Source organism: Paramormyrops kingsleyae, chromosome 12 (assembly GCF_048594095.1).
Source record: "Paramormyrops kingsleyae isolate MSU_618 chromosome 12, PKINGS_0.4, whole genome shotgun sequence".
Lineage (NCBI taxonomy): Eukaryota > Metazoa > Chordata > Actinopteri > Osteoglossiformes > Mormyridae > Paramormyrops > Paramormyrops kingsleyae.
The window spans coordinates 30265344-30331608 of NC_132808.1; the positions used below are offsets into that span (position 1 = coordinate 30265344).

General features: G+C 44.2%; 1 protein-coding gene across 1 annotated transcript; it reads right to left on the reverse strand.

The window, feature by feature from the left end:
• Nucleotides 1-31979: 31979 nt before the first annotated feature.
• Nucleotides 31980-46200, reverse strand: slc7a11 (solute carrier family 7 member 11). The gene is made up of 12 exons (XM_023818358.2): nt 45634-46200; nt 41508-41634; nt 41101-41216; nt 39617-39742; nt 39385-39484; nt 38999-39043; nt 37615-37738; nt 36513-36616; nt 35472-35568; nt 34891-35040; nt 33821-33998; nt 31980-32622 (listed from the first exon to the last, which is right to left on the reverse strand). The coding sequence occupies exons 1-12, from the start codon at nt 45917-45919 to the stop codon at nt 32567-32569; spliced, it is 1509 nt and encodes a 502-aa protein (XP_023674126.1). The 5' UTR covers nt 45920-46200; the 3' UTR covers nt 31980-32566.
• Between the last annotated feature and the right edge of the window lie 20065 nt (nt 46201-66265).

Below are 66265 nucleotides of genomic sequence, written 5' to 3' on the forward strand. Positions count from 1 at the left end.
TTTCACTACTGGGTTCCTGAGCAAGACTCTTAATCCCCAAGTGCTGCAGGGACTGTCACTCCCTGCTTTCAGCTATATTTTACTTTGGATAAAACAATCTTCTAAATAAATAAATCTAGTTGAATTATATATTGAACATGAACTTCTATGTATTAATGCAGCGCATACTGGGGATAACATCTTTTTTTTAATATAATATGAGTATGAAAACAATCCAGTAATATTATTATATTAATAATAATATTGTCAGGTACATCAGTCCCAACTGGTTTTCTTTCTAGTCATATTAATTGTTTAAAATGGGATTTCCATGATTAAACACACATTTAAAATTAATTGGGAAATAAATCAAATATTTACTGAATGTAAATTGATATTTGCCCTCATTAGACCTTGTCATTTACAGGGATGTCCTGTGATTTCTAATATCAGGCCACAGGGACAGGAATCTGTGACAGAAGAGGCAGCAGCGGACCGTGAAGATGCTGTGAGAGGCCAAGAAATCACAGCTAACCCCCCCCCCCCCCATATTTATTTATGACAGAGGAGAGATAAAAAGAGAGGAATGATGCACAAAGAGCTCGGTTTGGGGTGGATATGGTGTTTTTATTTTTCTTTACCAGGGAAGTTCGAACAGCGCTGAAAAAAAATCTGTCTTTATATCTGGTCTATGCATAAGTTTTTATCAGATACAGCATTCGAGCCAAGGAGGCCGATATATCACATGACTGCGGTCACCATGGCGAGCTCTTGCCTGTAATAGAGGGACGTGGCAAAGATAAGCAAGTTTATTGGTGGGTCTCTCTCTCTGGGGATAGGTGGGGCTGCGCTACGGTTGGAGCCAACAGACGTAAATATCAGATGGAGGAACTGGGACCACTGCACTTTAGCTCAGTCAGGTGAATTGAAGGAGGTTTGGAGACTAGAATCAGGAAGGGCTGAGGGTTACAGGGCATGAGCCAAAGCAGAGCATACCAATATGTACTCATTCCTGGGGGGGGGGATTCTAAAGCTCAAAGAATGAGTATCGCGGAGCATGGCCAGCTAACTGCTCCTAAAGGGACAGGCCTGCTCCTGCACCCCCAAACACACCGATCAGACCCCTCCTCTTGTTTGTTTACTTTGAGCTATTCCTACTCCTGTGTAGAAACGCCCTCTTGGATACTTAACATGTACAACAGGCCTGGTATCATGTTGAGATGACTGACAGCTGAAATGTATGGAGTGTATGGAGTTTGCATGTTCCCCCCATGTCATTGTGCGGTTTCCTCAGGGTGCTGTGCCCCCCCCAAGTCCAAAAATGTTCTCAGATTAATTGGAGTTACCAAATTGCCCAAAGGTGTGAAGGGTGTGGATGCCCCATCCTGGACTGCTCCCTGTCTCGCGACCATAGGCTCTGCCCCCCCCCCCTCCAAACCTTGAATAGGACTAGAGGTTACAGAATATGGATGGATGGATGGATGGTCATTATTTAAAACGCTCCTTTCTCCTTTCAATGCAAGAGAAAGGGGTGGGAAAAGGATCCAAGTTACTGTTCCTCTCGTAACATTTTATTGGATGACAAAACTTTTGTTCTGAAGACCAGTGCTGGAACACAGCAACCGATTGGCTACTGCTCTGCTCGGGCATGACGGTATATACTGTGAAGGGTTAGCATGCTCAGTGTATTTCAAGCAGTGCTAAGGTACAAGCAACATTAGCTGCTTTCATTCATCCATCCGTCTTTCTGGATGGATGGATGGCTGGATGGATGGATGGATGGATGGCTGGATGGATGGATGGATGGATGAGTCAGGTGCTCCACATAATAAGAGGTACAAGCAACATTAGCTGCTGGATCCTTATTGTGTTTGTTAACATTTTATGCAATTTTTTGTTGAAAAGTTCATGCTAAACGAAATGTAATTATAATCCTAATTTTTGGTGCAATGGGCGAATTTTTGGTGCAATTCCCAGCCTTCAAGAAAGAAAAAGTGACTTTGCTCTCCATAATAGCTGACTGCAGTATCTGTGTATTTACATCCATCCAGAACTGTCTCTCTGAGAAGGTATCAAGTCTGACAAATTTGTAACTGGCCTGTTTTGCTCAGATGCAAGGATTTTATGTAAATTTTGCGCGGGGATATTTCCTCAGAAGAATTGTCTAAGCTTTGAAAATTACCTCCCTGGGGTGAAAGGGTCTTTGGTTGCTGGGTCCCCTGACTGCAGCAGTCACTGCCATGGGACATTAGCGATGCTCTTCTTGGCCTAGTTTTCAAATCTTCCCTGAAACATGTTGATTCAGATTTTTATATATTTTTTTTTCCAAATGTCTCCTCTTTCATGTGAAATAACAACGCGTATTATCCTTGGCTGAGATGATTCAAGCCCATATTATTGGATCTGTTCTTTAACTTTTGAAGTCTTTGAGATAAACTAATTTCGTGACGAGGGTTACAGGAGGTTGTTTACCTTTAAGTGCAAACTTCGTAGTGGTTCTTGAAAAATACATTAGTTCTCATGTGCATCTTCAAAGCTTGCAGGGCAAGTCAGATAAGTTATGTCATTAACATCCCTCAAAACCCCAGATTACACTGGATTTTCAACTTCTTCTAACACTTTTCTATAAGGTTAGACAAAATTCCTCTCATTGGAAAAATAAAACAAACAGGCCAGACTTGCCCACTGGAATGTTTCATTATTGGATACCAGAATGAAAATTGATTTAGTCATTTCTGTGTATTTCGAAAAGAGTTGTGCATTGCAAAATATTTTATTTATAATGTGGCAATATCTCATGATGCCTTCAGGACATTATAATGTCACTCCAACATTCCATTGGAATGACCACATTATAAAATTAATCTTCATAAGAAATACATTTTGCTTTTCCTTTTAAAATAAGAATGCAGAGAAAGTTTTGGAATGCTCCAATGAGTTAATGGAATCACATAAGCAATTTGTTTAACAGAATGGAATGAATTATATTAAAGTGAACCAGTATAGTAGATCTTACAGAAATGAGGTCGTACCATATCATAGATACCAAGTTCATATGTGAAAAAAATATATTGAATTCAAGAGTGGTACAGAATGAGAGGAACCACCTGATTGTTACCCCCGGGGAGCTTCATCAAAGTCCTCAGGTGTGCCAGCAGCAACGCTTGAATCTTCAGCATCAAGTAACATTCTGATTCGGCCTAGATTCCCGATTCATCAATTCGCTTTGAAGTAGAATAATGGTATAGATTTCAGTGTAGAAGGTCACTTTAATATTTTTATAGATGTTTATATCCAGTGGAATAAAGGTAAATCTCTGTCTTCACAACAGTCTACGTCACGCAAATGTTATATTATCAAACACTGCAGAATTTCACTGTTTTCAGGCTGTTGTATTACAGCAGTTCTCTAGATGATCAGGCTTTCTAAGGTATCCTGGAAACTGTGGCTATTTTCTGATGTCAGCTACTATAAGAATCACAGGCCTCATGACATACAGGACTGTTTTTACTACTGCAGCTGTATAAATCAGTTGGACCCTCCTTACATTCAAACATTTATGTCTCGAAGATATAAGACCAGGGAGCAGTGTTTAATACGTACGCACTCCTTAAGACAGAAAAGACCAGACTGAGCAGAGATGAATTATCTGAACACAAACCATGTGCCGGTCTGTGAGACACACTATACAGTGTGTTATGTCTGCAATGCATAAGCACACATGTAATCCAGGCACTGCAGTTATAACAGATGCACTGCGGTAAATTATTTGTACTCTTTCTGTGTTTTCCAGTGACCACCCAGTGCGTGTTAAAAATGTCGTAAATACATCACTTTTACTGCAGCTGAGGAGAATCATATGAAACTTGGGACGGATAAAGCAGAAGACAGAACCCACTGTGGGCTTTGGGATTCAAATCAAACAGCCCAGAATGAGACTGGGGAAAGGATCAGGCATAAAAATGGAACAGCCCCCCCCCCCCCACCCCCTTTTTTGACACAGGTGTTAGGTCACTGTAAGGTATATGTGCAGGGGGCACATGCATCAGAATTACCCAGAAAATATAGAGTATAGTGAGCTAAAGCTAAAGACAGCTGCATTATATGCCAAGTGTGGGGAATTTCCTGTGGTTGCACACTTCCTCTGGAGGACATCCTCTCCGCTATAAAGGAGAATAACATGGTCCAGTACTTGAATCCCAATGAAGGCCAGCTGGCTAAAATGTTGAGGTTAGTTACTCTCTCTACTTTTTCGGTATGACCAGCAGAGGTGGAAAGGTCAGGTCCAGAAAGTACAAATGCAGGCCAAGGTTTTGTTTCAACCAACCAGTAGAGTGACTGTGACTCTTTATACTCAACTGGTTCGTTGAAACAAAAACTTAGTCTGGATTTATAATTTATGGAACTGAACTTTCCAGCTCCGGTGACCACTGATTACCAGCTTTGTATGTGATAGGAGGGCATTCATCAATACTCTCATATATTCATTGTTTCACCTATAAACCAAAAGCACTTTTTCCCTAAAGAAAAGTTTGTTGTAAAGGAGCATTTAGTAACCTTACAAACATGTAGGAGAGGATCTTGTGAACCACACTGCAGTAACAGGTCCGACATTTTTGCATGCGCTACCCTTGTCTAACCCTAAGGTAATATTTTCACTATTGTCATGAAATTTTCAACAACATGGCGTCCACCAGCCAATTAGATTTCAGCAGGCCTAACAATGGCCAATCATGGCCATTTTCGGTGGTGTGTGTGGTCCTACGTGAGTTTTATTTTTCTTTAATCTGCTTTGAGGCTGCAGCTGGCTCATTGTGCTTGGACGCCGCTATTCACCATTATCAGTTATACTTTTCGCTATTTTTTTAAAGCCTTCTGCGCATAGCATAGAAATCTATGACATCTTTGGAAAACCTTTATCAAAAAGCTTAGGGACTGATCAGGAAAGTATACAGATTGATGTACTTTTAATGGCCCCCATTGAAATCCTGAGTTTATTTCCAAGTATGTCTTTAATCATAAATGAATGCCTTTCCACAAGTGTACTGTGAATCTGACCTTTACCTTGTACACTCTTTTGTATAACAGAAATTTGTCATCCAATATTTTACAGAGAACACCTGTTATGTTTGAAAGGAACCACGGGGAGTAAATACTTCAGGTTTATTATTGCCAGGATAGTGTCGACATGCAGGAATGAATTGCCAAATTATATGTAATTTTTAAGTGAATATTCCAATCCACTGTGGCTACGCATGAGATTGTGTAGCTTCATGTACAACTTTTTCATTATAACTTTCTTGTCTCGTTTTTTTTGTGGTCAGATGTACGACAGTTGATGTGCCCTCCAAACACAAAGAGCCACAGTCTCTAGAGAATCAGACAAAAACCACAATCGCAACTCTGTCCCTCAAAGTAGACGTCCGTCTTACAGCAGACGTGTGAATCACAAACAATTTCTCTGCTGCCTTGGGGTCAGTGTAGATCTCAGTGAGGCGCTTTCATGCTTTGACCGTTGATGTTTTCATCATGTTCCTCAAGAAAAAATAAAAGGGCGAGGTGACTGAGGATTTGAAGACTTTGAGCTCATAAAAATCGCCCATTGTTCCCTCCACGCGCACACATACATGCGGAAAATGAGCACAGCCTACAGGAACAGGCTTTCAAAAGACCCCCCCGGAATCACAAGCGAGGTGTGTGCACACCATCCGACAGCTCCACTACCCCGGAGATGGACGCCACAGTGCACATCCTGATCTCCTTCCCTTCCTTACAGGGATGTCAGACAATGTTCTGAGATCAGAGAAAAGCCTAATAATGGGAAGGGAGATGCCACTAGGTCTCCCCCACAATATTAACCTGCGCATATCAGTGTCAGAGAATAGTTACATTTCAAAGACCTCGTTTCAGACTCTTATTTCAAATTTCACCATTTTCAATGAGACTTTTATTTCTGAAATTTAAAGGCACTCAATATCAAACCTTGGCAATTGTAAAACTTAAAAAAAAGCATGTAAAACAGTCAGGATCAGGTGGCTCGGTGGTGCAATGATTAGCATGATAGCCACACGCCTCTGGAAACCAGGGTTTGAGGTGCCGCCCCATGTGGAGTTTGCATGTTCTTCCCGTGTCGTTGTGTGTGGTTTTGACCGGGTACTCAACCGTTCCCCCTCCACCCCCATAAGAAAAATGTGTCATGAAAGTAGATGGATAGTCGGTTTTACCAATACAAGGATGATTGTAAATGTGTTATGTTTTGGGATTCATACAACTCTAGGTGGAGAGAGACTTGGACTGCATACAGTAATCACTGTCAGCAGTACTATTTAATCACCCTTTTAGCATTCATTCAAGATACACTATAGTATTGGGATACTTGCCTTTACACACAAGTCAGGTCAGGTTGGGGAGCATGCTCTGATGCAGTGTGTTGCCACACCCACCACTGCTTGGGATCTCGGTCACCAATCCCGCAGGCAGATACATGGCCCAGTCCCACCCTCTGGAAATAGCCATCCATCTGCCACAGCCAGGTATTACATGGGCATCCCCTTAGACTGGTCCAGCCACTTGGGTCCTCAGCAATGAGGATCCTGAGAGCTGGATCACCATCAGGAAATGGTGCTAAATGGTCGCATTGAGGTAACTGATGCTCCCTTACAATGCAATTTGCCACAATGCAACCGCTCATTCGACATAAGGTCAATCCAGCAGTTCTCAGAAAAGACACCGTACCGAAGGAGTCCAGTCTTGTCTCAGTTCACTGGATAGCATCCATGTCTCACAGCCATACAGCAAGACAGGGAGCACCAGGATTCTAAAGACTTGGACCTTCGTCCTCTTGCAATGATATCGGGAGCGTCACACACCCCTTTCCAGCGACCTCATGACCCCCCCATGCTCTTCCAGTCCATCTGCTGACTTCATAGGAAGAGTCACCAGAGACATGAATGTCGCTGCCGAGGTAAATCTCTCGACGAGGTCAACATTCTCACCGCAGACAGACACACTACTGATGGCTGTGCCTAAGAAGTCATTAAAGACCTGGATCTTGGTCTTTATCCAGGACACCCACAATCCCAGACACTCAGACTCCTCGCTCAGTCTCTCGAGAGCCCCGATCAGAGCCTCCATTGACTCCACTAAGATCACGGCATCGTCGGCAAAGTCAAGATCAGTAAATCTTTCTTCAACAATGGACGCCCCATAGCCGTTGGACCCCACAACCCTACCTAACACCCAGTCCATACAAGCATAGAATAGAGTAGGAGCAAGAACACACCCCTGGCAAACCCCAGAACCCAACTGGGAGGTTCTCCCTCCACTCTGCACAGCACTCACGGTACCAGTGTACAGGCCGGCCATGACGTCCAGCAACTTCAGGGGGATCCTGCAAAGTCTCAGGATGTCCGACAGGGCAACTCGATCAACTGATTGAATGCTTTACAAAAATCGACAAAGGCTGCAAAGAACCTCTGCCGATATTCACGCTTGCATTCAATAAGAACACCCAGTGCAGGGATACAGTCAATTGTAGACTTCTAAAACGAGACTGCGCCGGGCGCTGATAGGCAAGCAAGTGATCATGGATCCGTGGACCCAGAGATGTTCAACATCCTAGCTGGATTGTCGGCTTTAAACAACTGCTCAAAGTAGCCGGCCCAACGGGACACAACTGCAGTGTCACCCGTAAGGACTGTTCCATAACCTGCCCTGACTGCAAATTTCCAAGAAAGAGATTCAGATCTTCGTAATGCTTCGATTCCTCTGTAAACAGGACGTGAGTAACTAGACCATAGACGGTGTGTCATGTGCTCACAAATTTGTTTAACAAATGCCTCCTTATCTGCTCTCAGAGCCGTCACAGCCATCCTTCTCAGTTCCCAGTACAGGCTGGAGTTGCCACCAAGTCATGCCCTGCAACTCCTCTCGATAATATCCAGGGTGCCCTGCGACATGAAACACCTCCTTCTGGGAACACTGGCATCACCAACACAACCCTCGGCAACCTTCAGGGTCTTATCATGGTAGGTCTCCCACAACTTTTATGACATCCCTCCCATTCTTAATACACAGGCTCTAATATGGAGCTGGCCCACCCTTTGCAGCTATAACAGCTTCAGCTCTTCTGGGAAGGCTGTCCACAAGGTTTAGGAGTGTGTTCATGGGATTTTTTGACCATTCTTCCAGGAGAGCATTTGTGAAGTCAGGCACTGAGGTTGGACGAGAAGGCCTTGCTCGCAGTCATCCCAAAGGTGTTCTATCAGGTTGAGTGAGGTCAGGGCTCTGTGCAAGCCAGTCAAGTTACTCCATACTAGACTTGCTCATCCATGTCCTTATACTGTAGACCTTGCTTTGTGCACTGATGCGCAGTCATGTTGGAACTGGAAGGAGCCGTCCTCAAACTGTTCCCACAAAGTTGAGAGCATGAAATTGTCCAAAACGGCTTTTAATGCTGCAGCATTAAGAGTTCCTTTCACAGAAACTAAGGGGCCAAACCTGAACCACTGAAAAACAACCCCACACCATAATTCCCCCTCCACCAAACTTTACACTTGGCACAATGCAGTCAGGCAAATACCATTCTCCTGGCAACTGCCAAACCCAGACTCGTCAGATTCCTAGACAGAGAAGCATGATTTGTCACTCCAGAGAACACATCTCCACTGCTCTACAGTCCAGTGGCAGTGTGCTTTACACCACTGCATCCGACGCTTTGCATTGCACTTGCTGATGTAAGGCTTGGATGCAGCTGCTCGGCCATGGAAACCCATTCCATGAAGTTCTCTATGCACTATTCTTGAGCTAATCTGAAGGCCATATGAAGTTTGGAGGTCTGTAGCTATTGACTCTTCAGACAGTTGGTGACTTCTGCACACTGTGCGCCTCAGCATACGTTGTCCCCGCTCTGTGATTTTACGTGGCCTCCCACTTCGTGGCTGAGTTGCTCTGGCTCCCAATTGCTTCCACTTTGTCATAGGACCACTACCAGTTGATCCTGTAATATTTAGTAGCAAGGAATTTTCACAAATGGACTTATTGCACAGGTGGCATCCTATCACGGTACCACGCTTGAATTCACTGAGCTCCTGAGAGTGACCCATTCTTTCACAAATGTTTGTAGAAGCAGTCTGCATGTCTAGGTGCTTGATTTTATACACCTGTGGCTATGGAAGCAAATGGAACCCCTGAATTCCATGATTTGGAGGGGTGTCCCAAAACTTCTGGCAATATAGTGTAGATCAGGGGTGGACAATCTTATATGGAAAGGGCCGGTGTGTATGCAGGTTTTTGGGAAAACCTGTAGGTCAACCCAGGTGTGAGGACTCTTCAGGCAATCAATTGAGCTAATTAGTAGTTGTAGCGAAAACCCGCATACACACCGGACCTTTGAAGATAAGATTGGCCACCCCTAGTGTAGATCAACTTCAGATCGATGGGCCGAATGGCCTCCTCTCGTTTGTATAGATGACTACTGGTCTTTCTTAGCTAAAGCTGAAGTTTAATAACACATATCTGTGTATAGAATGGGAGTTAGCAAGGCGATTAGGCTGGTTTTAGGGTGTATAAATATTATGTAACTGATAATGGTTATTTAGGTGTTTTTTAGGATCTTCTAGTAATTTACCTGCTGGTGGCTGTTAAAAAATAAATTGTTTTACACAATGATTTAGTACAGGGGTGGCCAATTTTATCCGCAAAGGGCCGGTGTGTATGCAGGTTTTTGGGATAACCTGTAGGTCAGCTGTTCAAACCCAGGTGTGAGGACTCTTCAGTCAATCAGTCCTCTAATTAGTAATCTAATTAAGGAATTGCAGTGAAAACTAACAGTTTAAAAAAATTTAGTCGATCAGGGGTGTCAGACTCCAGTCCTGGGGGGCCGGAGTCCTGCACATTTTTGGGTTTCCCCTCATTTAACACACCTGATTCAACTCCTTGTGCTAATTACCACACAGCTCTTTAGCTGAATCATTTGTGTGGGAACAGGGAAAGAACTAAGCTGCATAGGGCTGCGGCCCCCCAGGACTGGAGCTTAAGACCCCTGTAGTAGATGCTTACGTTTTACATTCAGTCACATGATTACACGCCTGTGCCTTGCTTCAGCCGCCTTGCCCAAAGGATGGTTTGTCTAATTAAAAATCAGATGTGAACAATTAAAATCTTTAAAAGTGCCTCCGCAGAGCTATACAACCCTCTGCTGTTTGTGGCCCTTTTATCACTTTGGTGTAGCTTTTGCTATACAACTGCTTTAAGATTTCTGTGGAATATTACAAACTTTTTTTATATAGAGGACTTGTTTATTTTCTGTGGAATTCTACAATGCTATGTCTCATTATTTTACATGGTATTTGCCTGTATTTGATTTGGGATTTCAGGAAATTATAGTTCTGTTAATTTAAGGGAACAAAGGTAAAACTAAAAGTAGCATTAGTTTAACTAGAGAGGAATTGTCAAGGCTGGTCACAGACAGGGAATCAGGCTAACAGGTGGGCGGGGAAATAGACACCAGTCACCTGAAATAGATTAGCTGAAACATTTTGATGACACTGCTTACGCAGTAGTTATGACTGTGGGCAGACTTATGTGTCCCAGAGAAAGACAGTAAAAAATCTCATAACACTTTTTTTAAATGAGAAAATAAAACAATGTATCCATTAAGTAATTACACTACAAAGCTGAAATAATGCAGAAGGTTTCTATGTATGGTTATAGGGATCTAGATGAATTACCTGTATGCCACACAAGTCTAAACATTATAAAAAAATATACTGGAGATACACTAAAGACTGAGAACCAAGTAAAGCTTAGTGTTGGGTTTCTTGCTGTAAAAATTTGAAATGGGCTGTTGATAGTAGCTGGAGGTCAGCAGGTTAAGTAATAATTATTTATCTATCTGCAATATCAACAATCATTTGGTCCCACTAGAGCCAGACTTCCACTGTTAGCAGGAACGGACATTATATCCCAGTCTGAATGCCATATGCAATGCACTGTGTCTATCTCTCTGCCCTAATTTATGCTACTTTTCGAAACGAGATATACTGTAGGATTACACTCTGTTTATACTAATATATTACTATGCATTAAAATTAGGTCACTATTACAGATTTTAAATTTTTTTAGTAAAAACTAGTAGCATTCTTTCTTGTTTGTAAACAACGCAAGACCTGCCACCACATTACACAAAATCCCAATTTGCACAGATAAAATCAGGCCACTCAGTGTCTCATGAAGAAACTGACAGAGCGGAAGGTCAAGAAATCATACTTACTCGGTTCATTTTAGTTTTAAGACATTGTTAAAAAAATTATATATATTGTAATTTACAATATGTATTTTGTTTTGTTGAAAGCTAATACCTTAAAGTTAGACTTTTCAAAATGTCAGTTAACACACATTTACTGGTTGCCAGGTTTCTCATTTTAGAGCCGTTTGCCAAATTGGTTATAGATTTAGTTTTTGTTCATAAACATTCACCTTCTGTTTTGAGAGCAATATCATAATCTGATTTAAAAAAAAAAATCTGTTGTGGACTGTCACGATTGCGGTCGAGCGAGCAGGCAAGCAGGCGATCGGAGCCAGGAAGTAGGCAAAACGGGGATTTATTGTGGGTAAACAAGACCGGGGAAGCACAATAGGCAACATTAATGACGAGTCTGGGGAAGACTGACTCAGACGAGGACTAAATACAAAAGACAAGCCACGGAGAACGAGCCACAGGTGAGAACAATTAGGGCGACACAGGAGGTAATGAGGTGGGCGTGGCACACATCGGGAGCGGACGGAGCGGGACGTGACAGAACCCCCCCCCAAAGGCGCGCACACCGGGCGCGCCAGAGAGGAGGCGACGGACGGGACGAAACCGGGGAACAGGACCTGAAAGACAAAACAGAACGTCAACCAAAACCAGGGAACAGAACGGAGACGCAAAACAAGAACAGGGACGAAAAGACGGACAGGACCTGACAGAGGACAGGGAAGGCGGACAGACAGATCAAGAAGGGAGACACAGGGGGGACACCCACAGGCAACACGAAAGGGCCAGGGGTGCCAAAAGGAGGAACAAAGGGACGAGGAGCAGAAACAGGCGGGACCAAAGGAAAGGGAGGCGGAAAAAGGGGAGCACGAGGGAGCCCAGGCGGGCGACGGGCAGCGGCCGGAGGGGCCGCAGGCGGGAGGGAGAAGGGAGCTGAAGGGGACCACCCAGGGGCCAAGGGAACGGGACGAGGGAGTGACGGAGGGGACACGGAGGGAGCAGGAGGGAACACCGGTGCAGGCAGGCAGAAGGGGGAAGCCGCGGCAGGCGGAGGCGCAGCCGAAGCCGGCGAAGGCGCCGTCCGACGCCCAGCCGGAGCAGGGGGGCCCGGAGGCGACCGACATGGAGCCGGAGGAGGGACCGAGGACTGGCACCGCGGAACCAGGGGGGGACCCGGCGGCGACCGCCGACCCCGAGCCGGAGGACCCGTAGGCAGCCACCGAGCCACAGCCAGGGGCCGAACGGGCGAACCAGGGGGCAGGGAGGGCGGGACCCGGGCCCGACGCCTGTGTCCCCGTCCCTTGTGGGACACTGAAAGGCGGGGTCCTTGGGGGCGTCGGCCTTGCCGGGGTAAGGGCGAGGGAGTCAGGGCTGCGGGCGTGGCCGCAGGCGGGGCAGCCAGAGCCGCGGGCGTGGCCGCAGGCAGGGCCGCGGGCAGGGCGGGAGAGGCGGCCTCAGGCAGGACCACGGGCGTGTGTCCAGCAGGGGGCGCCTTGGCAGGCACCTCGGGCGTGCGACCAGCAGGGGGCGCCTTGGCAGGCACCTCGGGCGTGCGACCAACAGGGGGCGCCTTGGCAGGCACCTCGGGCGTGCGACCAACAGGGGGCGCCTCGGCGGGCGCCGCCGTCATGTGGTCAGCAGGGGGCGCAACCGTGGCCACCTCAGGCAGTTCAGGAGCCGGCAGGACAGGCAGTTCAGGAGCCGGCAGGACAGGCAGTTCAGGAGCCGGCAGGACAGGCAGTTCAGGAGCCGGCAGGACAGGCAAGACAGGCAGTTCAAGTGCCGGCAGGACGGGCGCCGCTGTCCCGTGGTCAGCAGGGGCCGTCCTGGAGGGTGTCGCCACCCCGCGGCCAGCAGGGGGCGCCTCGGCGGGCGCAGCCTCCACGCGGCCAGCAGGGGGCGCCGCAGCGGGCGCAGCCTCCACGAGGCCAGCAGGGGGCGCCGCAGCGGGCGCCGCCATCACGCGGCCAGCAGGGGGCGCCGCAGCGGGCGCCGCCATCACGCGGCCAGCAGAGGGCGCCGCAGCGGGCGCCGCCATCACGCGGCCAGCAACCGGGACTGCAGGCAAGCCAGGCAGGACAGGCGGGTCAGATGGGACGGGCGGTGCCGCTGACAAAGCGGCGGAAGCTGCAGCAGGCGGTGCCTCAGGCAGAGCGGCGGCAGCTGCAGCAGGGAAGACAGGCAGGACGGGCAGGACGGGCGGTGCTGCTGGCATCGCGGCGGCTGCAGCAGGCGGTGCTGCAGGCAGATCGGCGGCGGCAGCAGGCAGCGCAGCCGCGGGCAGATCGGCGGCGGCAGCAGGCAGCGCAGCCGCGGGCAGATCAGCGGCGGCAGCAGGCAGCGCAGCCGCGGGCAGATCGGCGGAGGCAGCAGGCAGCGTGGCCGGCAGGTCCGGATCGGACAGGTCCGGTGCAGGAAGGAGGGGTGCTGAGCGATGAGGCGCTGCTCCTTTAGGGGCTCTCGGCACCCGGGGAATAGCGTCCCTGATTGCGCTTATCCCACCGTGCCCCAGGCGCGCCGGCCGATAGCCGTACGCCTCCAAAGGAGGCGGCTTCTCCAGGCGGGCGCTGGTTAGGTGGGTAGCGACGGGGTCCTCCCAGGCGGGGAGCAAGGAGCAGGCTCCCAAGAAGAGCGTCGGGGTAGTTCTCTTCCTCCGGCGCCTTTTTCTGGCGAGAGCGGGGCTCTCTAGGACCCAGGGTAGGTCCTTCTCCTGGGGTCCTCTCCCAGGCAGTTCCCCAGTGCTGGGGAACTGAGCGGCCGTAGCCGCGTTGCGCTCAGTTGTGCGCTTTGGTGGAGCAGTCCCTTTAGAGACCGGGGTCGCAGGTGGTGAGTCGGGGGGCGGTTGCCCGGCGGTATACCCCAGGTGGGGTAGCCAGACTGCCGCTCGCTCCCTCAGCCGTCGCAGGTATATTTCCACCTGTTCGAGCAGCTGCTCCTCACCGGTGCGGAACCTCCTGTCCAGGAGCTCCCAGCTGCTAGCCACCAGCCGGCGGGCTACGGGATCCGGGTGGAGATCGAGCAGGTCGGTCCACTTGATCACCTCCTCCTCCATAGGGAGATCCTCCCCAGTAGCGCTGAGCGTGTTGCGGAGACTCGTCATTCTGTCACGATTGCGGTCGAGCGAGCAGGCAAGCAGGCGATCGGAGCCAGGAAGTAGGCAAAACGGGGATTTATTGTGGGTAAACAAGACCGGGGAAGCACAATAGGCAACATTAATGACGAGTCTGGGGAAGACTGACTCAGACGAGGACTAAATACAAAAGACAAGCCACGGAGAACGAGCCACAGGTGAGAACAATTAGGGCGACACAGGAGGTAATGAGGTGGGCGTGGCACACATCGGGAGCGGACGGAGCGGGACGTGACATGGACAAAGTGGAGTGAAACCTTGTTTGAGTCATTTTGAATAGAAATGACATTGTTTGGCAGTGTAACCCAATTAAATTCTATTTGTATTAATAAACATTGCATAATGCATACAAGAGAAACAACGTCATAATTTGTGTAGGGGGGGCCTAAACAGGTTTTCCTGGTGGCAGGGGGTCCTTGCATTAAAAGAGGTTGAGAGGCAGTGCTCCTGATCACATCACCACTGCATCCTGGGTATCTAGCATTTACCTGACATGCGTCACAGGGCTAAATTCAACACGGTATTCAATTTTGAACTGGTTTGTTAATAACTAATAGCTGATGTTAATTTTCACAGTTTTTGTAAGTTGGCTGTCATTGTTAATGAACAAAACAGGTCTAGGGTAAGAAACAATGAGAAAAATCTAATTAAAACTTGTAAATTGAAGTTGTTTTTAATTTCTGTTCCTGCGTTATTGGAGCCGCGATAAGCCCGCTGTTGAGGGAATGCACAAGACACTCGGTTCGTTATAGACATCAGTCTGATGCCATCTAAGCTGCAGCACCAGACTGCTTTTGCACTGGTTCTCTTATTTGAATGTCTACTGAGGTTGAACTATCTCTGAATTATTAACAGGGGACCACTTTATGACTTGAATATTTAATTTAGTAAAATAAAATAATGTCGGTTTAGCCACTGTGTCTTTTTAAATGGATTTTTTTTTTATCCAGAAGTTGGAGGATTCAAACCCCACTGGAGGAAAGGGCTGATTCATTATTCTGCTACTGAGCCAGATAAGAACATTGGCCTCCCAGAATCTAAGATTAAAAAGGTTGTCAGCTCTACACAACCCAAAGACTGCAGTCCGAAATGATTGTAACAGCTGGGACTATAGAGCGATTCTACCCCCTTGATTTGGAAGGAAAGGAATTTGCAGTTGAGCATCATAATTGCTGCCAACCCAGTTAATATGCTATGTATCAGAATTTTCATTCTTCAAGTTTAGCATTCTAATTTTGGGCAATAAAAATTTATATTCATACATTCTACATCCAAATGGGTCTTCGTGTTTTTTACTTAAGGAAGAGGCTCACAGAAATAAAACATATTGACCTTCAATCAAGGTATATGATTATAGCTGATTAGTTATCCCTAGTCTGACTCAATGGACTGTGTGCCATTAATGCCTCTACAGCCACCGTGCGATGGTACAATCCCTCCCACAAAACCTTACGTAAGTCCAAACCATTCAGGACACCTTATAGCAAAAACACATCAGCCTAAAATAGGACCATGTACTAAAGAACGCATATTAAATAAATGAAATTATAAAATTTAAACATTTTTTGAGTATATGCTGCCTTTTTGCATTGGCGCGTCCATGAACTGTGCATGTAGGATATTTCTTGCGGAAGTCTGGATTTACGTAAGTCAGTTTTGCGTCAAGAGAGCGTCCTGTACAGTACATGTGAAAAGGAGGACGGCATCTGACTAAAAGAAGCTGGAGACAGTCCAGCCAAAAATTGTGTAAATGAAGCAATGGGATGAAAGATGGCATGCTTATGCTCTGATCCAGTAAGTCAGAAGCTGTAGTAGGTGTGAGCGTGAACCTTGGAAGCACTCGTGTGCATGAGGAAGGGTGATGGCTGGGTAGTGACAGGCAGACGACTCAAGCGGGCTTTGGAAGACAAAAAGCTTGACGGACCTTCAGGTTTAGTGGGCTGGCCGACATTAGACCATCCGTGTTCTGTCAGAACCATTAAATCGTTTCCCATTGCCTGACTCAAACTAAACACACACCCTACCAGAAAAAAATGTAAAAGATAATGGACTAGTAACATTAATTCTAGGACTAATTAACATCTGATATAGTGTTAAATTAAGTGGTTTCCTGTTATACAGGGGCCCTGAACTATCAGAAAAACAAGTTTTGGTGTCTGAAAAAGCCATAACCTTTCTAAGCCTAACTTTAGCTTCAGTTGGGTAACCCTGATTTGTGGAGTTAGGGTGACACAACAGACTAACTGTTGGTGTGAAATATGCTCTTAATTAAAATGGGTACATCCATTCACCAATCCATCTTCCAAACCAGGGTGAAGGTGAACCTGGAGTCTATTCCTGAAAGCAGAGGGCGCCAGGCAGAGGGCACTCCATTAATATGAATAATATTATTAGGTTTGTTCCGCTAATTTTGTTAGCTACCTATGCAGTGTGCTAATGTCAGTTATGGGATAAAACCTCATTTCAGATATAGATAAACATGATGCAGTAGTAGGATGAGATGCTCTGTGGGAATGCAACCCTTGAGGCATAGATCATATTACCCAGATTTAATTTGATATGATTAATAAAAAAAACGCATGCGCAGGAGTGCAGTTAATGGAGGAACTGCTTTATGGCAGAGTATGACTTGGCAGACAGTTTATTGACACTGAAGTAGCGGTAAGAGTGTTTCATATGGCACAGAGACATAAATTCCTACTCTAATGAGAGAAGGTGTGAAGAGAAATGAGCAAAGAATCAGACGTGAAGAGGAAATAGCTGAGAATCACAAAGAGATAAAAATCCAGTCAGTCTCTCTTCCACTAAGGCAATGTTTCCCGATCCGAGCCTTGGGGACCCGCAGAGAGTCCATGTTTTACTCTCTCTCAAGTGGGGAGCAAAAACATGGCCTGTCTGGGAGGGAGCAAAAACATGGACCAGATTGGGAGTCCCTGCTCTATAAATAAAATATATATATATATCAAAAATATATATAAAAGTTATTTATGTTGTATGTCTCCTTATGGTGACTTGCCATGCGGTACTTGAATTGTTTCATCGCAATATTTGATGCTCAGTCCGACTGCAGATCAGGCGTTCTCTGACTCGAATCCCACCCTGCGGCATTTATTGACCCATCAGGCAGGATGAGCACGCCATTGGTCAGGCTGAGGTAGGCCGGAGACATCTGCCTTTGAATCGGCTAGTAGGGGATCTTGGTCTGGACTCTCACACTCTGGACCTGAATGACCCACCTTTGATTACGTTTTCCTGCATTTATCAAACATTCAAAATCAGATGCTGATCTATCATTGGGGCAAACGCTGACACCTTATTGCCTTAATATGATTTGCTGCCATTTTGCCCTGTATTTTTTCTTTGAGTTACTTTGATGCTTGGGCAGCACTGTATATAACCGGTGTTTCTCAAGCAATATACACAGTAAGTATTGTAGACTTCCTGTCCTCAGGCTGAACCTGTAATATCCGTGACTCTATTGCGCAGCAAAAAAAATTAATTCAGTTTATTAAATTGTTGGTAATTGAAGCATAATTCTGGAACAGGAGGGGAGGAAATTATATGAAATGACATTTTCCGCTTATCAAGGACAGGAGCTGCCCATTGTCAATAAACGGGTTTTATGGGAGTATTGTGTCTATGAAGTTGAGTTTCAGAACTCATTTTTGTTTTTTGAATATGGTCGATAAATAAAAATGTACTATGCTGAGTTCTTTTAAGTTTATTGCTTTCAATATGGCCTTCAAAGCCAGCGTAAATGTCAATACCACATGAAAGAGACTTAAAAGCTTTATGACAACAATCATTCCTTAAAACTTTAAGACCAGAAAGCCTTTTTCAGCGTTCAAGGTATTCCTTTGTGGGCATGTGAATGACACCATAAAAAAGGTAAATAGATGTCAGGAGGAGAGAGTGGAGGGCGCTAAGTGCGTGTTAGCATCTCTGTGGCGTGTGGTGAAAGGCGCTAAGTGTGTGTTAGCATCTCTGACGCGTGGGGTGAAGGGCGCTATGTGTGTGTTAGCATCTCTCAGGCGTGTGGTGAAGGGCGCTATGTGCGTGTTAGCATCTCTGACGCGTGTGGTGAAGGGCGTTATGTGTGTGTTAGCATCTCTGTGGCGTGTGGTGAAGGGCGCTATCTGTGTGTTAGCATCTCTGTGGCGTGTGGTGAAGGGCGTTATGTGTGTGTTAGCATCTCTGACGCGTGTGGTGAAGGGCGCTAAGTGCGTGTTAGCATCTCTGTGGCGTGTGGTGAAAGGCGCTAAGTGTGTGTTAGCATCTCTGACGCGTGTGGTGAAGGGCGCTATGTGTGTGTTAGCATCTCTGACGCGTGTGGTGAAGGGCGCTAAGTGCGTGTTAGCATCTCTGTGGCGTGTGGTGAAGGGCGCTATCTGTGTGTTAGCATCTCTGACGCGTGTGGTGAAGGGCGCTATGTGCGTGTTAGCATCTCTGTGGCGTGGGGTGAAGGGCGCTATGTGTGTGTTAGCATCTCTCAGGCGTGTGGTGAAGGGCGCTATGTGTGTGTTAGCATCTCTGTGGCGTGGGGTGAAGGGCGCTATGTGCGTGTTAGCATCTCTGACGCGTGTGGTGAAGGGCGCTATCTGTGTGTTAGCATCTCTGTGGCGTGTGGTGAAGGGCGCTATCTGTGTGTTAGCATCTCTGTGGCGTGTGGTGAAGGGCGTTATGTGTGTGTTAGCATCTCTGACGCGTGTGGTGAAGGGCGCTATGTGCATGTTAGCATCTCTCAGGCGTGTGGTGAAGGGCGCTATGTGCGTGTTAGCATCTCTGTGGCGTGGGGTGAAGGGCGTTATGTGTGTGTTAGCATCTCTGAGGCGTGTGGTGAAGGGCGCTATGTGTGTGTTAGCATCTCTGTGGCGTGGGGTGGAGGGCGTTATGTGTGTGTTAGCATCTCTGAGGCGTGTGGTGAAGGGCGCTATGTGTGTGTTAGCATCTCTGTGGCGTGGGGTGGAGGGCGCTATGTGTGTGTTAGCATCTCTGTGGCGTGGGGTGGAGGGCGCTATGTGTGTGTTAGCATCTCTCAGGCGTGGGGTGGAGGGCGCTATGTGTGTGTTAGCATCTCTGTGGCGTGGGGTGGAGGGCGCTATGTGTGTGTTAGCATCTCTCAGGCGTGGGGTGGAGGGCGTTATGTGTGTGTTAGCATCTCTGTGGCGTGGGGTGGAGGGCGTTATGTGTGTGTTAGCATCTCTGTGGCGTGGGGTGGAGGGCGCTATGTGTGTGTTAGCATCTCTTAGGCGTGTGTGTGTTAGGGCGCTAAAACTGAGGTTATCCAAATGGGGACGTCAAAAGATGTCCCCAAAAGTATGGAAATTTCAGGTTTTACTACACTTTGGGGACAATTTGGTCCTCAAATGTGATCTATGTAAATCCACACACACACATCACTTCCCCTCCCCAACACTGAATATGGTCACAGCCCCATTTGACTTGACTTCACTTGAAAACAAAAGCAGAGAAAAGTAGAGAAAGGTGAGACTTCTCTTTGTATCACTCTGTCATTTAGCAGCTCTGACGTGCTGGAGGCTTGGCTGACCAGTAGGGGGCAGTACAGAGAGAATAAGTGAGGTCTGGATAGGGTAAGTCCTTGTGTTGTGCTAAGCTGTTGTGGCCTGGAATAGCCCGGAAAATTTTACATACATATATAGCAGTTGGAAATGATGAGGTTTTTCTTCTGCTTAACCAGGGAGCAGGGATCAGTGGATTGCGACTGGGACAGACATGATAGTGGGGATATGTATATGATATACCTTGGATCTGCATGTGCTGGACAGCCAGACTGAAGAGCTGCAATCGTCCAGATGTTACAGCAGGTGTGCTGCATCATTGGAGATTTTACACTTCCCAGTGTAGTTTTATAGTGGTGTGTAATTTTCCATTAGAATGTTTATCACAGTAAGCGGTGCAGATGTTACTGCATGTGGTGGCAGTTTTGCAAGAAGTTAAAAGAAAAGAAAAACATTTCTTTAAGGAACTTGAGACTATTGTTTTATTACAGTTCAGCTGGATTGATAAACCAGAGGGAAGACTTGAGATGATTCTCATAAACTGTTTATAGGATCCCACATAACTCTCCCTCCTTGTATGAGCCATGAACTGTTCATCTCAGTCTCTTCCTGTTCCTTGTGTTCCCAAGGGGATTAAACAACTTTTTTTTCGATTGGCCAGGTGCAATATCTTTCTCAGACTGCGAGCAGTAGATAATCCTCTTTCTGTGTTGTGTGCTCGCCTTGTTTCAGTCTGTTTTTACTAAATCCATCCAACGGAAACTGTCGTCAGCATCATTGTCTGGAAATTCATTTACATCAGACTGGAACGTAAACAACATTAGGGTAGCGAATGTGTCTACTGGGGACACTGGGAAAGTGTTTATCACCAGTCCAGCAAAGAAATGTCCCGCGTGATAATAGAAGTTCCATTGTGATGTCCTTTTTTTTTTTTTTTTAGTCACATACTACCCTGTTTTTATGAAGTTAGGGACTTCAGATTCAAAATTTCAATGTTGTATGCAAGAACGTAGATTTGGGTCTGGATGGTTCCAGTACTGTGAGAGCACCGTGTGCTTTGTGGTGGTGGTGGTGTGTGTGTGTGTGTGTGGGGGGGGGGGGGGGGGGACCTACAGCCTTGGTCATATGCACAGTAAGCAGTGACTCACTCTATACAATAAACGTCATAATCAGCACATGCTTCCGGCCAACAGTAAAAGCAAATGAAACAAAACAAAAATGAAGGCGCTTCAATAGGACAATAAATTTGAGTACGACTGACAATATGTAAACACTAAATAATATGAATGTTTTGTTTGAGGTGTAAACACCGGTATTCACTGAGGGATGTGGTTTACTGTTAAAAGATCGAAACTGTTCTCTATCCTCAGTCTTCTGGCTCTGTCAAGTTGTATTGTTGCATGTGTTGGGAAGAACAGCAAAATTCTGATGCCACCGTGGCAGGGTGGGGGGACGGCGCATGGGGGAGAGAAAAGAGGACAAACGGAAGTGCAGTAAAAGGAAAGAGTGCAGAATAATAATTAATGAACGATAAATAAAAGCATAAATATGTGGTGTAGAGCAGGGTGAGAGCTTGTCGGCTTGCGACATTTCGTTAAGCAAAGGGACCTTAACGATCCTTTGAACCAGGAGCTTAAAATTCCACGTAAGATCTTTCCGAGACGCGGAACCGCACTGCTATCCTCCACCTACTCTACGGCCATTAAGCCGTCAGGATGCGATAGACGCAGTCTTCTAAGGACATGCACACTTCAGGACGCATCCAGGCTGCATTAATGTCTCCTGACGTCGCTGAAGGACCCAGTCCGACGGAAAACAGCAGAAGCCCTTCGCTGTCACAGCTGCTCCGTTGGAAGCCTCGTCTAATATTTTTAGCCTGGATATGCTTCCACACAAATGAGCTTGACGCACGATGACAGAAACCCACTGATTTGCGCCTGATTTTAAACTTTATTTATTTATTTTTTACAAGGCCTCTTGCGTTTTCCTCCACATGTCCACTGTAATAACATATTTCCAAACCTGACATTTAATCCATGCAAACAAATTACCAGACAGCCCACCTGGTCTTACTGAGGCATATTTATAGACCAGGGAAGTGTGAGACATGGAGGTAATAGATCACACTTACTGTACACACTGGTGTGTAGCAATGAATAGTTATTCATTTAATAATAGTCAAATTTGTACTGTGTGTGTGTGTTTGTGGTAGGAGAGGGGATTATGTATTATTACATTGTGGGGAGCAACTGCCATTAGAGATCAAATGTCCCCACAATGTGATTAAATCTGCCATTTTCACGTTGTGGCGACCATTTCTTCAGTCCCCACAAGGGGAAACTAAATTTTATAAAAATCTGTGACTGCAATCAAAAAACTAAAAATGGCAAAAGACTTGAATTTTGTTTGGTTACTGATGGTTAAGGTCAGGGCTGGGTAGGGGTTAAGGTCGTCATGTTGGGATTAGGGTTATGTCCATAGAAATGAATGGACGGTCCCCACATAGATATGGATACAAACGTGTGTGTGTGTGTGTGTGTTTATTTTTCACAGAATATTATCACTGTAGGCTCAGCAGTATGTTTCATGTTTCATGTTGTTATCAAAATAAGGATTCTCAATACCGCAGGTGCAGTTGGTCAGTGAGATATCTTTTAGGAATTTAACTAAAATTAATATTCATGCTTTGTTACAATTAAATAAGGCAGTACTATCTTGGGAGATGAGCTTAACCGCAGATATTCTGGGGGGGAAATGCAATGGCAGCCATGCCCCCAGGACCCCCCCCCCCCCCAAAACAGGCGGGACTGCAGCGAAGCCTCACCTTGCATCAGATCCAGGAGAGATTAAGCTTCCCCAGAGTGAGGCCCCCGCGTTTGGTCGGCTCGCCATGGGGCTGCAAGCTGCTGTTTCCAAAGACGAGGCTTCCGGGGATTAGCGCGAGTAAACAAGCCAAGCCGGGCCACGTCGGAAGGTCCGGCTCCGGGGGTGACGCAGGCGGGACCAGCATGGCTCCTGCCCTTAGAGCAAGGCAGTAAAGTGGATCGATACGCCGCACTGCCGTGAATCAGGGCACACCGTTACGGTTTGACGGCTCAACATGGGCGAGTTCTCAGTACGACTTCGCTGCGGGCCGTGGTCAGTACCTGCCAGAGCGTGCAGTCGTAGGCTAGGAGAGACATGGGGAGGGAGCGGGGAAGATGGGGAAGACAGGGGGGGCAGGGAAGTCGTGGGGGGTTGGGGAGAATCTCGTTCCTTGTCTGCCGCTGGATGAACCTGAGTCGTACTGACAGGTGATGGAGCCCAAGTCAGAGTCCGGAATCTCGCCCCGGGGCTCCGAGGCGAGCGGCTGACGGCGTCGCCGCGCTCCAACATCTCCGCGAGTCTCTGTGCAGCTCAGATGGATACACTCCAGAAGTCCGATATGATTTATACTGTCAGGTGTGCATCTATACAGCTTAAAACGAAAAGCCATTACGCACCAAATTGACTTTCGCTTTATGTCCATATTGGCATGAGAGAGAAATTGAGCCTATATGAAAATGTATTCAAAGTATTTATTGAAAAATATTTATTCAAAAATTTTAAATACATGTTACACTTCAGTTGGCATAATGTCGACACCACGTAATTCCATTTTAGTCTTCAAAAACAGAATACATTTTTTTTGTTCTTTATTTTTGTATTTGCATGTATAAGCTTTACAGGAAGTTGAGTTAAAACACTTTTACTAATCCATCTCTACATGCTGTAAAATACAATATCACCCCCTCGTAAGAGTGACTCCAGAAAAAGACTCGAGGTAAGCCACATGAAATGGAAAAGGTCTCGCTGGAATTGAAGGATATGTAGCTGATCTGAAATGATCTTTCGCTCTGATGGCAAAAGTGAAATGAATGCGATTCTACAGCCATCCTTAAGTAGCCATCTCTCTTTTTTTTTTCCCATGAAAAGCAGACAGCAGTGCTGCCCTCTGGAGGTCATGTGTGACAGTGCGATGGGGAGGCGCGACAGCACCGTGGAATAGGAACTGATCCCCAAGAAGTGAGCTGGCGCGGAAACTGAGGTCTGCCCCCCCCCCCATAATGCAATCACCAAACGAGCTCCATAATGACCATGGCTGGAAATGTGTGAATGATGTCAAGCCGCATTCTCAAGTATGTCTTTAAGACCACTTTTATATACAGCACATACGTTTTGATGTTGTATCCTTGTACTTATTACACATCTTACACATCAACATACAATTAATATAGATTAATTTAGGAGAGACATATTGGTAATTAGAGTATTGCTGTGTTTCTGACCTACAGTATATGGACTAATAAGATGGATCTAGGGGCCTCAAAATATGGCATCTGGTCTCCTAAGGTCTTGTACTGCAAGATTATGTATTTCGTGTCTGATATTCTAACCATGCACCACCTCCGGCGACGAGGTAGAAAAGTAACGGTGAAAAGAGTCAGTGAGTGTGCATTAGAAGATCTTTAATGGCCTCCAGCTGTCACATCTAACCTGTATCATCTCAACCAAGAGACAGAACCTGCCAAAGAAATGTTTAGCGCCCCCTGTTGGGCCATCAGTGGCACTTCCGGCCAGAAATTTTGTTAATTTGCATAGATCTTCAATGCAAAAGCGAAAGGAACTCGGATTTGCATAGATTTGGGTGTCAGATGTTGAACAACATGACTTGAGTGACATGACTTTAGGTGTTGTGAAGAGGGGGTATGTTTCAGGGGTCACCGGCAAATATCCTGGGCAGGACGTCTGCCATGTGCAGATTCACAGCTAAAAAACGTCCGCTCATAACGATCCACTCTGCTGAATTATTTTATATTTTAGAGTAAATAACTGTAAAACGTTAAAATAAGCAGCACAAACGACGGCGGTGAGTCATCACTCCAGAGCGAAGGACCTCAAAGTTGTTTCCCCCGTTATGCATGGAAGTAAGAATAAGACTTCTCTCCACAGAGTGACTGACAAGGAAAATAAACCCAGGAGCCTTTATTCTGTCGAGATATTCCAGCGCGCCAGCCCTGCGCTTGTAGAACGGAGGCAGGCAGATTCTCGGCTTTGACTCGCTGGGCATTAGATTCGGCAGGACAGCGATCATCTCCTATATGTGCATGTGTTCATGAATCCCTTTCAAAGTAAAAGTCAAGGTCAGGTGGGTCCTCAGTCTTTCCCCATTCAAAAGGCGGGGGACGGATTTCTGTGTGGAAGCTTTATATCATAACAGCTAATTCTGCTTCTGCTTGAAATAAATTTAAATAAAACTGCTTCTTTTTCTGTTGACTTTTTACTGCTGCCTGTATAAATGAATCACATTTTAAACTTGAAAGCTTTTGAAGGGCTTCTGCAGAGATCTTGGCAAGCTAATAACATTTCTGCCGACAGAATGGCTTCTGACAATATAGGCAAGCACCAGTCAACTGAATTAATATAGCTAGTTAAATTCCATGTCCCTACTATATAATATGATACCATATTTTATATGCGTCCATTTGAAATAAATGGACTAGTAATCATTTTCACACATGGAAATCTTTTTGGTGCAGCATTTTATTTAAGTAATGTGAGGTCGAAGAAAGTGGTACCGCCATCCATCTTACATAACCAATTAGAGCAGAGGTGGGGCATGAAGGAATTGTGGGGGGGGGCAGCAGGGTAAGGCAATACAACAGACTTGTGTGTGTGGGGGTGAGATGGAGGCAGATTTATTTTGGCGCAAGCTTCAAAAATATTAAAAATAATGTGAACACAGTATGTGCCTGTTTGCACGATATCATGCTAACAACAGATCGATATCAATGAAATGAGCGACATAGACAGGCACCATGTGAAATGAGCGACGTAGACAGGCACCATGCGAAATGAGCGACGTAGACAGGCACCATGCGAAATGAGCGACGTAGACAGGCACCATGTGAAATGAGCGACGTAGACAGGCACCATGCAAAATGAGCGACATAGACAGGCACCATGCGAAATGAGCGACATAGACAGGCACCATGCGAAATGAGCGACATAGACAGGCACCATGCGAAATGAGCGACATAGACAGGCACCATGCATTGAATACGTCTAGTAACATAACGAAAGGTTCCAGTGGGAAAGCTACTTAGTTAATGCTGACAGACTTAAAGGAACCATGGAGAAATTTCTAGCTGCTGGTACTGTTATGAGAAAATGTGAGAGCAAAGCTACATCTAAAATGAGTAGAAACAAAATGTTTAAATAATAAATATGCTTCAGCCGCAATGGAATGCTTTGTGGTGCTGACCCCATCTTACTCTCCATAGCCCCCCCAGGCCCTTAACCCCCGGATCTGGGGGTTAAGGGCCACCCTCAAGGGCCTACAGACATGTGCCTGTTCTGCCAAGGCAGGCACTCAAACCAACAACCTTCTGATCACAGACACAGAGACTTAGCCTGCTGAGCCACGCACTGCCCCGTGTGTGTGTGTTTGTCGGGGGGGGGGGGTATGTAATTCAGAGATACTGGTTTGCATGTTTTCAGACTGACAGAGCACACTGGATGGAATCACAAGGAGAACAGGCGAACCCTGCCAGAGCCAAGACTCGAACCCACAACCCTGGAGCCACCAGGGTTGACAGCTAATTACAGACCCACCATGACACCAAAGGCTGACAAAAATCCTTACCTGTAACAACAGGCAGAATAATGGCCTGTACCATGATGGACTGATATATTTTCACATAAAATTTTGTCAGAGAATGTCAATGAATACCCAAAATGACTTATTGCACAAGGTAAATTCTCATTAGAACATTAAGTGTTTTGTAGTGACTTCCCCAAAGTCTGGGCGTACCCTTCTGCAGGGGCCAGACGTCTGCTGATGATGTCATCCTACCGCCGTTTTACTGATGATGTCATCCTACCGCCGTTTTGCTGATGATGTCATCCTACCGCCGTTTTACTGATGATGCAGCGGCCGGTTGGGTAAGCATGGGACTACACTCATGCTTTCCAGGGGTCTCTATCAGGATGTTTCGCAAAAGACCCTTCACTGAGTCCACAAGCATACTGAACCGCATATTAATCCGGACCCAGTCAATAATGCACCTTATAAATCCAATATGTTTAGTAAAATGGCTTAATGTGGTTTGAAGTTCAAACATACAAAGTGGAACCATCAAACTTAGCACATGCATAATCCCCCCCCCCCCCCCCCCCCCCCCCCCCGAAAAGAGATGGAACGATCTATAAGCATCAAACCAGTCTTTAACTTACGGTCCTCTTATCGTTATATATTGATGTCTGTATCCAAAGTTATTTTTAATTCATTAAAGTTGCTGAAATGCTCTTTTGTTATTGAAAACTGTTCCGGACCTCTGACTTTGTACGAAAATCTGATGCAGACCTTTGATCAAAAAATCTGAGAATCCCTGTCTTAGAGGATCTTTGTTTACCGCGGCTCGGTACGTCTTGCGGGGCTGTGAGTGAAGCGCGCGCATTGCGCTAACAAACAGCGAATTCTTACCGCGTCAGAGTTACAGAAACTTCTGCTCATTCTGCATTCTCAAGTCTCATTGGCTGGGTTTCATTTCCGAAAGTTCACTGCTATTATTATGACAGAGAGGGATTAAACCACCGCTGGCATAATTAATTTGGAAGGGTACACAGAAGCTAAGCAGTACTGGGAATATGAATGCATCATTAAAGAGACCATCTGCATTCTCATTGTCAGATATTATTTGGAGTAAGTGATTTGTGAAATATTTGATCATGAAAGGAAGTTAAACTGACTTAGACGCTAGATTTTTAATAGCAAAATAAAGTGAAAGGCATTTTAATGAGTCCTTTGGTGATGTTCATCCAATAAAGCAAAATAATTCATTAATTTGTTTCATATACATATTCATGAATGATCTACTTGCAAGTGAGGGGAAAATCAAATGTGTGCACCTTCTGGAATAAAACCAAGCAGAAACCAGAAGTTTAATATCGGGCATCATTCAATATGTCAATATACGTAAAATCACACTTTAATTTTTTTTACTCATATGGTTTATTATAATTCTAAAAATAGCAAAACTAATCATTTTCACCTCGCAACAACAACTAGTCCCTGTCTTATGACGTAACATCCAATAAACAAGTACGATTAGCGTAATCAGTTTGATTGAAAAATAAATTCCAAGTTTGCAAATAACTAAGATAAAAATTCGGCAGCATTTAACATCTTTTCCATTTCTAACAATAGTGAAGCAATTCAATTCACCATTTAATAACGATACAGTATGTGGGACAAATATGTGGAAAAGAGAGGTTTAATTAAGCATGATAAATGAGGTTTTAATGTGCTTCTGTGTGATTACACACAGAGGGTGGGGCTGTGCGTTATGCTGAGCGATTGCGCCCCCTTGTGCTTACAGCACGTACTGGCAGCGAGCTGTGGACAAATCGTATTACCTTTTCTGGCGTGATGTTTGTCATGGCCTCTGCTCTGCCTGTGTGCAGATTGCATGCCCCCCCCCAACCAGATACCCTGGACTCCATCTGAAAACGTGCTGCAACTAACTGGTGTCACTGAATTGTTCATTGTGTGTGTGTGTGTGTGTGTGTGGTCCAGGTATACCTTACCTTGTGGGGACTCGAATGACCCCGTGTGTGTGCGCGTGTGTCCATGGGCTGGCATCCCACCCAGAGTGTAGCCCAACCCTTAAGCCTGTGCTGAGAGCTGGTGAGGGTGTCAGCCGGGGGCGCGGGGGGGCGCGTGTCGGCCCCTCAGAGGATGCTGCTCTGGGCACCTGCCCATTCTGCCCTTGCCGGGATCCGCCCTGAAGCCCCACCGATCACAGCAGATTCTGTTCATTTCCGGAATCTCCTCACCTACAGCTGCCGTGTATTCTCTCCATACATCGGCTGTCATCCTTCACCATGTTCCCATCCATGAGCAGCTGCTGTTTACTCATCTACATCGTTACACAAAGCAAACGTGCCATTATTCAGTGGAACACGAACGGACTAAATGAATCAGACCTTAAAGGAGCAGCAGTCTGGCCTGTTTATGCGAATCCCATTAAACACATATGGCCAGTGGCCACTGTATTAGATACACCTACAGTAGGTCGTACTGGGTGTTACTGATTTTTTCTTTTCCCCTCTAGAATTGCTTCAAGGAGGGAGAACTTTTATATTCAGAGAAGCCTTTCTGCACGCCACTGCTGTGCAGAGCTGTTATTTTTGCACTTGTGACCTTCCTGTTAGCTTCCCTGAGTTTGGCCGTTCTCCTTAGACCTCTCTCATTAACAAGCTGTTCTTGCCACTAACAAGGTTTTTTTTTCTTTTGTATATTGCATCCTTTTCTATAAACGCTAGACTGCAGTGTGTGAAAATCCCGGCACGGCTGTCATTCCTGCAACGCTGGAGCTGCCACGTCTGCTTCAATAATCATGGCACGTTGGGATGCGATCATGTGCCTTAACCATCCTAATGCGTAGCCAAACAGTACGTGAACCTCTTGACCCCCTGTGTGCTGTGTTTACTCAGTCGCAGCCTCATGATTCACTCTCTTGCACAAAGCATCCAAGGGCAGTTGAAAAACTGTTTGACGCGATGGTCATTAGAGAATGAAAAGGCTTTGAACTGGATACACTGGTTATCAGTGGGTCGACTCACCAGTTTGACAACCAAAGTAAACTGAAATGATATTGGTTTAGCCATTTGCACAAGTACAGGTACAATGGAAATTCTTTAGTTGTTTCATATCCCATTTAACTCTCCTTTAAGACACACATATATACACAGGTCAAGAGCGATGTCTGGGGTACAGATTCAGGGTCAGCCCTTTATCTGCCGCATCTGGAGCATTAAAGGACTTGCTTGAGGTCTGAACGGATATGTGACTATGTGGCTGAGGGCGGGATTTGAACTGGTGCCCTTCCGATCGCAGCCACAAAGGTCAAACCCACTTAACTAGTGCATTCAGACAGTACTGTTCCGCACAAAGTTGGGAAGGACATTGTAGACAAATCCCATCAAACCCAACTGGGTTTGCAAAGCAAATGACCCGTTCCTGTTTCATTTCAGTCATTCACAGCATCTTAACTTCAACTCCACCCTTTCCATTATTCACTGATGTGTAAGTGAATCTCTGTGGTCCCTGCTCCAATCAATCTGCTGTGCAGGAGAGTATTAACAGGTTTTTTAAACTTCTACATTAAGCTTTTCAGCCATCAGTGGTGGTCTCTGGCTCAGTAGCTTTGGATCCTGTAACTGTAGCCGAAAGGTTGCTGGTTCGAATCCGAGCCTCGGTGGAATGACTGCATCGTTGGGCACTTGAGCAAGACCCATAGTTGCTCCAGGGGCTGTCTGATCCTGCTTCCTCGAAATGTATGCCACTTACGATACAAGTGCCGCCTCACTAACTGGATCAAAGGGTGATAAATTCATCAGGGAAAAAAGGACGATCAAACAATATATGGCTGCAGATGTGAAGCAAAATCCACAAGCAATGTTGAGGAAGCTCCTGCCTGCTTCCAGCTTGTCTCCATAATACGTGTCACCGTTTCCTTTAATGTAAACCCTGACTGAGACCACAGCCGTCTCCATCTCAGACTCCCATCTGATGCCACCATCCCGGGATCATTTGATCTGCACGAGCGTGGCTCAGTCCCATGGGGGTGGGCATCCGTCGCTGATTAGAGGTCCGGTTGCCAGGAAGGGGGAACTCGCCTATAACGGAACTCGCCTGCAATCAGCAGCGCCGATTACACTGATGAAAAGATACGCGTTCTGCTTACGCACGTTTTTCATGCTGGAATGGCAAAGAATGACAAAGGCGGAAGAATTGGGATATCTGCACCCAACCCCTACTCATAGGCGGGGGGGTAAAGGAGGGGGGGTAACGGAGCACTGCAGTATCTGTAATCTTATTGACAGTGATTTAAAATTCACAATTCCTGTTTGTTTTTTCTTTCTTTTTTGTTTCTTCTTATAGAATGAAAAACTAACGACGTTTCATTGTATGTTGCGACTTACAGAATGTTTTAATAAAGGGAACAGATAACTGTTATCTCTTCCGAAGCCGGTGACGCCGCAGAGAGACTGGAGCAGAGAAACGCTGAGTACGCCGATGAGCCGGACCGTGGGTTTGGGGCCCGGGGGCCGGCGGGGGGCCTTCAGAAAAAGCCTTGAGCCTTCCAGGGCGCTGGAGCAACACACGAGTGCGTGTTTCAGAGTGTCAAGCCCTAGTTCCCAGCCAGGACCTGGCACTGGAGACCCCGCCCCCCAGCTGTGAGGAGTTCTGGATGGCGTCCATAAAGGGGGCAGGATCGCAGCAGGGTGGGGGCTGAGTGTATGTGCAGTTTCAGATGTATATGGGGGGTGTATTCTGTTAGTTAACGAATCCCCCTGTCCTGGGTCTCACCATTATTCATCTCAAAGCACACGCCGAACCCCCCCTCCAGTGATTATCACTGACCCAAGGGCTCTTACACTCCGCAAAGTAGGACAGTAAGTCCTGAAAATCCGCATTGCCAGGTGAGCGTTCCGGGGGCCGTTTAAAACCCCCCCGGCTGACAAGGCCAAGCAGCATCTGAGAAATAACATCCCCGCAGAATGAAGACGAACACCGCTTAGCCTAAGTGGGGACCTTGAATTCTGCCTCCCTTCCATTAAACGCACAGCCCTGGGGTCCACTCCATCTTCCTGCCAAAGAACACCGGCGCCAGATTGGTTCGACTCCCTTTCTCGTCCGTGTGCTGGATCCCTGGGACCCTACATTACCGGTAATTTTACCTCCGAGATCAATGAATCCGGCAGGTGACCTGTGATTGGTGCGGGAGCCCATGTTATCATCATGATCGACGACACCAGCTAATAGCCGCTGGTTTGAACCTACAACCCAGAAATTGATCTTCATTTTCTGCCAGAATCATATCCTCACAAACGCTATTGACCCGCTGGGCTGTCATCTGCGTCCGATCAGCACAGTGAAGCCAAACAATACAGCCTCCCACTGTAATAAGCCAACATATGACATTATCTGTAGGTCACCGCGTGAAGGGACTGAATACCAAATCGCAAATCGGCATTCTTCTCAGTGATCAGATGTAGGCTCGCTCGCTGGCCCTTTAATATTTGTTTAATACACTGTCACAGGCCTTCATGACACAAAGCGGCCGCACATTTCAATGCGCTGAGCTTCTGTACCCAAAGGCAGTCCGGACTGTTTACAAACAGATTAACGGAACAAAAAGGTGATTTAAGTTGAAAATTCAGTTAAACTACAATGCCGATACATGAATTATCTCAATTTGGCAACTTATAAAAATAAATATTATAAACACTGGCTTTTCCTGAACATACAGTGTGTCACTTCCATACAAAAATACGTGTGTTTTATACAACTATAAAAAGCCCATAAAAATCATGTTTTTGTATAAAAGTCCAACTAGTAGTAATTGTGGTGGTTGGAGTATGAATGTCCATATTACATCAGCTTACATACACATCAGTTCTCAGTGTAATGACCAGTATTAGTGTGACTGTGCAGCAGGTGGCTATAATAATCTGCCTTTCGTTGGGTAACAGTGGCTGATCTGAGCTGTTACAGCTCAGTTAGAGCTCAGCTTGTCTGACAGGTGCCTGACAAACGGTTCTCTTTGCATCCTTCATATTGTCACAGTTCTCCAGTTTGGATTGCGGCTTCCATCAGCAATCTGGTGGGACCACCTCCATAATGATCTGGAGGGACCGGTTCATCCAGTCTGAAACAATGAAAAACAAATAATGAGGTCATCTTTTCTTGATTTATTTTTACAATTTTTGCTTTACTGTCAGCTTGGAATTACCTTGGGGGGGGGGGGATACCTTACAGGACATAAGATCAAGCACCTAGTGAGGAGTAGGACCACCTTGTCATTCCTTCTTGGACTGCTGTCATACACGTGCAGAACTGTAGTGTGTGGTGGGAAATTGGACCATTCTTCAAGAAGCAGGAAATCTACTTCGTGCTCCGGAACTTCCCATAATGCCTCAATGATGTTTAGATCTTGTGATTGAGGAGGCCAAAGAAGGCATTTGACTTCATCTTGGTGTTCATAAAACCACTCTTGAATCAATTTAGCAGTATGTATGGGGGATTTCCATCTTGAAATATGGGGATATCATAAGGGAATAGTGTTTGCATCACGGACTGCACCAGATCCTGTAAAATGGCCTGGTACACCTTATATGACCGTGCAGAAAAACCATCAGACCAAACGACTCGCATACCAACAGGCAAAGGCATCCATTGGCTGCCTCAAAACATGAACCCGTGCAGGTCAGGCTGAAAGAAGACTTGTCAGACTATGTCACTTTTCCATCGTTCATGTTATGTGCTCATTACACCAGATTATGTATCTCTGTACACAAGTACCATCCAAATGACTGCCCTACTCTAAATACTTCCTTTATGAAGCTCATCACTGACAGTTTTTGTTGAAACTGGGCCATGGAGGTCCTGATTCAGTCCTGCAGTCATTTAAGAAGCCATACTTTAGCTTTAAGAACTATTCTATTAAGTGTCTGCCTCTCCCTGCTGGTGAAATTCAAGATGAGGTCATTGTTCTTCTTTACTGGAAAGGTTTTTTTTTATCCAAAGTGACGGACAATTTAAAAAAAGCAGAATAAACAAGCAATTGGGAGTTAAGGGTCTGGCTCAGGGACCTAATTGTCAATCAGGGGATTTGAACCAACAACCATCCAATCATAGGTTTCCTAACCCACTAAGCCATCCATGCACTGGTGTCCTAACCCACTGAGCCACATGCTTTTGCAATTGTGTGTCAGTTGCTTCAAAGTAAAAGTCCCTTCTCATGCAACATTTCTGTTATTTTGTCCACCCCCTATTTCTGCAATCTTATTCGAAGTAGAATCTTGGCCAAGAGGCATTAAGGCTTATACTTAATAGTAGCATCTTACCGTAGGACTTCTGTAGCCACTTGGGTTTATTGTTGAACACAATGAAGATGTAGTAAGCCGGAATTCCAGTCAGGCTAATCACCAGGCCGATCCCGGTGTTGAACGGGTCCGAGTAGAGAGAGAAGAAGACCATGAAGAAGCAGGTGAAAGAGAACACAGCTGGAATAAACAAAGGCACCTGGAGGGAAGGAGGGAAGGAAGGAAGGAAGGAGCACGGCGATAAGCCAGTGACATTTCCTAATCATCATTTGTATTCATCACACTAATAATGTAACAGAATGCTTCAGGATGCGCTATGTTCGATTGTCACAGATACGCTTATATGGCCTTATCTGAATTCTCTGATTTTTATGCTCTCCCATAGACAACTATAGGGTTCGGACATCCGTTTTTAAGCCCTTATATTTTGGACAGAATGGAACTCGTTTTAACTGCATCTGGTGAATAAACATGGATTGTAATTAACATTAATGTTGGGGAATCACTGTTTCCGCATGCAAATGTGCCTGTTAAGAAGTCTCTGCACTTCACAGCGTTTTATCAGTAACCTGCTGTGGAATAACAGGCTGCCACACAACCAAAAAAAAAAAACACCTATAAAATGTTAATATAAATACACTATAAAACTTTAATTCTCTTTAAATCTCCAAACACAATTATCACTTGATCATTTTTTTAATTATTTTTTAGCAAAGATATGTAAATGCAGCTGGTCCCTTGGAGAGAAACTGACTACAAAGGTAATTACATTTTTTTGGCTATTTCTTGTGTGTGTGTGTGTGTATGTATGTGTGTGTGTGTGTGTGCGTGTGTGTATATGTGTGTGTGTGTGTGCTCCCCTCCCCCAACAAGATTTGACTAGGAAACTCAATGCCAAACGTGTTGAAATAACCATGAGTTAAACCTCCGGGAACAGTAATTACAGGCTGTCAGAAGGCATTATATTTGCAAATACTGTTACCTACTGACAGTGATGTTAAACGACTGTTTAGATCTCCTCTAAAAATAATCCTAAAGTAAAGTGATTCTAATTATCATTTCAGGATTTCAGGGTCGCCTCCGAGTGTTACCTTAAAGGGACGGTCCATTTCCGGCCGTTTATATCTGAGGTAAATTAGTCCTAGGACAGCGACCCCTATGAAGAGCCAACGCATGAAGCTCATGAAGTTGAGCAGACTGTAGATGTCCCCTGAAAACAGGATCAGTATCGTCAATGGATACTGCAAAGGAAAGAGCGCAGGAAATGAGTGAGAGACAACTTAGCAGTCATTTAGGGTCTGTCACCCTCCAGTGGTTAGCTAATGTCACATGTGTTAGCTTAGCATTTAGTGTTAGCAATGACACCGACTGTTTACAGTTAAGCGATTATGAGAAATCAGAAAACAAAGGCAGGCATTCAGTGGGAGGCCAACGTATTAGTAATTATATCTCTAAGTAGGGGTGTGGCTAGAGATTTGGGCCCCATGAGAACATATTATATCAGGCCACCAACCCAGAGCAACCCAATCATGTTCCAAAATTTGTTTAGGGCCCCTGTCACTCATGGGCCCTTGAAATCCCCCCCTTAACAGCAGTGTAGGAATTTGCATTACGTAGCACTTTTCTTTGCTTTTAAAACCTCATAAAGGTTTGACGCCATTTTCGTCCTCACCAGAATTAAGACGGCAGGAACCGGGGTGTGCCGGCGGACGTGGATCATGGAGAGGATTTCCGGCAGCTGACCTTCTCGAGAAGCCACATAGAACATCCTAACGGAACAAAACCAGGCGCAAAGAACATAGCTGAGTAAAGCTGCAGGTGACGTCCCTCGTGGGAACAGGGAGTCGTGAACTGCCTGTGGAAATGTGACCCACACCATGGGTAATGTGGCAGGCAGTGGATGGATTGATGGATGGATGGATTGATGGATGAGTAAGAATTCAGTTAGTAAAGAACTGACTTGCTTTCCACAGCCTAGAATTAATCCATAGGTAACACTTTAGCTTTAAATAACAAATTTAAAAAGGGTGTTTATGGTTCATAATCAAAATTATTGGTGAGCTGTCAAATCAAATCAAATTTCTTTATCAAATTCACAACAGAACAGCAAACAGTGGTAGATGTAGGCAATGAAATGACTTTCCCTGAGAGCTACCTGTAATACGTAATATATAATAAGTAAAAACAGTAAAATAGTAATTAAAAATAATAAATTGGTAAAAATGTTTTTAGGAGGAGACCAAAGAAGGCATAAAATTTAATGATAAATAAATCTGCAGTTGAGTAGCTATTGAGGTGTGTTACTTTTGAGTTTGTAAAAATTGCAAAAATACTTATTGAGGTGTGTTACATTTTCTGCATGGCTGTAGTGCAGAAGTAGTGTAGAATATCCACGCCCAGATCTATCCAGTTTCTATGCCTCCTTCTGCTATTCAGAGTCACAAGGGCCCACAATCTGTTGCTGGCTCAAGGAATAACCCAGGATGGGGTGGAAGAGGAAACCCCGTGATGACAAGGGGAGAACATGCAAACTCCACACGCATGGAGCCATGGCAGGGAATGGACCGCAGCTCCCCGAGGAGCCGGGCGGCGGAACCGTGGCACTGTGCCACCATGCAGACTGTTATCATCCGTACTGAAAGAGTAGAATGTAAGTTCTAGGTGTGGTATCATTACAGCAATTAAATATCAACTCATTAAAGACTCTGCCCACCTTGAGATGGCAAACAGGCAGCCGTTCATGGAGCCAAGGCAGGACAGTGAGACGAAGACGGGGACAGCGACAGAGAAGCTGCCGAATAGTTTCTCTGCAAAAGTCTGCAAACGAGTCAGAAGCAGAAGTCAGGCAGAGTCTGGAGGGGGGTGGGGGTGGGGGGGGGGGTGGGGGGGGGCACTGCATGCGACACACACCGCTGCATTACTGTGACCAAATTTATAAATATATATGCATTAAGAAATTTACAACAAGGATCACTCACCTGTTATTTTTTCTCCTTGAAAATTTCTTAATGCATATATCTTTATAAATTTGGTAACACTTTACTTAAAGCGGTCATCATAATGCTTTATAGATACCTTCATAATGCGTAATAATGCATTCATAAAGTATTATAAACATGGCTGGAACTATTTATAAAAAGACATAACACATTATAGCCATGTTTATTATGCATTATGAATGCTCTATGAATCTCTCATCTATAATGCATTAAAGATACCTTTATAATGCAGTACAAAGCATCCTTAATGCTTATACCGACCATTATAATACTATAGTGCATTATAGATGGTATCTTCATAAAGCATTCATAATCAATAATAAACATGGCTACAATGTGTTTGATAAATGTGTGTGTATAACACTTTATGACTTTATGGCTAGGAATGTGCCCTTGTAATTAGAAGATTTCTGCTTTGAGTTCTCGGTCAGCGAGGTACCCTGAGCAAGGTACTGCCCCCAAGTACTGAAATATCTGCCCCCTGCAATGTCACGATGTGACATATGGGTTACATCCAGAGGACACATTTAGTTGTTGTGCACTCTTCCTTACAAAGGGCAAGTTGAGGGGGGCATAAAGAGAATTTCCCCATGGGATCAATGAAGTATCAATTATTATAGATGGGTGCTTTACGTAAAGTGCTACCATACATTTTTCACATATACTTTCATACTTTTCTTTTCTTTCTTTTTTGTTTCTTCTGCATTATCACTGGTGGGGCTGACAAATTTTGATGGTAACTGAACAATGACAGCACATACATTCTATTCTATTTTGTCATACTCTACACTGCAGGATCGCTAGCTGAGTACGTACCACAGCTACGGCCTCTGAAGCCAGAAGCTGCTCAGCAGACATCACCGTATAGTAGGCCACGTTGACCAGCACGTAGCAGAAGGTGACGATCGTCATGGAGATGCATATGGCCAGAGGGACAGTTCTGAAGAGAGCAACTTGGCTTCAGTAACCCTGCTTAGGAAAGCCACTACACACAATGTGAGATTGTGAGACGATGCAAATATGTACCACAAAGGAATCTGACAGTATTACTGGAAGGCTTTCAAACAAGGTCCCCTGCAAAGCATTGGAATCACTATACGTGCGTAAGCGCTGTCTTGAATTTGACGTTATGAGCCAAAAGTCTAGGAAGTACAACCACAGATGGCCATTAAGCAAGGTCACTGTCTGTGTCACATGATGTGCTTAGTCTACTGTAGGGCACATTTGATATAAAAATGAAATACAACAACAATTCGTTTTCGTCAGCGCCTATGTGAACATTGTATTAATTTGTACAGATCGTTGCCAGTCAATTGAAATGTCACGGCATTGGAGAATGCTCTGAAATAACAAAGGAATACAATCAAAGGCACAGAAATCAGAAAGAAACAGAAGGTCATGAGAAAATCAACAGGTTACACAGGAGCTTGTAAAAGCAGATTAACCAGATTTACACTGACTAGCTGACTAGGTCATTTTACGTTAATTGCATCAATCTGCTGATTGTATGCTGAAGTGATCCACACACGTTTACTATGGAGTTAATAATTGAAAAATAACCTCACAGCCTGGTGGATTATCTTAGAATATTAATGACCGCACTTCCCTTGAGGTGTAAAGAGAACGGCAGTGATTCTCTCGCTGTTGCTGTTTGCCCCTGACTCTACGTACCTCAAGCTTCCCAATTAAATATTAAAAAAACAACAAAACGCAGTGCAAGCTGTAGACTTTAGCTGGAGATGCTGATTATAAGTTACACTGCTCAGCGCTTGCAAAATTTCGCCAGAGATGAGCCACAGATGAGAAGGCAAAGAAGGAAACGATCACCGTTAGAAAAGCGTCGGCAAATGCTTAAAAATCTAATAAAAGCCTTATGACATGTTAAACTTATTAAAAAGCAATACATAATACCGTACTTCTTATGTCAGTCGCAAGAGATAACATTTATAAAGTGGTCTATTGTAGATATTATTGGGCAGCAGATATTGTGTGTGCGTGTTATCAAATTCAGAGGCTCGTTATGCAGTGATTAACCACCGGGTGTTTGTCAAGAATGCCTTTCTGTGCTTTAAAAAGACTTAATACATAAAGTTTCGGCAAAACAATAAGGAAAAAGAAAGTTTGTTTTCTACTTTTTGATCTCATGGAGAGTCTGATAGCCCTCAAAATATCAGATTGTCTATCTGAAGTGAAAACGTACCTTTCAGGGTTTTCTACCTCCTCAGTAACGAAATTCAAATAGAACCTGCAGGGTACAGAAGTACTATGTCACCACGGCAACACAGCTGCAGGACAACTTGTAAAGACCATCCAGCAGAGAGCACGAGAAATGCTCAAACTTTGTAAAAGAATAACAAACAAATATAAATAACTACACATTCTCAGTATGCCTTTAATTTACAATAAATATCAAACGTCTTAAATGTTAAACCGAAAAACATTAAAATTCTACATATAATTAGCAGGAACGGCATTGATTGGTTGCCATGTGAGTCATTTATTTGTTTCTGATTATGTATCAGTCTTTAGGCAGAAAGGAGGCTGGAAAGGCGAAGGAGAGGAAAAATAGCAGGATGTGTCACCTACCATCCGGCGTAAGCGTACATCCCCGAGTAGAATGCCAAGGGAAGACCCGACACTTGGACATTGTTGAAGTCAAATGCATTCTCGAAGTTTTTCGTTTCACCTGCAGCAAGAAATGTCACACAGATGCATCATTTGGGAAGCAGGAAACAGCCCGCAAATAAGATGCCTGGGATGTGTCACGGCGTGTTGATGTCTTCATGGAATCGGTAACCATGGCTTGGCAGCACCGTACCTTTGAAGAGCTGGACCATCCCCGGTATGATGATTACGCCGATGGCGAGGAGTTTGCTTAACGTCAGAACATTCTGTACCCGTGCAGTCCAGCTCACGCTCAAACTGTTCAGGTACATCACTGTGGCTGTGTGAGAAAGTCGGAGGTAAAGTGTGATTTTACCCATGATGCACTGGACAGCTATACTGCACAAAAAAAAAAGCAGTCACCTTAAATCAGGTAAAAGTTCACTGTGATGCAAATTCTGCATGAAAATAAGTTTTACATTTTAATATTATTATCCAATATCATCAAACAACAGAAACACCAAGCATAACCTATATAGTTATATGGAATAACCCCAAGTAATAAGGGGTGTGGCTATGTCTCGAGGGAGAGTCATGTGACCACAGATTTGCCTGAGTTCCCTCTAAAGCAGGGGTCTCAAACTCCAGTCCTGGGGGGCCGGAGCCCTACACAGTTTTTGGTTCACCATCATTTAACACACCTGATTCAACTCCTTATGCTAATTACCACACAGCTCTTGAGCTGAATCATTTGTGGTGGACTGGAGTTTGAGACCCCTGCTCTAAAGTATATAAATCTTTGTTGTATTGTGTGTTTTTTTTTCCTTTTTGCCCTAGTAACCTTTAATAATCATAGCAGTGCCGTGCTCTGCAAATGCCTCCTGCCACCGAATTTCTGCATTTATAAGCAACTTTGTTCTTTATGTGGATCCAGCGCCTTGTTGCCATTTTTATAATTAGCCTGGCCGCTAGCCACCGAAGGGGTAACTTCGTAAATAACCAGTAGTGTAGATTCCCCATATGACGGGGCTGTGATCCCATGCTCACTGTATCCAAACCCCATCCGGTCTACACCTGTGCCTGCTTTTATTACGGAATATCCAAACATATCCCTGAATCTCGGTAAAAATCGATGCATTCGTACGTTTCTTAGCCCCGATTTGTTTTGTCCTGTATCCACCAAGCATATCAACAATTCTCACACTCCTCCATGACCTGGAAAAATCTGTTCCCAGTGAAACCACCTCGTATCGATGCCTTTATGACTAATCTGAGCAACTTCCATAAATCTTATCATGGGAACCATGTATTTTTTGTTGTAATTGCGTTATGTTTTTGCGATAACATCACACAAAGGGAGAAACAGCCCGCAGCTGTAATACAGGCACATACACGGTAATTTTTTAAGCAAAGTAAGGTCATCTTTAAATATTTATCAGAAGCTGCGAGCAGAGTTCATCTATAGACTTAAACAAAATATATGCGTGAGTTATGCTGGAAAATAATATTCTGAGCGACTTTCCCCTTTTTTTGGCTGTACAATTTGCGATTATACTGACAAATAATGCAGCCAGTTTTTTATGCAAAAGACAGAGTAAAGGCATGCATTTGATCATTCAGTTTGTTACTTAAAGATATTTTAAGCATATTTACATCAGCATTCCTTTAAAGGACGGAGGGACGTAAAAGGCGGATTACTTATGCCGATGGCCGTGGCGAGTTTCACCGCAGTTTCAGGGACCCCGCATGGCATGAATATCGGTTCCAGGATGTAGCGCCCAAATGCTAATGAGATCACAGCCAACCCTGCGGGTCTTTGGAGAAAACGGTATTAAAATCCACAGGGCTAATTTCACTCTCCGTGTTTTCTGAATTGCTGTTACAATATTAAAAAGGCATATCATATTTTTTGCCGTGTCCCCCACCCCGTGACCCTGACTAAGATTAGAATATGGATGGATAGATAGATGGATGGATATTTTTACCATTAATATAAATAGCACTATTTCAGTTTTTTGCCATTAATATAACATCTAATATTCCAGTTTTTACCGCTAATGTAAATTACACTATTCTGGTATTACGCACACATATGTGTTACTCACCTTATTGCAATCAAATCAGCCCAAAGCCTTATAAAAGCTACTTGTGGACCGAAAGCTTCAAGTACGTAAGTGTAGTGACCGCCGGATTTCTTGATGCACGTGCCAAGTTCTGCGTAAGACAACGCTCCTGGGGAAACAATATCGGGAAGTGAATCGATACCAGAACAAGGGCGCAGCGGTCAAACAAAAAGCACATTTCTAAAATGGAGACACACAATGATTATTTTAAGTACAATGTCCATCACAAGTGCCAGAAGTTTTAATTGTCTTCATTTCCGGAAGTCTAGTAGACGATTGGTTTGCTTTTACCAGATGATTTTAGCCAAAGTGACATACATTTAAGGAATCAGGGTCAGACAGTCCCTGGAACAGTTGGTGGTTAATGACCTTGTTCTAGGACCTGACTTTGAAATCCCCGTGCCAACCTGGGGACTCAAAACCAAAGGGGCTGCGATCTATCAGCCTGAAAAGCACACTGTGCCCCTAGAAGACGGTCCCTTCTGAGCCATGGGCTATCAATGGTGCTCTGTTTTTGGGAGGACATGTTCCTGGCATCAAAGGTTTTTTATTTTACATCTCAAGGACCTGAGAATTATGCCATTAACCACAGAAATCGTTGCAGGCTAAAAAGGGGAATTTCCTCGACAAGTATTTTAATTAAGAGACGCTACTACTACACCTAAATATCGCTGTCTGAGAAAAATGTCATTCTACAAGTCATTACATAATCTTTTCACTTTCCATTTGCATAAAAGTAAATGGACAGTATTATTAGACCACAAAGTGTAGGAATTGTCCCAAATTTTGTTGTTATTTTTTTTTCCTTTTTTTTTATCTTATTCCCAACATTCAAACTTGATTTTTTTTTTAATTGGAGAAAATATATATAGGAAAAAAATAATTCTAAAGACTTCTAAAGATCTTACAGTGTAGACAGAGACATGTCTAATCTTCCTTGCCAAAGCTAGGGGACATAATCCAAGGCATTAACCAGTGTGGAAGTCTACTCATGCAGATACCCCCCCCCCCCCCCCCCCCCCCCCCCGATCCCCCCCGCCAGTGAAGTTCCTCCATGAAAGGAAGTTGTGCTTCTGCAGAGGTTTAGTCCTGGAATCCCACACCAGGAGAATGGATTACTGCAGTTTGTCTTCGAAGTTAAACGATTTACATTTATTAGCATTTATGTTCTTTAGCTGGTGCTTTTGTCCAAAGTGATGTACATGTGAGGAAAATGGCTCATTCCAAGCACATGTGCTGTCATGGAGGCGACGAGGAATTAGAGCAGCTAGTGCTTCCAGTGAAGGCCCAGGAACGAGTGTATGCAGGACTGCAGAACAGAACATCTATCAAACGAAACAATAAACTAATAAGCATAAAGTGCAACATTAAGATCATTCAGGGGACACTGAGAGATATCAGACTAGCAGAGACATAAATTCTTACACCTCCTATTTAATTAAAGTCAGAAGCAGTTTATTAAGCCTGGTCTGTTTCTTGTAGGCAAGAAGTGGGACTAACTCTTCAGCCCAGGACTTTGTCTTCGTTGTGGGGGAACTTTGATGAATGATGCCACAGTTCATGTCTTACTTATAATCCAAATAAATGTATTACTGGCATTTCAAGAACAAAATAAATAATAACAGCAACTGTTTAAGCTCTTTGACTTTTTCAGGACTCCCAGGTATTTTTCTATCGTCCATCGTTTGAGAAACTTCCAGCGATTAGCTGCATCACCTCCGCAACCACGCTCAAGCTATCTCACAGATTTGCGTGCCACGTATTTGCGCATTTCTCTATGCAGCGCAATCGTGGCTCATTGTGCATGTGCATGCGTGAGAACCCACCGGTTAACATTCTGAAGCGCTGTTTTAGAATTTTAAACATAAAAGTTTCTGACCAGCTCAGTTTTAAACTCGTTGAATTATTTTGTTTCTGAGAGGCACAAAGGCTAAGCGGCCGCCCAAGATCTCTCCTGAGAATCCCCATTGGACACTCTGGGCCTGGTTGCTTGTAAGAAGTCCTGAAAAGTCCAGAAATTTTCCATCCAGGTGCCGGCAGGACTCGTCCAGCCAGTGGACAGTGCTGCTGAGATCTCTCACCCAAAACAGTCCCATGCTGTCTGGCTTTCCGGAAGCATGCAGCGTCACAGCCCCTGCAAAATCTCAGCCACGCCCCCCAGATGCGTGCCTAACAGGCAGTGATCCCGCCACGAGTGCAAACTGTGCTGGTTCATATTAAACCATCTGTGCATTTGTTTAGTATATGGCCACTGTGAGTCATAATTAGCCAGTGATACCATTTTAATAACTGTATTTTCCCAAAGAGCGAAATGTAGCTGGACTTACTTAATGTCTAAAAAAAAATAAATAAAAAAAACAGGCTCCTTCCTGTATTATAATTGTGCTTAGCTGACATACTTCCAAAGCATCGTTAATTAATTATTTGCTTTGCAGAGCATTCATTTATTATTTTTTTACACAGTTAGTGAGCTGGAAGGAACAGAAGTTTCTTTACTTAAAGCAGGTGGACTCAGCAGCCATGAAGGCATCTCTGCAGAAGTCTGATCACTAATCTTATGGCCCACTACTCCAAGGTCCTTTGCTCATTGACTGAAAATATAACCCAGTCCTATCATTATACCACAAACATTATTTTCTTTCTCCCACACATTTAACTGGAAGATTTAAGGCCTCTAGACCTTCAATGTCAAAGTGAGCAGTCAACAGAAGGTACAGAACAGCATATCCCCGTTTCCCATTCTCTTTCAAGGATACTTTCTGAAAGATAATTGCTGGTTGTCAGTATTGCAATGCTTAAGATGTTTTCAAGTGCAATGCTTACATTTCTTGCACTCGTTCTTATGCAAAAGGACATGTGCGTTCAACACCCAAGGGTTGCCCTCAGTATAAATTCATTATGTGTAAATTTACACCAGAACTTGTTAATGGCCGTTAAGCTGTTATAATTTCACGTACAGTTTGAATACTAAAGACGGCAGAAAATACTTTTTGACTCATTCTTTGCCGCCTCTGTTCCAGCAGAGACACCATGTGTAAATTCCGTTTATAGTGGACGGTCAAACAAACTTTGGGGATATTTGCAGCGTGGCATTTTGGTGTCGGGGAATTTGTCTTGTAATTAGTGCCTCTCTGCTCAGCAAGCTCAGACGGGCATTTTATTGTCCCATTAACGGAAGCAGAGTGCTCACTGACAGCTGGAATGACATCCAGGAGTTATCTCGTTACTGATCAAGGTGTCAGGTACTTACAGAAGTATTTTCTGCCAAAGTCCGGACTCCAGAATGAAGGAAGCATAAATGAAATCATTTATCCCATTTTGTCTGTGTTTATGAATGAAGGGCGTGTTACGTCTATTACTAGGCAAGTTTACGTTCTCTCAGAAAGATGCCAGATCATCCTCATTAAACTTTAACCTAGTTTAAGTTTGTAATCAGCACTTCCGTCATTATTAAAGTAGGCGTCTTCATACTTCAAACGTGAGCCATAAACTTGAATCACGTAGCAGCCCAAACGCGTCTCATCCTCAAATGACATCGCTAAGTGGACTTGCTTCCGATGGCTTTCAATTACCCTCCGAAAACTGGCCATGCACTTTTTATCGGGCAGTAGTTCCGGAGTTTAACGTCAATGTTTATAAGTGAAGCAGTACACACAATCTGATATCAGTCATGGGTGCAGTTCCCTTGCGCGCTCCACTGTACAGTATCACCTACTTTGTGTATTTCTGAAGATAATTAGTATTTACAGCGCATGGCAAGGACCTTCCCAGTTAACATTGTCTGCTGACTCTGCTTATTGAGTTCCACTTTTCCTATTGCTCATGTTTTACATGTGGTTAATTTCACACTATGACATTTTTGTTGTAAACACTTCCTCTATGTTTCTCATATCCCGTTTGTGCTTCAAAGGAACTCATATTCTTTATAATAATCCACCTTCCCTAAATTTCTAGTTTTGTCTCTCGAAACTCATTGTCTGCACTTATACGATAATTAATTAAAACAATCGCTTCAGTTCAGAATAATACATTAATTAAACAGTCTTTGCATATGACAGCTTTCAGCCAAATTCTGGCTACGGTGATTGGCGAGATGTGGCCGGCTTACCGAAGACTGATAAGACTCCACAGGCAAACCAGATGATTAAGGACATTCCAATGCTCCCAGAGTTCTTCAGGATTCCTTTGGGAGAGATGAAGATACCAGCTCCAATGATGGTCCCAATGATGATGGAGATCCCACGGAGGAGAGTAACTTTCTTCTTCAGCACCACTTTGTCAGAAGGTGCAGAGGGGCTGCAGGACTCAGGTGAATCGGTCCCTTTAATGGCATTTTTACTGGGATCCGCATCACTAATGGGGATCTTTTTAACTGAAAACGACTTCCTAGGCATGTTGATGCATGTATGATCTTGGCAGGCAGACACACTATCAACGGGGATCCAAAGTAAGAACTAAGCAGGGAAACTCTTTCTGACTTAATGCAAGTTGTGCCTATTGCAGATTATCTCTCTCTCTCTCTCTCTCTCTCTCTCTCTCTCTCTCGCTCTCTAACTGCCTTGTCACAGTGATATGCAGGCTTTTCATGGCAGCACTACTGTCATGCTCAGTTCGTGCGCCGGATGATGACGCAAAATTTCCAGATTTGCATCAGCCGCGCGAATGACGGGCAATTACTCAGCGACTTCCTGGCGTGGGTGCCACTGTCAGAGTGACAAAGGGAAACAGGAAGTCAGGGCCCGCCGTAAGCGCAGGAGCAAACAGGTATTATTCTCAATGTGGGGTCACTTCTCTTCTCTCTTCCACGCACTCAAGCCCTGGGAGTTTCATCTGCTATTAGCAGCCAATATCTAATACATCCCCACTTAGCAAATACGTCAGGGCAAAATTAATATTTACACTAAGCTTATCTCAGATTCATATAATGTAAAAACACTGACGGAGAAATACATGGCTATTTTTTTTTTTTACAAATATGTATGCATACATGTGTGTCTGTGTGTGTGTGTTTCTATATCCTAAATACATACTTAAGATCTTATCTGCTGCTTGTCACAAGTTCCCTAACTAGGCCATCTGATGACTCCTGACAAACACGACACATTTTTTGCTGATTTGAATAGTAACCGACTTACCCGCTTGTTTTGTTTGGAAGTACAAATACAAAATTTGCATACTAAGCTGCATAAATGCTTGTGAACTGTTTTTATTTATCACTGTACATTTGAATGAACTGAATTACATTGATGCCAAATAGCACCTTAATGCATGACAAATGACTACAATAAAAAAAAAACAGAAGAGCATATAACCTGGCCTGAGTGATATGCAGTGATAAACCTTAAATGCTTCTAGAAGATTCCCTGGAATTTGGGTCTATAACAGTATAGATAGCTATAACAAACACTTTCTTTCGCCAAAGTTAAAGGAAACTGTGTATTTTTCTATCAATCAGTGCCTCATATTTCAATGTCCATGCTCAAAATGTTATATTTTCACAAATGCAATTTATTGTGCTGTTTCATCGTTAAGTTTTTCTTATTTAAAGCTGCATCCTTTGAAATCCTTATGCTTAAGTGGAATAACGAAGCAGAATTCTGCCCGTGAAGCTCAAAACCTACTTGGAAACCACATTCTTGTAAATAACAGGTTGGCAACTTCAATTTCGGACTTGGCGGGTAAGCAGGGTAACGTCTGCAGAGATAACAATGGATGTGGGGCTGTGCAGTTCCTAAAGTAAGGAGATGAATTGATTGGGCTGATTTCGTGCGGTGAGTAAAATCTCTGTAAAGATCTGAGCTCTCTTGAAGGCGACACTCCCCGCTGCTGGGGTGTTTGAGGAACGAAAGATGTGAAGATGAAATACAAGGCCCACATTCCCCCCCCCCCCCCCCGCCGTGCCAAACAAAGCGGTTCATATCTCACGGCGCTGGGCGCATTACCCAGAATACAGATGACCCCTCATGCATCAAGGCCTGCTCACTGGAAGGTAACAGCGATCTTCAGGACTTATACAGACTTCAACTGCATTTACCCGAAACGAATTTTCGCCACATATAGATTTTTATATAATAAATGCCAGTATAATGAACGATAGAACAACTCTTCGTTATACATCTTAATGGCGACTGACTTTCCCCAGTGCTCACAGCGAGAATATTCTGTTTCTGACAGAAAATTTAAAGGCCGGCTTTCAGAAACTCAGCACGTCCCGTCGTTTAAGAGGCTGATGACTACAGTAACCTAATTGCTTAAGGCAGCAACAGAGTTCAGGCCAATTTCTGATGGTAATAGCAGAACACCTACAGAATTATTTGTTTCTCTGATGGGAGTCATAATAACAGCAGACAAACTGGTTGGAATTCCTCTACGGAGCGCTTACAACAGACATTTTTGTTTTCTTTATTTTTCTGTTTGTTTTTTATCGATCGGTGTGTTTTCATTTAATCTGATTTAAACAGTGAAATTTACTGAATCAACGATGCAACCTAGAATCATTGATTAAAAGTGCAGGTGGAACAAAGGCCAGTATTCACACAGTAAAAACACATTACTGTTTTTTTTTTTTTAGTTATTTTTAGGACCTGTCAAAGTATTTGATGAATTGTCTGCCAAGTTTGCATCATTTAAATTAACATCATTTTGTGTAAGCTTACTATGGAGTATTAGAAATACATTTTTGGGAAATAATTTTATGCTTCAAGTTGACAAAGTACATATATTTACATTCTGGCAATACCTTTGGCTCATGCCAGTATCTGTATGCACATTCATTGAACAGGGTATTACGAACCAGATTCAATTATCCAAGCATGTGAACAGTGTGATAACCAACAGTTTACACGCTAATATCCCAAATGCTTAGACGGCTGTCCCTATATGAACAAATCAGTATATTTAGTAGGGGGGCCCCAACTATTTTCCCTGGGGGCCAAATTCCATCAGCGACACAAAGCCAAGGGGGAGGAGATGGGGGTGTCTCCACAATCACAATCGATCCCATGGTATAAAGTACGTTGCTGCAACTTCAGAGCGTAATAAACAATAACAGCCAGTGGCCATCCTGTAGCCAAAGACACCCTGTTAATGAGTGAGAGCAGAGGCGAATGGTCAGATTCGTTAAAGTTAACAAAGACCTCAAGTGCAACAATAACAGCTGAGTACAGCAGCGGTGTACAGAAAGGCTTCTCTGAACATACAACCCTTAGTTATTCTGGGGGGGGGGGGGTCTGTCTATATTACATACACTAATTAACAGCTTTATTTTGAGTAACCTTTCTAATTATTTTCAGGTCAGATACAACAAAGTTAAGCATCTTCTAAACACAATCTTCTTTTTGCCAGAATATAAAGAGAGTTTCATAGTTACCCTTAACAATAATTATATATTTCTTGCTAACATCTCATACTGTTTCAGGGATACAGGCAAACGCAAGGGTGCCCATAAAAGCACAGGAGAGTGGCTGTCCGTGGTGTTTTCGGTCCCAGTTGGGCATTCTGGTCCCAGACGGGCATTATGGGCATTCGCCAGCCGTGTCCAAGCGTTGCTGGGATATAATGGGAACTGGGGCTACTCAGTTGCCATAAATGCACAATTCAGGATGTCCGATGTCGTAAAGTGGAAATGACAGATGACTCAAAGCCGGGCCAGACATCCCGCCCACCTGCCCCAGTACAGCGGCCCCCCAGGCACACACAACCACAACGTTCCTCTTAGAGATCAAGAGTCCCGCTCAATAGAGAAGCCCTCATGCACGCATTCTGGGGGACTTTATCCACTTCGCTGTCTCCAGTGAGATGGAGGACTTTAAGATCTTCGCTGTGAGCTTCACACATTCCACCGTTTTAGCGGCTGATAAGAGAAGCATAGTCCCCGTAGTTTGGAACGCAACCATGTTTGAAAGGGATCAGATAGGATACTTTAAAAAGCCAACCCCACACAAGCTCCCCATCCCCCCTCATCCCCGGCCTGGTCTTCAGTCTGGGAGAGTAGCACTTTTTATCCAAACAGTCCTTAATCTCTGTGTGGAAGGTTCAGTGGCTGCTTTGCAGGGGAGATTTAAGCACTCCCATTCAGCCCAGGTTAGAAAAACAGAATTAGAATCCATTTGTACTGCGAGCGATTCCAATAATAATGTCAGGACTCATCAGTGGAGCGTGCTCTGAGCATGTCTGGGAGCATTAGGCCGCATTTCGCATGTGACGCGGACGTCACGCTAACTCCTGTAACGGCGGGGGGGGGGGGAACTCACCGGCTTCTTGTCGCCTGCAAAATGGGAGACGGTCCCTTACGAGGCACAGCGTAGTGAATAACGTACGTGTACGCCCCCTCACCTCTTCTAATGAAGGGGTTGTACAGTGCAGACTTGGCTCCTCTGAGTGGCTTTGCAGTGGGCAGGAAATTAACTTGTAATGCAACACGACAGACTAACAATCACGCGGAAACGATCTGCTTTGTTGCGAAATGTCAGTGGCTTCACTGACACATCACAGAGCTTTGAGGAGGTAGCAAACAGAGCAGGGGTATAGAGCACACTGTTTACAGCGCGTTGCTGCACCCACCACATGACAAACCACCTCAGGGATGGGAACCCAAGTGCAACCATGCAGCAGGTGATGCCTCAGCACCAAATGGACCAGTGTGAGTTTTTTCCCCCAGTGGCTGGAGTCCTGCCACCAACCCCAAATTATCTCTAAGTTGGAGGACCTCCTTACAGGGCTGGATTAACCAGGATGAAGCAATTGCAGGTCAAGGGCCCTGCTCAAGGGATTCAAACCAGCAACCATTATGGGATTCAAACCAGCAACCATCCCATTGCTGGTACAGATCCCCAGCCTCAGAGTCACCACTCTGCCCATATGGACCCGAACGTGTGTTATAACCTCTCATGGGGGCACTTGTGCCTAATATTTATATAATAACCTACAGCTGTATAACTACATATATTTTTATGTATGGAAGTGTATGGACTTTTATGCAAAATGGCAGACATTTTTTAGAGAAAACTGAGTCCAAAAGTCCCAGGAGCTACTGAGGGTTAAGGGCCTTGCCCAAGTACCTAATAACGAAATCACTCTGGGATTTGAACCACCGCCCTTCTGATCACAGTATCCTTTAACTTGAGGAAATGAGTCAGACAGCAGCCACCAGTGCTGGACTGCAGCGTGGATACATCGCTAAATTCTCTATGACTTTGTGCTTTTGCCTTACTGGTAATCAACAGCATTATTAATATGACCCCACTTCTCAGTGACTCAGCAGCTCTTGCCCTTTACCTCATGACACCGTGGCCTCTGTCTCCATGCACATTTGCCCTGGGTATTCTGCTTTTCTAAGGACATGTAATTCTAGTGACCTTCCGTGTTTAAATTACTCCTCAGAGACCCTGACTGAAGCCTCTGTGACTGACATCTTATCTAGGGTGTACCATGACATACGTCCTGGAGTAGACGCTGCACAGCAGTGTCCGGGATAATTGCTGAAATTGAACATTAATGGGCTAACAATAATTTCCAGAAAGAAGATATAGTATTTTATTAACAGGGAACAATGCAGGAAGTTCGGTAAAAATTCACCTACCCAGCCTTAGATTACCGCCTGTAATAAAAGATTGTCAGCAGAAATTACTAGAGAGTACCGTAAACAAGTTTCTAGTTACCCATTCAACTTTCCTGTGTTAAGGCAACTGAAATTACAGCTTCTTTTGTGGTGTCTCTTCTGCAAACTGCATGCCCCAAAAAACAATTATGAAACTGGAAGATCGCTGGATCAAATCCCAGGTTCGGCAAAGTGATTTTACCGTTGGGCATTTGAACAAGACTCTTAACCCTCAATTGCTCTATGACTGTTTGACCCCTGATTTCTGAAAAATGCGCCTCGCTTTAGGCAAAAATGTCTACTAAAGAAATAATAAAAGCAATAAAAAAAATGTACTGCAAAACAACTATCCCTGTGGAAAAAAGGGGAAAAGAATCACTTTTATTTTACCTCCACAAGGAATAAGGGTTAATGTCATTTTATTAAATGCGCTTAAAGAAGATAGATCTTTGTTTGTTAATTGTGAGGTAATTGTTGTGTTTTAGTTAGACTTCCTCCCGGGCTTCTAACGGTTCGATGACATCGAGGGTGGGATTGCCGCGGCACACACATTGACCTGACATGGCGGAATCAGTCCTGTCGACATTCGGTTGAACTTGCAGCTTAATTTCTGCTCCTTTGCCTCGCCACGCTAATACAGATATCAGGTTCGCCTGCTAGCCTAGAGTGACAACGACACCTACAGTACAAGAGCACAAACTGGCAGTGCACGGCAAAAGCAATACGTACCACAATCACTGCCCTTATAATTCATAATTCACAGGCAGATAACTTTGGGGTGTGTGGAATTAAAGGAAAAAGTCAAATCCGTGAGCACTTAGCTTCTGCGAGATATTTTTTGTTCAATTATTGAACGGTACTCTGAAGCAACGCTTCCTGCCCCACCCAGACACCATCTCCCGCCAGGGGCACCAGTTACCAAAATGAACACAGCACCACTGGTTAACGCCACAGTATGAAATATAGATCAGTCACTGGGGGGGAACAATGTAAAATATTTACAGCATTGACAGTTCTTATATGTCACTTCCCTGCTGGAAGTTTTTTTGGAAAGACTGAATGATGAATTATTTACCGCCATCTGTCAAAAGATAACGTTCGCCACTTGAGCGAGATGCGAACAAACAGTGACCGTAAACATGGAAAAAAAGGAGACGTACGGTTATTTAATGTGCCACTTTGGCTGACAGTATAGATGCTCACGCTTGGAATGATGTGCATTTTGACAGACGTCCACCTGTATGGTTATCTGGGCCTGCAACTTCGACCAATCAGAGCTGGCCTAGGACTGTTACCGCCGGCAACATTCTAGTGTGACCTCAAAAAGATTTTTGTAAGAGTCTCGTTCAGTTCCTCATTTTGATCCTTCAGCGGGTGAATTCCGAACACATTCTGAGTCAGGACTTGTTTGATATAGTAAACTAGAAAAAGTAAGGGACACAGAAGGTGACAATTAGTGCCAAAATGCTTCGCTTGATGATGAGTTCTGTTAGAAAACATAAGTGGCATCCCGGCCACAGAAGGCTGTGCAGGCCAAGCAGCGGAGCGCGGCCTTGCAGTGTGACTCAGGCCGTACTGGCAAGGTAAAATGGCTACGTGATACTAATGTTTCACAGCAAAAAATAATAAAATGGCTAATGCCATATTATTCACATGCGGGTATTATTTTAAAGCTCCCACTACTCATTATATCAATGTTTCCCAATCCGGTCCTCTGGGTCCTATGGCCGGTCCACGTTTTTGCTCCCTCCCAGAATAATGGGTTTAAGTGTAGCCTGGCACCTGCAGAACCAAAGCCATTGCTTTCCTCTACAGCACATGTACCTACAGTACGAAGTCCTGCATGATCTCCCATAGTGTGTGACGGCCAGCGTGCATGTTTGTTTGTGTGTGTGTGTGAGCGGGTTTACCTATCCTTATGGGGACACAATGTCCCCATAACGTGATAAATATCTGTTTTTTTTCCCCTACGGGGACCGGTTTTATAAAAATCGGTGACTGCTATGAAAAAACTAAAAATGCAAAAACTCTTGTATTTTGTTAGGTTACTTATGGTTATGGTTAGGGCAGGGTAGGGGTTAAGGTTGTCATAGTTAGCGTTAGCATTTTTCCCATTGAAATGAATGAGCGGTCCCCATAAGGATATGTTTACCCTACGTGTGTGTGTGTGTGTGTGTGTGCAGCAAATGGCTGCTGTCCCATGCAGGGTGTCCCCTTGCCTCGTGTCCAAGCCCACCCCCGCTTGCTGGGACAGGCTCTGGGCTTGTGAATGCTGGAAAGGTAGAAAATAAATGGATGTCAGAACTCTCAAAAGTCATTTGATGTTAAGCGCTGACCCAGAAACGGAAATCTGCATGCATGTGGACTTGGGTTCAATCTGGCTGGGAAAAAGAGAGTTCTTCTTTGTTGATTTAGTTTTTAATTTATCTTTATTGAATTCTTTGAGAATATCAGGGCCGAGGGTGCAGGGTCATTGCCCACGTCTGGAGATCGAGTCAGATGACCAATCTGTTTGATTTCTGGCACGTGTAACTTGTTTCAACATTGATGTATGAAATTCTGTCATGCGAATGCCGCCAAACTGGACCCGTGCCGGCTGGAGCTCTGAGTGAGTGTTTGTCGAAGGCGGCTGTCTTAAGTTCTCCTTTACAGTTTTTTTGGTTGTCATTGTCCCCCCCCAGACAAGTCCTGTGAATGCTCTTTTCTGTTGTCATGTAATCCCTGACAAGACAGCTTCAAATAAACTGATCTGTACCTCAGAATCCATGTCATGTGGTTCTGACCGGTAAATCTCCTGCCCACCTTCCCAGAACCGAATGAAATTCAGCCCGAGTTTTTAAGGTGTCACTGACACAAACAAACAGCTACCCAACACAGGCAGTGTGCTCACTTCTAAATACTTGTATCGGTATCTGTTATTGCTGAGGGTGTGGTGTGTAAAATGACAAACATTAATTAACATACTGTCCTGATCAGCACTAATTTGAATACATTTAAGGAACTGAAGCAGAGAAATAGATTCTAAATTATGAATACAATTTATAATTTGAATTTGAACTTACTTTATAATAAGAATAGTAATGTTGCATGTATTCTGTAACTTTTTGGCCTGGAACCAATTCCCTAATTTTACTTATATACTAAATAAGCGGCAGTTTGTTTATCATGTTAGGATGACTCGGAGGTCCTATAAGGCAACTGCAACAATAAAAGTATGTTCTGAGAAAAGTGCATGACGAAAATGGAAACTTCAGGGCAGGGAATCATTCAATGTGTGCAATTATTATATCAGCATCCAACAGAATCATAACAGGCCTGTTACAGGGATAAAGTCCGGATGCTCACGGTGGTAATTGGCACCTGTGCAAATATAACGGGGGAAAAAAAAACCCAAAAACTTGAATTGTTTATCCTTGTATAATGTCACATTTTGAGTTCTTACACAGCTGCGTGCCATTTTATATAAAGATAAGGTATGCCACATTTCCTGACCAACCCACGCGGAAATCCCAGAGTGGACTGAAACGCGAAGTGGTTGCCATGGAGACAAGATGCTGCTCTGGAAAGTAATATGGTGGCAGGAGAGTGAGATTACATTCCTCTTCAGTGCAGTGAGATTACATTCCCCTTCAGTGCAGTGAATTCACGGGTTCGGTGGATGGCAGGAGAGTGAGATTACATTCCTCTTCAGCGCAGTGAGATTACATTCCCCTTCAGCGCAGTGAGATTACATTCCTGTTCAGTGCAGTGAATTCACGGGTACGGTGGACGGCAGGAGAGTGAGTTTACATTCCCCTTCAGCGCAGTGAGATTACATTCCTCTTCAGTGCAGTGAATTCACGGGTACGGTGGACGGCAGGAGAGTGAGATTACATTCCCCTTCAGCGCAGTGAGATTACATTCCTCTTCAGTGCAGTGAATTCACGGGTGCGGTGGATGACGGGCAGCCGTGAAGGTCAGACCGCATTTTCCTGCTGTACAAGGCAATGTCGCTAATATTTGTTTGCGTTAGATTATCCAGCTGCTTAAAACTTGCACTCAAAATGCTCAAACTAGATGATGCAATTTTTAATTTAGCTTTATTTGTGCAGTTATAGGTTTCACATTGATATATTTTTTTCAAAATAATCTTATCACATCTCGCTGTATATGAAATTTACCAGATGCTGACAAGATCCTAAATATATTTAACAGGTGCTAAACAAAGGGCGTGGAAGTCCCACAACTTTGCCAGTGAAAATATTTATATTAGGAGTTCACCCAATCCCTGGGGGCAGGGCGCCTCCCCTGGGGGGCAGGGCACCTCTGCAGAGTCGCCTCTTCCTGGTTTCTGGCAGGCCGCTGCGCTCTCATTGCTGAGGACCTGCGCGGCTGGATCAGATCAAGGGGCCGCCCACGTAACACCTGGCTGCGGCAGATAGAAGGGCATTTCTGTTGGGGGGGGAGGGGGGGGCTGGACCGTGTGTCAGCCTGGGGGGTGTTTTGTCATGTGGTGGGTGTGGCAAAGCGCCACACTAGTGTATGCTCTCCAACCAGACCTGACTTGTTCTCTGTCTTTGCAGATGACAGTATTATACTCAGTCTTGAAGACTATTTCCTGGAGGTACGATCTCCACATTGACTGTAGCTTGTAAATCCCAGGGCTGCTGCCTCCATGACTCCTGTATGAACTTCTAATATTTCTACTCCGGTCTGAGGTGTCGTACACCAGCCTAAAGCCCTCAGACCGATCACCGGAGCTGCACCTCTTCACTTCCACTCCAGTCTCTGCTCTGATCATCAATCCAGCCTCTCAGCCCTTCAGAGAGTTGTGCATTGGCCACCTACAGCTAAGACTTAATGACGTTCCAGAGCTCCTCTGTAGCCCGACGCTGGGCGGCTGGGGACTGGTGGCGTAACTCAGAGAGCTCTGCCTGTCCCAGTTTAGGATGTATTGTACCTGCTTTGGAAGTCTAGCTTGGCAAAGGGCTCTCTGCATAATTATTTATGCTACGCTGCAAGCTGACACACGACAACGTCTTACAACCAACATGATCAGATTTCACAGGTCCCCCCCCCCCCAATATGAGCTAAATCGAAATATTACCAATGTGTCTATTAGGCAAACAGCATGACGGCATATTACTTTTAAAAGCATGTGTGAAACTTGCTAACTATTTTTATGCATTAAGCAACTTGTTATTGGTTAGCAAAACCTTCTACAATCATTTGGAAAAACTTTGTATTAAGAGCCAGTAACTCTTAACATTAACCTTTAATTCAGGATTGGCTGCTACAGCAATGGTAGCCTAATGCTAATTGTTCCTTTCGCTCCCTCTCCCCTCAGCGTGTTTTTCGCATGAGTTGGACCAGGTTAAATGGCTTCCGGTTGGGTTTCATCCTGGTACATGATTAAAGATCCTGACTCTCTGGAAAGCGGATGAAGGAAATTGCCTCAAAAAGTCCCTTATTGGTTCTACTGCTGCCTCACATAGCTAAAAGTATTTCAAAACTTTCAAAAGCCACTAAGGTAGAATATTTTAGTCTTGATTTATAAAGAAGTCTTGCCTGGCTAATTATAATAATAGGTACTTTATTGATCCCCATGGGGAAATTCTCATTACATTTCCCCCAGCTTGCTGTCTGTGGGTGTGAACAAGCTGGCCGTGAAGGGCAGCCACCCATAGCAGCACCCAGGGAGCTGGGGGTTAAGGGTCTTGCTCCAAGACCTGCGGATGTGCTGAGTCTGGGCTTGAACCGGTGACCTTCCAAAAACAGGCACAGAGATTGAGCCTGCTGAGGCCAACACTTCTCCCGTAAGTATATGTACTGCTTACCTACACCATAGAGTACATCTAAAGGACTGCATACTTACCCAATTAAAGGCAATAACTTCAACGGGAGTGAGATCACATTGATTTAACCCCAGGGTTAATGTAGCTAATCCTTAATACATAAACACTATGCGTCTTAAAAAGACTTAAAGTGATATGGTTCTAGATCTTAAAGTCTTTGCACATCCGTCTGTTGTGGCTTATTACAAGCAACTCATTGCCTGCATTTTAAATCTCTCAATAAATCATAGTCGTATTTTGTGTTATTACGGTTAATGCATGCATGCCGTCTTGTTATAAAAAGACAACACAGTAGGAAGAGGGGAATTTACTGTGATCAAATATGTATTTTTAAAAGATACAAGTGAAAAAGGGTATAACTGAAATTCCATTATCGGCGGTGTTCAGCCGACGTCTACGTCTCTCTTAGGAGGATTGCCCTTCATTTTATATTCAAAACATTTATTTTACATGAGCCAGTGTCGTGAATAAATTGCATAGTTCTTCAGAACAAACCACTTCCGACATATTGTAAAGGGTCCTGATAGTATGTAATCAGCATAAGGCATTTGTGTAGTTTAACTAAAATGCATTTTAACTGCAACGTTGTTTCATAATAACCCGCAGTCATCGCCTTAACGTTGTACGTTTCAGTGCTGTGACGTTACCTTGACTAAGGGCCGTAAAGGCAGGAAAGTTGGAACAATTCCAAAGGCCCCAGAGTGACAGCGGCCCTAAAAAATTTGTAACATAATTGCATTGGTATGGGTTGGGCCCAATATGATACACTGTTATTGGGTCCAATCTCTTTATTAGTATCCTTGCCTTGAATGGCTTTCCACAGTTAAATCTAGTGACCAAACGATCTTATATATCTCAAATAAAGGTGATTTGTTGTAAAATATGTCACTCATGCGAAACAATGATATAGAAAGGCAGCCAGGTGTGTCCAGATTAAAAAGCTATTTTCTCTGTGTTCAGGGAGGGGTTCTGTGAGCTAGAGACTGTAAGTCAAAAGTAAAATCATTATGCCTCACAATGTATCATTAGGACAGTAAAAATGCAGTGTTTAATTTAAAATTCCAAGGGTTAACATTTCTATTGAAACCATGAATATAGCTACATTTAATTGAAAATATTCTCATGTTGGACAACTAAATACTATACATGGGTTTCATACTTGGAGTTCGCAAATTCAGCCTGAGTTTCCTGGGGTGTATAACTTATACAAACCATTCGCCCTTTCTCATGTTTCCTCTGTAGTGTCCGGAAAGTGTAGTGCTTTGTTAGTTAGACCTGGTCACTGTAATTGGTCAGTGGTGATTTCAGCCTCATGTTCTGAATCAGGAATCGTCAACCTGTCTGTACGTGGACAAACATGTCTGTGGCAAGACTTATCTCTGTCTGTCAGCTACATTTTTGGATATCCTGTCTGTTGTGAAATTTTCATTTTGATGACAATATCCATCAGAATTTGCCACGGTGCAGATCCCTGCCTGTGATCTTTAGGCCGATATGCTTTTGGTCTAGTTGGTATTGCTAAAAGGAGATGGGAAATCGCCGAAACATTCCAGCCGGTACGGTAATAAGTAATCCAGAGGCATACTGCGTTCTCATTATTATTCATTTCGTCCCACAGCTTTGTTTAAATGTTTTTAGGAAATTACAAATACAGCATGAAAATCCTTTTCCGTATTCAGTGCAGCGTCCTAAGGTTTTGATAACCTGGGATAGCTCCTCTCTGCATTAACATTCAATGAAATTATGCCTAAGCTGAAAAGTGTTGAGTATTTATTAAAAGTGTCAGGAAAAGGAAAATATGTTAGATGTTGCATTATCTATAGCATTGACCGATGGTTGAAAACATCATAACCACCCCCACATAAAGCGAATAATGTAGATCTTGTAAAAACAGTGTACAACAAGGTCAGGGATATACTAGATGGTAAGCTAACATTCAGTACTCGTAATCGACGTGTGGAACGCAGAAGAAATGGGCGGGGCAAAGAATTGAATAACTTTGATAAGGGCCAAATTGTTATGGCTAGACAATTGGGCGTCTCCGAAACAGCAAGGCTTGCGGGTTGCTCACGGTCAGTCAGAGTGAGGACCTACTGAGACGGGTCTGAGGAGAGGAAAGACCATGAAGCGCCAACAAGGTGTTGGGTGGCCAAGACTCACTGAGGCAAGATATAAATGAAGGCCACCCTGTGTGGTACAGACCAACAGAAGGACTCCTGTGGCAAGAATCACAGATAATTTTAATGATGGTTATGGAAGTAATGTATCATGAAATACAAGCATCAATGTCTGCTGCTCTTGGATGCTGCGTAGCTGCAGATCAGACTTGTTGGTCCAAAGCATCTCACAGATGCCTGACAGGTACTCGGTCACTCTGGTCTTCACCTCTGCCCGTATCCTCTGCATCCAACACGTCGACTATGAGTACAGAATCGGCAAGTCTTGGCCCAGACCTTGACACGCACCGATTTATACAAGAGAGCCAACATTGTCTACTTCACGTGGGGATGGTCATAATGTTTTGGCTCATTGGTGCATGTCGTAGTACTGGAGTCCAAACACCATAATCTGTACTTTATCAGTTATTTAATGTTGTTGCAAATTGTAAACTTTTTTTCAGTTTCTTCTTCACGTCATCTGCCAAACACTAATGTTACAGATTTCCGCAGTCGTCATGGTCATTAGCTTCTCTCATTCGCAACTGTTTGCTTTTAAACATCAGCGGCAAGGTCATCATGAAAAACACTGTAACACTTGATATATGACCATGAATGGGCATGTGGGGGGGGGGGGGGGGATCCGGTTAATTCCAATATGCTGAGACATGTATCAGTTTAAAATGCAAGCGACTCCGAATAATAAAAGCCTGTAAATAGGCATGGGAGGAATCCAGGAGAACGACAAATACCAAGGCCGAATTAATTAGCATTGTGTTGCGTGCATATTAATTCCGAATGGGGAACAGGGGCCAGCCTTCGTAAATTAACCCGCGTACTCCCATAATAAATACCTCGATAAACTGGCGGCTCACAAAAGCCATCCTGCAGATATACAAACATGCATCTGTGAAACTTAATTTGAGTAATTGTTAGCCAGCCAGGATGAATGGGCGGGCGTCTGGTTCACACGGCAGCCTGTAGGTACGTAGCCGTGGGCAGGCTAGACTGGGTCATTATGTTCCCACATCCCATTGATCTCTGTCCAGCTATTAGCATAGCCTCCATCTGCTGTGTAGCGCAGCGCCGCGCGGAGCCAGTAACCACTGACGCGCTACCGTGGCAACGTAACGGATGGCCTTCGCAGCCGTACCACTGGCGTGCTCTGGATTTTCATCCGGGCTGATTTGATTTCCAGCTGACTTTATAAATCTGATTTTCAGGTGCAGAAGATAAAGGAGAGGAGGGTAACATAGGCTGGGGGGGGGGGGGGGGGTTATTTCTTTATTATTAACAGGAGACGTGCTGTTTGTCGATTGGTAACATCTGTGTCTCGAGCACATGGCAGACGCCTCGGGCTCCCCAAGGGCCCAGAGCATTCCTTCCTTCCGAGGAAACGCTATTCTCTCTCAAGAAGAGTATCCAAGGATGCAATTAATAATTAACTGTTTATCCATTCTGGCCAAACGCAAGCTAGGGGAGCCAGGGACCCGGAGACAGAAATTCTGAGCCCAGGGCATCTAGAAGTATGTGAAGAGGCTCTAAAAATCATCAGGACTCAACAAGTGGAGCGATGGGCAATCAAGTCAAGCAGGGTTATTTGTCATTTCAGCCATATACACTGTATACAGTGAAACGAAACAGTACACAGTGAAACGAAACAGTATACAGTGAAACGAAACAGTACACAGTGAAACGAAACAGTATACAGTGAAACGAAACAGTACACAGTGAAACGAAACAGTATATAGTGAAACGAAACAGTACACAGTGAAACGAAACAGTATACAGTGAAACGAAACAGTACACAGTGAAACGAAACAGTACACAGTGAAACGAAACAGTATACAGTGAAACGAAACAGTACACAGTGAAACGAAACAGTATATAGTGAAACGAAACAGTACACAGTGAAACGAAACAGTATACAGTGAAACGAAACAGTACACAGTGAAACGAAACAGTACACAGTGAAACGAAACACTGTTCCTCCAGGACGAAGGTCCACAAAAAACAAAAGAACAAAAACACACAGGACAGCCTTCATGGACGTCAGGCGCCGGCTTTCTGAAAAATGTCCAAACTTTCAGTCTCCTTCTCATTTCATAGTTAGTCGGCAGACACTGCATTCCAAAAATGCTTACATTCTTGCAGCTTCAACAGTGTAAAATGACAGAACTGTATTAGAAAGGCTTTTTTGGTAATTTTGATTTGCTTATAACAATGCGGGATTAAATTAGACGCCGGACATTTCTTAGCCGTTCCTGACCCTCCCGCATCTGCAAAACTATACCGTCACTCCATCTATCCATATCTATCCTGTCCCATCACATTATTATGAAGCTAAATTTGTTCATAATAATCACCTTGAGCAGAAAGCCAGCTCTTCCGTAAGGGGTGACGGATGGATGACATCCAAATAGCAGAGATTCACATTTAAATATCTGGAAGTATATGAAACTGCCAACCTTCTCCTATGATTCCTAAGCATGGAAACAGAAAAATGCTTATTCTGTTACTTTGCAAAAAATATTATTTATCCATCATCAATCTACTATGGCAACCACATGGATCTAAAATTCTCACTGGAAGTCTGTTGTAAATGGCTTTGCAACATAAATACCATGTTCAGCAATTTCATTGTCTACAGGTTTATCAGATTTGATTCTGCCTATTTCCTGTGATTTAGTGTGATTTTATCGGTTTTTATGGTGACTCACATGTATACACAGGGAGATCGGGGGTCTTAAGCACAGGTCAAAATCGCTCAAACTAAACACAAACATTATTTAGACAGGAAAAACTGCCGTATGCAGTAAGCAGAATGTCCGAGAGCAGAAGACTCCTGCAAAAAAAATTTAAACGCAAACTGATCCTCAGCAAAAATAATATTAAAAGAAACAAGCTTCAATGGTGTTTCGTAATTCTTCAGTTTTCACACACCCATCTTTCTGTCCTTTGAGACATGCACACACACTCATATTTGTACACATATCTTTGTGGGGACCGTCCATTCATTTCTATGGGCATAACCCTGATCCCAGCATGACAACTCTACCTCCTACCCAGCCCACACCTTAACCATAAACAACCAAACAAAATACAAAAGACTTTTGGCATTTTTAGTTTTATGATTTTAGTCATGGATTTTATAAAAGTGAGCTTCCTCTTGTTGGGATCGAAAAAAAATGGTCCCCACAACATTAAAACAACAGGTTTTTATCCCATTTTGGGGACATTTAGTCCTCACAATGTAATGTATACAAGCCCCCCCCCCCCCATACACATACATACATGCACATACACACACACACAGTTGAGAGCACAGTCAGCCATGTATCTGGCCCCCTGGGAGTGCTTTGGGGGTCAGGGGGCCCTTGCACAAGGGCCTGATAGGCATGTGACTATTCGGCCAAGATTCGGATCAGCAATCATCTGATCAAAGACAGAAGAGGTCTGACCCACTCAGCCACACACTGCCTTTCACAAACAATATTCTAAAATTCAGTTTAGTAAAGCACGACAAATCGAATGGCAGAGAATTGCAGACCTGTTCTATATTCGTGGCTGTAAAATGCTCCGTCAATAAAATTCACAGACTGTAAAATTACACTCAATGAGGCAATTCAGGTCCCCTTGGAGGAAGCAGGGGATTATGGGTCAGGATTTGGGGAGAATTAATCACGTAGAAGTGAAAAGGGTAGGATGACAAACTGTTTATGCGGAAGGTGACTCAAAGCAAGACTTCTGTCTAATTAATAATAGTGAATTATTATACTGAATATTATTTAACAGTATTTTAACATGCATTTTTAACTTAAAAGCATTTTGTAAGTTGTGCAAAGTGCCATTTTGTAGCAGTAAAGTCGTGCTGTAGTACTTATAAATATGTAAAAATATGAAATACATGCAAATTTGAAAAATGTGGAAGTGCTTGATGTTTAACACTTTGTTTATAAGTCAAAAATTCAGCAGCAAGGAAGTGAATTTCTTTACAGTTTTATTCTTGTCGAAGGTAAAGTACGCCACTGATCCTAAAGCGTAAAAAGTCACATGTGTTATTCTAAAACAAAATTTATTCCACTGGCTTTATTATTCGGAATAAATATGCATTTCTGGGTGAAATAAAAAGTATTGAGAAAGTTAGCCTTGGGCTTGCTTTTTAAGGGGCAAAAATGGAAAAAGATGGATAGAAAAACTAATTGGTGAAGTGTGAGGACTGAATATGAAATTCCCGGCATGAGAACATTATTCACAACGAAAGCGGAGTGTCTAAAATATTTCAATTAGAGGCAGTATTTAGAAAACCCATTCCCCGTGTTATGAATATGAATGTTGTCTGGGGAGGAATATGTATTCAGCATGGACAGAATATCAATAAACTGTCAACATTCCAGTGAAAACGACGCCAAAAGTCATGCAGCCTAAACTTGAGTGTTTTCATAACCTTGTTTAACGTGTCATTTCCTTTTTGTCACAAACAAAAAACAAATGCATAATAATTACAAATGGTTTGCAGATTGAGGGAAAGATGAAGATGGCTAAAATGTCAGCCCTCGCTAGTTGCAGATTTTTTGTCGTTGTTGTTCTTGTTGCGGTTGCTTTTGAGTATACAGTATCGGCTATACGTTTGGATCTGCCAAGCCTCCAACAAACGACAGTGATCACATGACCCGGCCACTGGTCCTAAACACAGCAGAAATGGTTTTGAAGGAGTTTGACCAGAGAGTGAACCAGCCAATGAGTGTTCAGCATATACAGCCGTGGAAGAGACAGCAGTACACAAGACTACGATGAAGCAGGAGACACTGGGAACGACCAGAACCAGCCAGTCAAAGGGCGAAAGTGACTTTCCATTGCCAGAGATGATTGTTAATCTGACGGTTTCTCATGAATCGTAGGATGACATCAAGTGACCTTCAAAAGGAACGGGAAACATTAAGTGCAGGTGTGAAGTGCACTGCTGGGACAGTGTGTATCAGGCTCCTAGAAGCAGGACTGAAGTCACATAAAGCAAAGAAGAAGCCCTTCATTGATGTGAAGAATCAGGCTGCAATTTGCAAAAAAAAAAAAAAATTATTATTTACAGGCGAACATCCATAAATTGAGAAATGAGTGAAACAAAAAATCGTGCTGCGGTCTCTTAATTTTTTCCACAGCTGTATGTGGGACTTGCAATAGCATCCTAGGAGACCACCTCATGAAACTGGCATAGAGGGGACAGTAGGGTCAGCCAGTCCCTGGAGTAACTGGGGTTAAGGGCCTTGCTCAAGGGACCAATGGTGGGATCACTCTGCCAAGCCAGGGATTGGAACCGGCAACCTTCTGAGTCCCAACTTTTTTTTTTTTTATTATTCTTTTTTTTATATTATTATTATTACTTTTTTGGCCATATATGTTATAAAATCTATGTCATTTTACAGTTTTGCTGACTTTATAATTATACTAAAATGTAGAGAATAGTACAAATAAACCTTTCTGTGCGTAGGTGTGTCCAAACTTTTGACTGGCACTGCACATCATCACATGTATTATGCATTGATAAATCAGAACTTGGTTATTGACATTTGCTGCAACACACATGCAGGTTCCTGCATTCTGAGTGGGAAAACGCCCCGTACTCAGCCCACTCAGCGATATTTGTGTGTGTTTAATTCAGACAAATGACCCTGGCAGGGGGATTGTTTTAGCCATATTCACGTCTGCGTAATATTCTGGCGAGCGCTTGGCACACTACCGCCGCAGCAGTGAAGTGCATGACGGATGCAGCATCATTTCGGAGCGCTGTGATGTATGAGTGCATTAGGGAGTCTGCCATTTTCACAACGGCCCTCTCAAAACAAAAAAAGGAAAAAAAATACAAAGTGCCCATTCTCATCCATAAAACTGCAATCTGTTGCCTGGCAGGAAGGAGGCTACGCTGGGATGTTGGGACAGTGGGATTATGGGACAGTGGGATGTTGGGACAGTGGGATGTTGGGTAGTTCCGTAACTCTCTGCTCACCTCAGGGAAGGGAGCGTCTTTCATGAGATACTCGCCAGGCTCTGCCATTCCCAATAATGTCCCAACCAGGTTTGTGACATTATTATAAGCCAGAGTGTAATTCTGCTGCAGGTGACCAGTCTTCACCAAATGGTACAGCTGATCCAGGCCAGAGCATAAAAACCTGCTGATGTATAGTAACAAGCCATGTGCGAATTCCTGCACAGTTACCGACTCGGATGAAGTTTCCAAATCCCTGGCTGTGGACGAGATTCCCTGGCATCGTGGAACACCCCTCGTCCTCATACAGGAACCCCTCGTCCTCATACAGGAACCCCTCGTCCTCATACAGGAACCAGACAAAGGGAGCTGTTGTCCAACTGGACATACGGCTTTCAAGATACCGGATTACCACTCCTTCCGGGTGACATCTGGGGAAATCGGTGTCACGGGCATCTGCTCTGAAGAAGATTTAATCCCTTGAGTTTTATCTCTCCCTCCATGTCTCCTGAAGCTATCTGGCCACATCTTCTCAGCGTTCGCCGTACAGAGAACTGTGGGGCTTCCTGGTGCATATTTCCACCCCACAGACATGGATTTTCCAAGGGCCATGCTGAGAGAACTTTTAAATATGCATGTAATGTGCATGTGCATGTACTGAAGGTTTAATTATACAGATACTGCATGCAATGCAAAATATTAGGGAAAATCTCCCAACTGACAGCACTAACATCATTTAGTGAAATGGGTTTTTAAGGACCTCTCTATCCTTCAGGACCTTATCCCTTTGATCTATCCTCTGGTTAATAATAAATGAAAACATCACCCGTCCATCCATCCATCCATCTGTCTTCCAAATGCTTATCCAATACAGATGAAAACGCCTTGAAGAGAAATTCCGTTTCCTGTGGATGACTTAGAAGAATAAAAAAAGTTGATTTAGATGGATCTGCATGTTAAGGAGGACATCTGTCTTCCAGCAAATCCATCTATGTTCTAACAAATCCAGATGTGAAAGAGATGGGCCAGGCAGGAAATGGAAGATAACCTAACTCGAACTCAAACTCTCGATGCCGTCCGAACGGACAAACAGATTAAATGCATTCTGCATCGTCGCAGGTCTTGTTTATTTAGTATCTTGTAGAACATGGTTTTTTGATAACGATTCA

Coding starts and splice junctions, on each gene's coding strand:
- slc7a11 (XM_023818358.2), bottom strand. CDS start 45,919: ATGCCTAGGAAGTCGTTTTCAGTTAAAAAGATCCCCATTAGTGATGCG. Junction 37,739..38,998: donor GAGGTAGAAAACCCTGAAAG/GTACGTTTTCAC, acceptor TGCTCTCTTCAG/AACTGTCCCTCTGGCCATAT. Junction 35,569..36,512: donor TGCCTGTTTGCCATCTCAAG/GTGGGCAGAGTC, acceptor TTGTTCCGTTAG/GATGTTCTATGTGGCTTCTC.